Source organism: Impatiens glandulifera, chromosome 1 (genome assembly GCF_907164915.1).
Source record: "Impatiens glandulifera chromosome 1, dImpGla2.1, whole genome shotgun sequence".
Classification (NCBI taxonomy): domain Eukaryota; kingdom Viridiplantae; phylum Streptophyta; class Magnoliopsida; order Ericales; family Balsaminaceae; genus Impatiens; species Impatiens glandulifera.
Window position 1 is genome coordinate 82004688 of NC_061862.1, and position 70987 is coordinate 82075674.

Genomic DNA, 70987 nt, shown 5'->3' on the forward strand with positions numbered 1-70987 from the left:
GTATAGCGCGTGTGCATACGCGCGCCTCTTCGACTTCCTTAGCGAGTCGGTGATCACTTAGAGACTCGCGAGGTACTTAGCGAATCACTAGGTACTTAGCGAATCGCGAGTACTTAGCGAATCACGAGGTACTTAGCGAATCGCGAGGTACTTAGCGAATCACGAGGTAATTAGCGAATCGCTAGGTACTTAGCGAGTCGCGAAGTCATGCTTCAAGCATTTGATTGAGCTCCAGGTAAGAGAAGATGGTTTGAATTCGATTTCGTTAGTCATTAAGCATATTTTGGTTAATAACGAACGAAATCGAATTCAAACAATCTTCTCTTACCTGGAGCTCGAAGTACTTAGCGAAACGGTAAGTTCTTAGCGAAACGGTAAGTACAAAAAATTTTATTGGTTTCATAGGTAATCTATCTCGTTTGACAAGGTATCAACAACAAAGTCATGATTTTAAAGAGAAGCTGTGTTAGCAAAATAAATCTTATAATTTTATATGGAAACATTTAGATTCTTAAAAAAAGGCCTTTGAAGAAGCCGTCAACGAGCTCCAGGTAAGAGAAAATGGTTTCAAAATTCAATTCATTAACTTAATTACTAACGAAATAGATGTGAAACCATATTCTCTTACATGGAGCTCAATGCCGGCTTTTTCAAAGGTCTTTTCTGAAGAATATAAATGTTTCCATTAATGTAAAAAGATAAGGTTTGTTTTTCTAACACAACTTCTCTTCATAACCATGAGTGATATAGATACCTTGTCAAATGAAGTTCATGATTAACTATAAATAACAAAAAATCTTGACACTTAACGAAATGTGAGATACTTAGCGAAACGGTAAGCATTTAACGAAACAGTAAGCACTTAGCGAAACGGTAAGTCCTTAGCGAATCTTCCCTAAAATAGAAACCCATATGATCCGAGATTATCTGCAAATATCATCATCGACATATATGAACCAATATGAACCAAATAAGAACAGTTTAAATAGAAGGGTTTGAAATGAAGATAATGGAAACATGAACATAACTCGAATTAGGTTAAAGGTTTGAAATGAACCTCTTCTTCGACCTTCAAATCCTTAGAATCCTTCACCTGCATGCAAAATAGGTTTAGGGTTAGGGTTTTTAAAGATCATGTAAATAAAAACATAAATCGATTTAGGTTAGGGTTTGAAATAAAGATAATTGGTAAATAATGTAAATATGTATGAAGTGACCGCAGCACCGCCACCGTAGCCGCCGCCTTCGTCGCCGTCGCCGTAACCACCATCAAAAGAGAGAACAAGAGAAGAGAGAGAAAGGAAAAGAAAGAAATTGAAAAATTAGAGTATTTATACTAAACCTTAATCCACTTCGCGAAACACTAAGTCCCTTAACGTTTCGCGAAAAGGGCAAGTTCGTCAAAAATAATAAAAGACCACGAACATAATTAAATTTATGGGTGACCATCAGGTCAAATTTGCCCATCTTTGGGGTCATTTCGTCAAATTTCCCGAATGCATAAGGCTTTCTTTTTTCATTTAGACAACAACGTGACATGATAATAAAATGAAGATAAATATAAATAGATGCATTTTAAGTTTCATAGTTTTATAAAGAGCAATTAAATACACATTTTAAAATAGTTGTTATGAATTATAATATAAATAACTCTTTTAATAACCATATTTAGAAATTTAGAGAGGAAAAATATTATTTAGATAATGAGTTGTAGTTTACATGAGAAACCCGGATATTTAAATGATATTAAGTGTGATAAAAGGTAAAGATTGACAACACTTAACATGTTGATTGTAAACAAAGCAACATGTTGAGTGCAAATAAAATTGTAACTAATCCAAGATGAAGAGATAATTCAACACTCCCTCTCAAGTTGGGTAATAGATGTTGAGATTGCCTAACTTGGTACATACTTTCTCGAATCGACTTGAGAAGAGATTTGATGAAAATGTTAGCCACCTAATAGGAAAAAATATTGGGTAGCTATGAGAGTGGACAGGATGTTGTTGAGGGGATGAGATGTTGATGACATCGAGTGACGATTTGAATTGTCTAAGTGTCGCTGAATGTTGATGACAACGAGTGATGTTTGAATAGTCGAATTATCGCTGGATGTTGATGACAACGAGTGATGTTTGAATCGCTAGATGTTGATGACATCGAGTGACGTTTGAATCACTAGAGTATCGTTGGATGTTGATGACATCAAGTGACGTTTGAATCACCAGAGTGTGCAGGATGTTGATGACAGCGAGTGACGTTTGAATCGCTGAATGTTGATGACATCGAGTGACGTTTAAATCGCTAGAGTATTGCTAGATGTTGATGACATCGAGTGACGTTTGAATCACCGAAGTGTGCGGGATGTTGATGACAGCGAGTGAAGTTTGAATCGCCAGAGTATCGCTGAATTGATTTTTTTGTAGGCAGTAAGGATGACAATTTGAAACCGCCCCGCGAAAACCAAACTGAATTGCCCCGTTTGGAACGGTTTTTCCCCGAAACCGAACGGGAATGGGGCGAGGATGGTATTTGTGTCTCCCGCCCCAATTTCACCTCGATTCTGCCCTGAACACCATAAATTTAATTAAATATATTAAATCACCAATATATTTATTTATTCATTATATTTTATAAGAGTGGTAAGGTTATTTCTTTATAATAATATAAAATTTTAATATATTATAATATATATTATATTAAAAAATTCATTTATAAAATTTTATTAAATAATTTTTATTTATTTTTAAAAAAATATATATTAACGGTGCCCCGAGGGATTCCCCGAAACCGAAAAAAAACCGAACGGGGCGAGGATGATAAATGCATTCCCCACCCCGAACCGCCCCATTACAATACCTAGTAAGAAGATCCCTATTAGGAAGACTATACCATGTAGTTGGACTGTGATAATGTTTGGACAGATTAAGTCTGGGAAAATCCGTCGAGACACAAACATGGACAGATCGATCGACATATAAACTACAGTTTTTGAAATGACAAAACTGTCAAGAAAGAGCTCAAAAACATTATAGGATTTGTGATAAATGATTTTGGAAAATATGAGATAATATAATTATTTGAGTTCTCCTCCAATGACTATTTACACCATTGGAGGAGGCAGCGGAAAATTGTGAATTGGTTTCTTTAAGATGGAAACTTAGAGAGAGGAAAAATATTATTTAGATAATGAGTTGTAATTTAAATGAGAAACCCGAGTATTTAAAGGACATTAAGTGTGATAAAAAGTAAAGACTAACAACACTCAGCATGTTGAGTTTAAATAAAGTAACATGTAAAGATTGTATCTAATTCAAGATGAAGAGATAATTCAACATCTTTATATCTATTAACTGAATAAAGATTCACTTTGGGTTTGTCTTTTTCCTAATCTCTTTGTTTTATGTGATTTCACGTGTTAGCCGATTATTGAATTCTTTTGATTTTTTCATTCCCAATTCTTTTAAATAGAAATGTATCCTATAATAAAATCGGGTCATAACAAAAGGGCTATGAACTTGAAAAACAAATAATGTGATGTTGAGAATGCTTTCTTTATTCTTCATTTCAAAACAAGTAATTCAGATTTCAATTGGCTATATTTTATCAATTGGATTATGCCTCAAAAAATAAATGTGGTTGGATCATTTAGAGATGGAGAATGGAATAGAGATTCATTAACGAAACCAACACAATTAATTGGTGGGTGGATCAACCAAAAAAATCGACGAGAAAAAGTGACTCTCATACCTCGTCTTTGGGCATAAATTTTAACCTTAACAATCGAGTTTTATCAAGATGGAAACGTCTTACAGACATGGATAAAATTCAATTGCAATGTCTTCATTAATCGGACCTCTTAGAAAACTTTTGTTGCTTGGCTCGAGACCATTTGGGGAACCTTATCTCGTGTCAATATTTAAATTTGAGAACTCTACTTCCACCTCATGTTGAAGTAATGATAATAGTTGATGATGCATGAATAAGAAAAAATGTTTTGAACATTCATTAAGTTGATCATATGCCTAACTTTGGTTTCAAAGGATAATTAGTTAATTCTTTATATTATGATCAAACTTGCTCAAAACTTCTTTGTATTGTCATGGGGAACTCTTAATTTTGTATTAATGAAAATTAAGTTCTATTTGAAAGAAAAATATCTCAGTTTGCTTGGCTCAATATATAGTACCAAATAACAAATATTAACCCAAGCCCACTATCAATCTAATTCTCTTATGTTGGATCAAATTATTTTGACTAAGTGTCAAAGTAGTTTGACAATTGGAATTTTGATGATGAATGTATATAAAACTCAATCTATGCCATCTAATCGTTTTTGGTGCAGGTGTATCGAAAACATGTTATATTAGACTAAGTATTAATGAGGTTCATTGGACTGATTGGGCATTAGATACATTGAGTTAGACGTGCAGTCTAACACACGGAGTTAGACGTGCAGTCTAATAGACGTAGTTAGACGTATAGTCTAACACACAGAGTTAGATGTGCAGTCTAACAGACGTAGTTAGACATGCAGTCTAACACACGGAGTTAGACGTGCAGTCTAACAGACGTAGTTAGACGTGCAGTCTAACACACGGAGTTAGACGTGCAGTCTAACAGACGGAGTTAGATGTGTAGTCTAACACACAAAGTTAGACGTGCAGTTTAATAGACGTAGTTAGACGTGCAGTCTAACAGACGGAGTTAGACGTGCAGTCTAATAGACGGAGTTAGACGGGCAGTCTAACAGACGGAGTTAGACGTACAATCTAACACACGGAGTTAGACGTGCAGTCTAACAGACGTAGTTAGACGTGCAGTCTAACACACAGAGTTAGACGTGCAGTCTAACAAACGTAGTTAGACGTGCAGTCTAACACACAGAGTTAGACGTGCAGTCTAACAAACGTAGTTAGACGTATAGTATAACAGACGAAGTTAGACGTGAAGTCTAACAGACGTAGTTAGACGTGCAGTCTAACACACGGAGTTAGACGTGCAGTCTAACAGACGTAGTTAGACGTGCAGTCTGATAGATGAGAGTTAGACGTGTAGTCTAAGGACAGTTTTGCATGAGATTAAAAACTTTTTCTCACTCAAGCTTTCTAAGAACCCTATATTTCTTTGATCATCTCTCTCAAAATCTTTGTTCTCTGTGTGTCTGTTCGTTTTCTTCTGAAAAAATGGGAAACAAGAGAATCACGCTTGGTCATTGTACTCTGCAGGTTGATTTTCCTTCCGTTTACACGTTTGATTAGAAAGATGTGGTCGAAATGTTCAGATCCCTTGAATATTCCGGTCTGGTAAAATATCTTGGAGGGTCGTTCATCTTCTATAAAAAAGAAGTAAGGGAGTTCTTCAAATCGGCAACAATGGTGGGCGAATCTATTGTGGCAACTGTGAATGGTACCGAAATCTCCTTCAACGAAGCAGTCTATGCGGAGTTCCTTGAACTTCCATCAGAAGGGCATACTTTCAACCTGCATCTACCATCGGAGGTGACAAAAGAAATGGAGAAAGTATTCTCAGCCGACGGTTCGGCGATTCGACTCAACGGGAGCAAGAAGGCTCTCAAACCACAATTTATTTTGTTAAATGACGTTGTGGCTAAAGCTCTTCAAGGGAAGGAGGGGTCCTTCCATTTATATAGTCAAGATCGATTTGATTACATGTCTGTCATTTCAAAAGGGATTCAGGTCAACTGGGCCTCAACGTTGTTCCAGAATCTCTGTTTTGCAATCAATCAGGAGAACAAGGAGAGCATAAACTTTGTTGCTCAACTTAGTCGATTGTTGGAACATTTGGAGGTCCCGATGGAGGATTCAGAACCGATCAAGTCGACCAGGGTGTATATTGTCTTCACAGTTGCTAACACTCTCGTCAGAATGAAGAACAATAAAGAGTTGCTCTCGGGAGATTCAAGCCAACAGACAATAGGAAGGTTTGTTACTCGGTCCAAACAACTAGCGACTTTTGTCTTCTCTATAGGAGCCAAACGATCCAAAACTGTCAAATAGTCTGAGGCTAGTTCTACCATCCTTAAGAGCTCCTCGAAGAAGGATTCTGGAATAGTTGATTTCAGTGTCAGGCAAGGTCCAGTCTAACTTGCCACCATTCCCATGTCTCCCCTGTCTCTAGTTGCGAGTCAGTTGCGAAAATCATCCAGATCCTCTATTTCGAGAGGAGAAAAATCAAAGGCGCTCCACGCGTCTAAATCGGTGAAAGCGTCATCGAAGGTAACCTCTCCCCAATTCCTGGCCGAAGTGCCCAAATTCAATGTTCCTGAAATGGAACAAGATAAGTCTGATTTTATTCCTATTGAGGAATCTGCTGCTGGGCCGACTGTTGAGCCAGTTGGTCCAAATTCTGAGAATTTTGATAGGGTTTTATCTCCTGTTTGTCAACCTGATCTTGTAGCAGCGAGTGCTACAAAGTCTGTTGAACCAGAGAAAGGTGCAGCTCTTACCTCTGCTGCTGGTGGTGAATCTGAGAAGGCTACTTCTATGTTAATAGAAATGCCTCACGTTCCAAATATTGTCCCAACAGAGTCTTTGGTGACTGTCAAGATAGTTCTCGCCGAACCTACGCCATAACTCTTCGTCAAACCCCTATCTGCCCATGAAATCATGCATTCCACAAGACACTCCACTGGAATCGTTTTTGGGGAACCAAGACCCTCTCCAAAGCCCATCGAAGTGATTGGAAAAGGGAAGGATGTTGTTATTGATCATGATGAGGAAGTTTCTGAGGCAACGTGTATTGTTGACCTTATGATGAATCAGGACAAGGCAACTGCTGCTGAAAAGATAGAGATCTTCGATACTTGGGTTCTGAATAGAATGTCTATCAAGTACACCAGAGTCATCAAAGGCAAAGGCATAACCAGTCACTAGTTAAAGCTCGTCAAAAATGAGAATAGAGTCTTGAAATGGGCCAAGACTTCGGAGGTGTATGAAGCTCTTAAGAGAAAAGAGCTAGTTGAAGCAAACCTGAGAGGAAGAGCTCTCTTTCCAATTTTACAGGCCAAAAGAGCCAATTTCAACCCTCTAGAGAAGAGTGCTAAAATTGAAGAAAAAGCCTTGAAAAGGCTGGACGAGATCATGGAGGATTACATTTTGGTTGTTACCCGTTATGTTCATGGAGCAAATTGCTCAGGAGCTAGTCCTTTTGAAAGCTCTTCAGATGAAGATGAGATCATGGACCTGTCAGATGATTGCAATGTTGAAGAAAATGAGCAAGCTACTACTCTTTTGATTGAAATGGGAAGTTTTTCAGCAGAAGAAAAACGTCTAATGGCTCAACCTGTAATGGAGAAAGTTGTGGAACCCATTCAAACAAATTCGTCTATCGAAGAAAAAGAATTGAAGAGACGATTCAAGCTCTTGTTGGTCAAGAAAAGGAATTGATTGAAGAGCCAGTTCAAGTTCCTATTTCCCGTAAAGAAGAAGAAGTGTTGAAATCCTCTGTTCTTGAAACAGAGGCATCACAAGAAAAAGGGGCTGAAGTTAGTCAGCCTGATGTTGCCAGATCTAAGGGGGAACCCTCAAGAAACGAAGAATCGAAGAAGAGCTCCTCATCTGAGGGGGAACAATTTAAAGATAGATCTTCAAAGCCTCCACCATTTCCTAGTATCAATGCTGCAAATATTCATGAAAATATTCTAAATCCGTTTCATGATTTAGGAAAACTATCCGATATAGTTCACAAGGCATGTGAAAATGTTTTGGAAGAAGAAGAAGAAGAAAAATCTGAGAGTGAATTAGAGAAGAATGAACCCGAGCAGTCCATGCAAGTTCATACCCAAATCAGTCCTATCTAGACCGTTCAAGCATATTCGCAAGAAATATCATCCAATGAAGGATCTTCGACTGAAAGTACAAAGCTCATGAAGTCCATGACTGCTTTGATGGCAACTCTTCAGAAGAATGTGGCAGAAATGAATTCTAATATGGTGAAAATCATGAAGACTCGGAAAGAGGACAAGAAGGAATTCGCTGATCTTCTTAAATTCCACAAAGAAATGGAGCTGACTCTAAAGAAGAACACGTATGAAGTTCATATGGTCAACAAGACATATTCCAAATTTGAAAAGAACCTCTTCAAACGACAATCCGAGTTGCATGATATTGAAAGAGCAATCAATGTTGATCTTCAACGTGAGGTTATGGATGGAATATGCTTAATTCGAGATCAGATGGTTGAAGTTCAAGGCAACATGAGAAGAAAAGATGTTGAAAGATTAGAGTATGTTGATTCTATTGCAAGGAAGTTTCAGGCCGAAGAAGACGCCAAAGTGGTTGTTGAGAAAGAAAAGAATCTTATTTCTCAAGGTGAAGGCAATAGAGATAGAAGAGGTGATGGTGTTTCAAACGGCATCAGATCCAAGCGAAAGCAAACTAGTGATGATGGCGACAGACCGATTAAAAGAGGTGGAGGTCGCAGTAGTGATCGCAGTGGCAGAAGCATTGGCGGCACTCATAGTGGCCAAAGTGATGGAGCCGCTCGTGGTGGCAGAAGTGATGGAACTGGTCGTGGCGGTCACCCTCTTCCTCCATTTCAAAATCTTTTGATTGGTGAAGGGATGAGCTATGAAGGATCTCGTTTCCCGATTGACCCTCTCATAAAAAGGGAAGAACTATAATCTCCTTTCTCCTCCCCTGTTAGTTTATGAACTCTATTTCTTGAATTCTGTTTCTGAATATTGGTTTTGGAAAGTGTTTGTGTAAAATAGATGAACAAGTTTAACTCTTTATCTTATATGATGGGTGTTTAATTTGTTACCTATGCAAAGTTTAACAACATCATCAAAAATGGGGAAATTGTTGGGTCATATTATTTTGACTAAGTGTCAAAGTAGTTTGACAATTCAAATTTTGATAATGAATGTATATAAAACTCAATTTATGCCATCTAATCGTTTTTAGTGCAGGTGTATCGAAAACAGTTTATATTAGACTAAGTCTTAATGAGGTTTATTAGACTGATTGGGCATTAGATACATTGAGTTAGACGTGTAGTCTAATACACGGAGTTAGACGTGTAGTCTAACAGACGTAGTTAGACGTGCAGTCTAACAGACGGAATTAGATGTGCAGTCTAACACACGAAGTTAGACGTGTAGTCTAACACACAGAGTTAGACGTGTAGTTTAATAGACGGAGTTAAACGTGTAGTCTAACACACGGAGATAGACGTACAGTCTAACAGACGTGGTTAGACGTGCAGTCTAACACACGGAGTTAGACGTGCAGTCTAACAGACATAGTTAGACGTGCAATCTAACACACGGAGTTAGACGTGCAGTCTAACAGACGTAGTTAGACGTGTAGTCTAACAGACTAAGTTAGACGTGCAGTCTAATAGACATAGTTAGACGTGCAGTCTAACACACGGAGTTAGATGTGCAGTCTAACAGACGTAGTTAGACGTGCAGTCTAATAGATGAGAGTTAGACGTGCAGTCTAACTCCTTCAGATTAGTCTGAAGGGATGTATAGTTAGACGTGCAGTCTAACTAATGGAAGTTAGATGTGCAGTCTAACTCCTTCAGATTAGTCTGAAGAGATGTGTTATTAGACGTGTTGTCTAATCCCATTAAACCAGGTAGTCTAATGGATCCTGCTATTAGACGGGGGCGTCTAATTTCATTAGACGAGGTCGTCTAAGTGAAATATGTCTAATGCTATGCTTAATCAGTTGCTTGAAGCTAGCACACGTCTACCCACGATCAACTAGTTGTACGCTACTCCTGCTCCACTTTCCAGTAAAGATTAGTACGACAGTCAGTTGCAACCAATTGATTAATGCCACGTAAGCAAATATTCTTCCCACTACTCGTTTTTGCAGAAATATCCTAGAAGAATATTTGGTGCACTACCAGATTGGTACGGCCACGATCCTAGTGCTCAGAGTCTGTTGTGTACTATGGAGGCGTTCCAATGGAAGCTCGCCACGTGTCATTATGAAAGATTCGTCTGTTGGTACTTGCTCCTTATTTAAAGATTCCGAAGGACAACGGAAGAACTGCCAGAAAAGAATTTGCTGAACGCTGCTAGAATTATAGAGTATTTGATTCAGAAATTTGAGGTAAAACTAGTTGAGACTCTTTGGGTGACGATTTTGTTTCATTTAGGGATTCTGCTAACTTTCTGTACTCTGTGACGAAACTCTTAATTTTGATATAAATGAAAATTAAGTTCTATTTGAAAGAAAAAATATCTCAGTTTGCTTGGCTCAATATATAGTACCAAATAACAAATATTAATCCAGGCCCACTCTATCAATCTAATTCTCTTACATTAACCATAACAAGTATACAACGGTGCACCCTTTCTCTTTGCCAAATAAGTATAGATAACCTTTCTATTCTCACTTATTAAATCCACAAAATTTAGGAAAAACATCAACAAAAACAAAAAAATAAATATTCGTCCTAACTCCTAAATAATGGATTGTTTCTCTTTACTTATGTTTACCCCTGTGATTATGCTTTACATATTCAATATATAAATGAGTAAACATTGCATCATAAGGGTTAATCAGTAAACATTGCATCTTCTCAATAATAACTAAATATTTGGAATTTCAATTATGGGGAAAATTTGACGAAATGACCATAAAGATGCCCTTATTTGCATCCGTGGTCACCGCATTATTTTTATTGCCATGGTGACCACTTTATTTATTTTTGACAAAAATACCCTCATCGCGTAACGCGAAGGGTCTTCGCAAAACGCGAAGTGGAAAAGTTCTTTATATAAATACTCAATTTTTTTCGTTTAGTTATTTTCCTTTCTCTCTCTTCTCTCTCTACTCCTCGTTCTCTCTTAGACGGTGACGACGACGGTGGCGGAACCTTAATATCATACAGATCGATACCAAAACCCGTTCTAATATCATGTGTTTATCTTATTTATCGTCATACGGATTGATTTATGTTCTTATTTCCATTATCTTCATCTTCAAACCCTAAACCACGAGGTTGTTCTTATTGTTCATATTGATTCATATTTTGTTCATCTTATTGTTCATATTGGTTTTCATATTGGTTGTTCATCTTTCAATGAAGATATTTTCAGATAATCTGCTCCATTTTAGGGAAGATTCATGGTCATGATGGATTTCGTTTCAGGGAAGATTCACGTTTCGCTTCACGTTTCGCGAAGGACTTCACGTTTCGTTAAGGGTCAATATTTTTTATTTTTTATAGTTAATCGTGACTTCATTTGGGAATGTATCAACATCACTCATAGTTTTGAAAAGAATTCGTCTTAGCAAAATAAACCTTAATAATCTTTGCATGGAAACATTTAGATTCTTTAGAAAATGTCTTTGAAAAAGCGATCATTGAGCTTTAAGTGAGAGAAGATGGTTTGAAATCGATTTATAAGATGGACTTACAAATCGATTTCAAACCATCTTCTCTTACCTTAAGCTCAATGATCGCTTCTTCAAAGGCTTTTTCTGAAGAATCTAAATGTTTCCATGTAAGATTAATAAGATTTATTTTTCTAACACAAATTCTCTTTAAACCCATGACTTTGTTGTTGATACCTTGTCAAACAAGATAGATTACCTATAAATAATCAAAAAATTATACTTAATGTTTCTCTAAGGACTTCACGTTATGTTAAGGACTTAATGTTTTGCTAAGGACTTAATGTTTTGCTAAGGACTTCACGTTTCGCTATGTGACTTCACGTTTCGCTAAGGGACTTCATGTTTCTCTAAGGATGTCGAAGAGGCGCGTGTTTCTGCACGCGCTATACTCTATTTATAATTCTTTTTTGCGCGCGATGAATATTTCATTTTTTCACTCCGTCGCGAAGACCTCTTCTCTCTTTAGCCTCTACTTAACTTAACTGCTCCCTGCCTCGACAATTCTTCTTGCTTGTCTTCTCGTCCGTCGTTAATCAGGTTTGTTTAGTTTTTGGTTTAAACTGACTTATGTTAAGGTTTTTTTATTTTTGCTCGTCTTATGTTTCTGGTTTTTGGTTTAAACCTTCTCATGTTAAGGTTTTTAGTTTTTGCTCGTCTAATGTTAAGGTTTTATGTTCACGGATTCTCAATGGGCCTTCCCTCGCTATGGGTTTAGGGTTTCGCGATGGTATTTGTATTTATTCTTATATTTTTGTTGTTGTTCTTTTGAAGATGGTAGAAATTACCGTTACTAAGTTCCCTGGTAGGATTTCTTGGAAAAGTGCACTCTGCCTCAAGAAGATAACTAACAAGTTCGATACAATGAATCTTTTGGAGAGGGTTTATAATACACAATTCATATATTTATTTACAGCCCCGGGCTTGCAGTTCTCGGGAACAATAGTCCATCATATGTTGCTTAGGAGGGTAAGCTCAAACTCGAAGGAGATTACATTCATGGTCAATGGGTAGGTACTTGTATTTGGTATGAAGGAGTATGCATTGGTTACATGCTTAAACTTCGACAAATTTCCTGTGGTGAACGAAGAAGAAGATGATCGCCAAGGTTGTCCACCTCTCTTGATGAAATATTTGAAAGGGAATATGACTGTACGAAAGAACGAGTTTGAGTCTCGTTTTATGTCATGCACTGACAAGGAAGATGCATGGAATATGGGGCTGGTATGCTTGATTTTCCAGTACCTATTTGCATTTGACCCAAGGAGAATTGTATTTGGAAAAATCCTCCACATGGTGGAAGACAAGGAAACTTTCCTCCGATTTCCATGGGGAATGTCTCCTTTAGAGACACCCTGAAGGGTCTGAACAAGAACATGAAACGTCTCAGATTCTTATATTTTAACAAAAAGAAATTGAGTATTGATCCTTATGCTCATTTTTCTTATAGCGTTTATGGGTTTGCACTAGCATTACAAGTGTGGACATATGAGGTCATCAAAAGCTTTGTCCCTAAATTCATTAAAAGGAATGAGCTTAATGAGCCTTTATTCTCAAGGTTGTTAGTCTATCATTCCAACAGGAAGAACACCTTGTATGAGATAAAGTTCTCCCTTCAGACTACGGATCTGACTAAGATGGAAGAGTCCTCCATGTAGAAGAGGTTATACAATGGGGTGGAATTTGAACAAATAGACGAGTCAGTTGATGATTTATTTGAGGGATTTACAAATGGGAAAATATTCAAAGGGGAAGATGAAGATGAAGAACCTACTCCCAAACCTGCCACCAGGAAGAGAAAGGCTGAAGCTACTCTCAAAGAAGCAGCCAACCTGAAGAGAAAGTTTGCTTATGATGTGAGTCCCCCCTCCTAACATTATTCCAAACCTTCCAATGCCAAAATTCTTAGTCCCCCCACCGCGACGTCAAGTCCTACATCAACTCTAACACTTTCTATTGGATGTAAATGTGATGAGCTGAAGGAGGAGATAAAAGAGCTGAAAAACAGAGCTGAAGGAGGACCTCAAAGAGATGAAAATCACCATCAAAGAAAATCAAGATACTCACCATTCTTATATGAAAAAGTTGGTTATTAGTATGTCCAAACAATTATTAGCCAAATCCAACCAAAAATGGCCATATTATTAGCCAAATTAGATAATATGGAGGAGAAGAAGAATAAGAAGAATAAGATGAAGGAGGAGAAGAAGAAGGAGGTGAAATATGAAGAGGTTAGATATTGAAATCTAACAAGGGCGTCCCTTAGCGATACGAAGGGACTTCACGTCTCTCTAAGGGACTTCACGTCTTGCTAAGTGACTTCACATCTCGCTAAGGGACTTCACATCTCGTTAAGGGACTTCATGTCTCGCTAAGAAACTTCATGTTTCACGACTGACCAGAATGTTGTTCTATTTTATAGGAAATGAAGACGAATGAATGTGAGGAGATGGAGAAAAATGATGAGGTGAAGGTGAAGGAAGGTGAAGGGGAGGAGAAGGATGTTAAGGTGGATGATTAGGAGAATAAGAAGGTGGAGGATGAGGAGGAGAAGAATGTGGAGGATGAGAAGAGTCTGGGGATGTGAAGGTGGATGAGGAGGAGGAGAAAAAGGTGGAGGATGAGGAGGAGGAGAAGGTGGAGGATGAGAATATAATGTAGGATGTGAAGGTGGAGTATGAGGAGGAGAAGAGGGTGGAGGATGAGAATATTGTGGAGGATGTGAAGGTGAAGGATGAGGAGGAGGAGAAGGTGGAGGATGAGGAGAGTGTGGTAGAGGATGAAATGGTTCAGTCAAATTATGCGATAAGAGATTGACAAGAAGAAGAAGAATAAAGAAGATGATGATGATTTCCAAGTATACAGTACTCCTCCTAAAATAACATTTAGCGAAATAAGAGGATGAGGAAGCCGAAGATATATGTCTCGTACACCAACCTTTCGGGAAAACTAGCAAAGACAAATGATCCAATAGTATTCAATCCCCTTCAAAATTTTGAAAATGATTTGTTGGATGAAGTACAAAATTGTATGGATGATCCATATAGCATAAATGAGAAAAAGAATGTTCATACTTGCGAAGTAGGGAAGGAGGTGTTTCATAGAATTCTAACAAGGTTCACATGGTGATAAGATCGGTATAACCAATAGAGATGGGGGTCTGACTATTGTTAGAAAATTTTGATAAATGGATTAATATAAATCTTGTTATGGATTAATATCATTTTCTATTTTCACAAACCTTCACAAACTCTTGAAACGATTCAAGTGCTGAACTGTTTGTTTGGGTTTGAAGCTTTGAACCAATGAGAAATGAAAGACAGAAGGAAAGAACACAATAAGTTGTTTATGGATGTTTAGAGTTAAGTCTCCTACGTCACCCTTTCTTTCAACAACCGGAAGGATTTCACTATATACTTTTTTGAATCAAATACAGTTTACTGATCTAGCTAAACACTCTGTTGAACAGAACACTCTCTGTTCAACTTACAATATTAAGAACAATATTCACTCAATTAGACAGTTTTTTATTCTGTCTCTCTTGAACTTGGAAGATGATAGATATTAGTAAGTGCAAGAGTAAGCTTGTAAGATTGTAGAAATGAGCAGAGTAACCGGTGATTCGACAGTTGTCCTTGTGCATCTATTTGTAGTAGAAGGACACCAACGGTCGAATCTTCTTCATGGACACGTGGAAAGAATCCATTGGAAATCCCCCATAGTAAAAGAGTACAGCAGACTTTGTTCTCATAGCTGTACCGAACGATAGGGCGCCGAATATCCTTCTGGAATTTTCTTGTACTAAACAAATAGTGGGAAAATATTCGCGTATGTGGCGTTCATTCATTTAATGCAAATAGTTGGCGTACTAGACTGCAAGGAAAGGTGGAGCAGGAGTAGTGTACAACTAGTTGATCGTGGGTAAACGTAAGTTAACTTCAAACGGTTGCTGAAGCGAGGCATTAGACGTGCTCCATTAGACTGCCAAGTCTAAGAGAGTTAGACGTCAATGTCTAATAGCGAGTTTCATTACACTACCAAGTCTAATGGAGTTAGACTGCAACGTCTAATTTCGCATCCTATTATACTACCATGTCAAATGGAGTTAGACTGACACATCTAACTACGTATCTATTAGACTTGCACGTTTATCTATGTATCTATTAGACTTGCACGTCTAACTACGTATATGTTAGACTTGCACGTCTAACTACGTATTTGTTAGACTGATACATCTAACTACGTATCTGTTAGACTTGCACGTCTAACTACGTATCTGTTAGACTGGCACGTCTAACTACGTATCTTTTAGACTTGCACGTCTAACTACGTATATGTTAGACTGGAACGTCTAACTACGTATCTGTTATACTTGTACATTTAACTACGTATCTATTAGACTTGCACGTCTACCTATGTATCTGTTAGACTGTAACGTCTAACTACGTATCTGTTAGATTTGCACGTCTAACGTATCTGTTTGACTTGCACGTCTAACTACGTATCTGTTAGACTGGCACGTCTAATTACGTATCGGTTAGACTTGCACGTCTAATTACGTATCTGTTAGACTTGCATGTCTAACTACGTATTTGTTAGACTGACACGTCTAACTACGTATCTGTTGACTTCGTACGTGTTTTTGTGCATGGTCTTCTCCAATTCTTTTTGAATGGCAAGGAAGGAAGACATCTCTTTCTGGCTTGACACTAAGCCCTTTTTAAGATTGACCAATCTGGACTGCATGTCCATCATATTTTGTTTGATGAAATTTATTGCATCCAACATTGTTGTACAAAAGATTACGTCTCCAGGAAACGCCTCTTCAGAAGAATGAGCAGTTGAGGACACAACTTGAGAGTAAGCCGGAGCAGTTCGAATTGGACTTATATGCGTATTAACTTGTAAAGAACACTCAGGTTCTTTATCTTGGGAATGAGAAGAGGGGGCTTTGGACGCATCCTTAGATTTGTCTTCATCGTTAAGAATATCAGCACATACTTGGTGAATTCCTCCTGAAATATCTTCAGAATGCAGAGGTAATTCATTAACTTTGTCAATAATGTCTGTCATTGTCCTAATAGGGAATTATCGAGGAATAGGGGAGCCCGGGATGAAGCAACCTTCTAGAGGAATACCTTTAGAAGAATCTTCTTTATCATCTTATTCCCCCTCAGTAGAGGGAATTTCCCCGAAATCAACTTCCTTCAAAGGTTCCCCCTTTGCTTCCGAATCAGGAGACTTATCAGTAATCTTTGCTGATTCTTCTTCTCCCATCGGAGGTTCTTCTTCAATAGGGGTAGTAAGAATCACCTCAGATGTCTCCTTCTGTTGAATATTAGATAGAAGAGCTTCAACAACAGCCTCTTCTTCTTCTAAAACTGTTTCAGTTTGACCCAAGACAGGGGTCTGTTCAGCAGTCTTCAGAGCGGTGAGACGCGTCTCTTCAAAAGAGATGTTTTCTATTTAAACAAGATGGGAAACATCATGTTAATCTTCTTCTAACCCAGATTGATCAACATTAAAGATCTCCATTGGCTCGTCTTCATTAAATGAATCATGAAATAAATTCAACCCAGAAGACTCTATACCGTGAGTCTATTGAAGAATTGTTGTACAATAACTATTCATGATGAGATCCAACATCTTCAAAGCATTTTTCTCTGCACGAGCATTCATGTCGAGCGAGTTGAAGTTGACTTTTCTCTTTTCAATCATGGGAAGAAGGAATGTCCCATGATGTTGGCCACCACCAGTTCCTTTCAATTTAGAACTTCAGAAACCACATCAGTCTTAGCCCATCTGAAGATTCTCTTCTCAGTCTTTATTATATTCTTCCATTCTTTCAAGATCTCCCTCTGAGAACATCTCATCAAATTGAGTTTCTAATATGTAGTTCACCCAAGTGTCAAAGATGTTGATTTTCTCATTAGCCTTCATTTCCACTTTCTCTATCACAAGGTTGACTATACAACTAGCTTCAGAAATATTCTCCGGAGATTCTGAAGCAATCCCGTTTCTCTTTCCCAAAACCACAGCTGGTTTAGGAGTTGGCAAAGGTTCTCGGATGACAATGCCTGAAGCACCCCTTGTTGCTCTCATAATTTCGAAAGGGGATTGAGGCTTCGAAAACACCCCTTCTGGAAGAGCAGACAGAACACCCTTTCCTATAACAGCAGATTGTTTTTCAACAATCTTAGTAGCGGGAGGCTTGACATTCGGCATAATAGAACCCTAATCAGATAGTAGAACAACAACAGGTGTTGGAGCAATAACCTGCTCTATTTCAGTGGTGGTTTTCATATTACTAGCAACCTCAACAACTGATCACACTTCGGGACGGACAGACGAAGAAACCCTGTCAACATTTTCAATAATTGGACTGACTGGCTCAATGGTTGGCCCTACAGCTTGTTCCATCACAGGAACATCACAAATGGGCACAGAAGCCAGAGGAGAGGAGGAGGTTACCTTAGAGGATTTCTTAGACGCCTTAGACGCACTAGATGCCTTAGACGCCTTGGACGCCTTCTTCTGATCGACAGTAGGATCAGATGACTTAGTCGGTTTCTTCAGCGGGCTGGGGGATGGAGAAAGTGACGAAATAGGAATGACAGCAATGTGAGGAAGACTGTCTTTCCCTGGAGTCAACTACTCTAGAATCCTTCTTTAGAGAGCTCTTTTGGCTATTCGTGCTAGCCGCAGATTCCATTACAGATTTGGTTCGTTTTTCCCCTATAGACAGCACGGAAGCAGCCTATCTTTTAGATCGAGTGACCGAATGGCCACCTGTCTGTTGGCTGGAAGAGCTAGAGACCAAATCCTTTGAGAGCTTCATTCTCGCAAGAGCACTCTTCACGGAGAATTAGTGTATATGCGACTCGAGTTAATAGCCTCACCATTGCCCATAGGAACACCCAAATGCTTCAGAAATTGGTTGAGTTGGGCTGAGAAGCCCACACTCTCCTTGTTCTTAGAGTAAACTGACTCACACAGATTAAAAAATAGTGTAAATGCCCAGTTGACTTGAATACCTTTTGAAATGGTCGTCATGTAGTTGAAGCGATCCTAGTTATACGAATCGAACGAGACTGCTTTTCCTTGGAGGGCCTTCGCTACGATGTCGTTCAAAAGAATGAAATGCGACTTTAGAGCCTTCTTCTCCCCGTTTAACCTTATTTCAAAGCCGTCGTTTGAGAAAACAATCTTCATCTCCGAGATAGTTTCTACTAGAAATGAAAGATTAAAAGTATGACCCTCTGATGGAAGTTCAAGAAACTCCGCATAGACAGATTCATTAAAAGAGATAGGTGTTTCATTCACAATCGCCTTAATAGATTCTCCGACCACGGTTGCCGTTTTGAAAAACTCTCGAACTTCCTTCTCGTAGAATATGAACGGACTGCCAAGATACTTTCCGAGACTATAATACTCCAAGGAACGGAACATATCAACAACATCATGTTGATCAAGAGGGTAAACTAAAGCAAAATCTACATGTAGAGTGTTGTGACCAAGAGTAATGGTTTTCATGTTAGCCATTTGAGAAAAGAAGAAGAAGATGAACACGATTTCTTAGAGAGAAGTTAGAGAAAACTAGGGTTCTTAAGAAATTAGTGAGCGTAAAAACTTCATGCGCATGCACGATGTCCTTAAATAGAATCCCAATAGACACATGGCCTAACCGTCACATTTAACAAAGAGGGGTCCACCAATTTAATGTTAGACACCTTTCCCCAAAGGTAGTCATCATTAATTTAGAGGGTATATCAGTCATTTTCCTTAACCTTGAGAGACACGCGTCTTCAAATTACTAGGAAATGACTTATTTTAATGTTTGAGCGAGAAAATAAGATGACATCGCATAAAGGATAGTTGTCCTTAATTAGTTTGAAGATGAAATGTCTAATTGCATACATAGTTAGACGTTTCATTTGTTTCTACATTCTGGCATCTAGGTGGAATAACCGTCCATTAGACGCATGAGTCTAATCACGTGTGTCTTATAGATGTATGAACGTCTATTAGACGTAGACATCTAACTACGCATAAACAGCACGTATTAGACGTGTGTTTGGTTAGACGTGAGCGTCTATCAGCGCTAGTCTTATAAACGTCTAAGCGTCTATTAGACTTCAACGTCTAACCGCGTAGGTTTTACACCAAGACATTTCACCTTAGAAGTAAAAACTGTTTAAATAGATGAGTGTCTAAGCACTTGCATATCTTTTAGACGTCCTTGTCTAATAGACCGATTAAAGCTTTCGTCTGCGTGCATCTGATTGAACATATTTATATAATAAATTTCCCTCAATTTATGCATGTACAAAAAGAATAAACAAAAGTTTTTGAGGTCCTTAGGACCCAAAAGTATTTTTAAGAAAAACAAAAACACTTAGTCCTTGGAAGTGGCGTGTGCCACTGTTGATCTTCTAGAGCATGTCTTCAAAAGATTATGCTCCAATCTTTCTTCCTGCAACTTTCCTGTATCACCTACACAAGAAAATATTTACAACTTTTGGTACCCGCATTCACTTGGGTCATTGATCAATCAGTCCCTTGGGAATCCATATTTGAGTTATTCTTATGGATTTTCTATTTTTTGTTGTAATAAGTGCGTATGATTTTGACTTAGTAGACGTCTTCCTGCTAGCCATTGATCCTTTAACTTTATAGGATTATTTTCTTTTAAAACTCCTTGACTTCTTTTCAGATTTTAGTTTGTCAGTCTTGCTGGCTGATTCTAACTTAATTTTCAGCTAGCTAATATTCGGCGGAACATAAGTTATCTCATCCTTTAAAGTTAGATCCTCATAGTTTGGATCAGTTCCGGTATCAGTTAAACTTCCTTTGACAAATCTTATTAACTTAAGCTTGTCAGTTGTTGAGTTTAACTTCTTGTAGGACTTGTCTGAGTCATCGATATCAAATCCTAGACCGGATTTTCATCCAGTAGGTTTCAACAGACTAATATGATATTTGACAGCTTCTCCAAACCTTGTCCAAGAACTGACAATATAATTTAAACGTTTGTTTTCAGGAGAGAGAGTTTGAATCTTTTCTTTGAGCATCTCATTCTCAGATGAGGCCTCTTCATTGTTATTTCCAAAAACTTTTGGTTCTAGAGTTTGTGATAAAATCGGTTGAGACATTTCAAAGGTGGATTTTATTTCATTCTAGGATTCTGATAGCTTTTTATACTCTATGACCATGTCAGTGAGTGTAGCTACTAGTTCTTTCCGTGAAAATTCTTCAGAAAAGAAATCGAATACCTCAGATTCATCAGTTTCTTCTTCTTCTCTTGCCATGAAACAAGCAACTTCGTCATCATCACTATTGTTGGACGATGAGTCAGAGTCATTGTAGTTCCATTTGGCCTTCCCATAGGTTGCCACAAGAGCCTTCATCTCTTTCTCTTCGTCCTTCTTCTTCTCATCACGCTTAGGCTTTTTGCATTCCTATTTTTAATGACCTAAAATACCATAGTTAAAGCACTTCACGTTAGCTTTAGATTTCTTATCATCATTGGTATTTGAAGAGTTTGAGTTATAATTGCTCTTCTTCATGAATTTGCCAAACTTCTTCATGAAGAGAGCCATAACATAGTTGTTGGGAAGCTATCTTCACTTCAGTGGCAACTGGTGGCTCCTCAGCAGTAACCAAAGCTTTGGTTATGATGGTGGATGAGGGGTGCTCATCTTCAATCCTAGAGTTTAGCTCGAACTCATAGGCCTTCTGATCAGCAAGCAAGTCGAAGAGCTCCATCTTATTGAGGTCTTTGGACTCCCTCATCGCCATGGTCTTGATGTCTCACTCCCTTGGTAATGTACGCATGACCTTTATAGCAATTTCTCTGTTGTTGTAGGTCTTTCCCAGAATGAATAGGGTGGTGACAATCTGACTGAATCTTGCATCAAACTCAATCATCGTCTCTCCTAGATGCATCTTGAAGTTGTCAAACTGCGGTGTGGAAAACGTGATCTTATTCTCTTTGGTTTACGCGTTGCCTTCACAGAGTTGAGTAAGTCTGTCCCAAATCTTTTTGGCAGACTCGCAAGATATGATGTATTTGAACATTCTATCATCAAGGGATCTGTACAAGATGTCCATGGCCAAGTTGTCGAGGTTGTTTTTCCTCTTATCTTCACTTGTCCATTCATATTTTTCTTTGTCGATCTTGATGGGTCCTTCAGTGATAACACTCCACATGTCAACATGCAAGGAAGCGAGATGGGCACAGACTCTCTTCTTCCACACTATGTAGTTTTCTTTCGAAAACATGGGGATCTTGGGGGAACTAGCATCTTTCAACATGATTCAGGTTCCTTTTGCTTGAAAATAGAAAACAGGGCTCTGATACCAATTGATAGGATCAGTGCAACCAATAGAGAAGGGGGTCTGACTATTGTTAGCAACTTTTGATAAACGGATTGATATAAATCTTGTTAGGGATTAATATCACTTTCTATTCTTCACAAACATTCACAAACTCTTGAAACGATTCAAGTGTGGAACTGTTTGTTTGGGTTTGAAGTTTTGAACCAATGAGAAATGAAAGACATAAGGAAAGAACACAACAAGTTGTTTATGGATGTTTGGAGCTAACTCTCCTACGTCACCCCTCCTTCCAACAACCGGAAGGATTTCACTATATACTTCTTTGAATTAAATACAGTTTACTGATCTAACTACACACTCTGTTGAACAGAACACCCTCTGTTCAACTTACAATATTAAGAACAATATTCACTCAGTTAGACAATTTTTTATTCTTTCTCTCTTGAACTTGGAAGATGATAGATATCGGTAAGTGTAAGAGTAAGCTTGTAAGATTGTAGAAATGAGCAGAGTAATCAGTGATTCGGCAGTTGTCCTTGAGCATCTATTTGTAGTAGAAGGACACCAACGGTCGAATCTTCTTCATGGACATGTGGCAAGCACCCATTGAAAAAACCCCATAGTACAAGAGTACAGCAGACTCTGTGCTAATAGATCGTGGTCGTACTGAACGGTAGTGTGCCAGATATCCTTCTGGAACTGTCCAGTACTGAACAAGTAATGGGAAGAATATTCGTGTACATGGCGTTCATTCATTTGATGCAAATAGCTAGCGTACTGGACTGCAAGGAAAGATGGAGCAGGAGTAGCGTACAACTAGTTGATCGTGAGTAGACGTATGCTAACTTCAAACGGCTGTTGAAGTGAGGCATTAGACGTGCTCCATTAGACTGCCAAGTCTAAGGGAGTTAGACGTCAACGTCTAATAGTGAGTTCCATTAGACCACCATGTCTAATGGAGTTAGACTACAACGTCTAACTTTGCATCCCATTAGACTACCACGTATAATGGAGTTAGACTAGCATGTCTAACTACGTATCTGTTAGACTTGCACGTCTAACTACGTATTTGTTAGACTGACATGTTTAACTACGTATCTGTTAGACTTGCATGTCTAACTACGTATCTGTTAGATTGGCATGTCTAACTACGTATCTGTTAGACTTACACGTCTAACTATATATTTGTTAGACTGACACGTCTAACTACGTATCTATTAGACTTGTACGTCTAACTACGTATATGTTAGACTTGCATGTCTACCTACGTATCTGTTAAACTGACACGTCTAACTACGTATCTGTTAGACTTGTACGTCTAACTACGTATCTGTTAGACTTGCACGTCTAACTACGTATATGTTAGACTTGCACATCTAACTAGCAACACGTCTAATTAGCCTGCTTAGACCACGTCTAAGTTAGCCAAATCTGATTCACCTGAAAAGAAACAATTAAACGACTTAGCTTCTTTTATATTTAAACATCATCAAACTCAGTTGATTAATATTTAATAATTCTAAGTTAATTAACTATTCACTTAGTTCTTCCCAATAATTTTTCTAAGTTAATTAACTCTTTACTTAACTTTTCTCAACACTTGGCTTCAAGATATTGTAAGTCGTGCAATTCATCATTCATTAATGTTATTCTAACAAGGTTCTTTGATATATAGAATAATGTTTTCCCATTGTGCAGGAAATCGACGCATGTTGCTACTTGTTGAGATTGAGGATTGTAACATATCCCAAGACTTATAAGAATTCTAAAGTAACAATAGGGGATTGCTTACTCCCGAATAAGCTTAGGCGAGAGTACGTCACTTGCCATCAAGATCCTGAAACGTATAAAAATGAAGAATTTCTCGACTATTACTAGGGGATGAACATAGATATATGCCTAATTGGGCATCAATAGACGACATATATGTGCATGTTAACATTATTAACAAGCACTAGATACTCTGTGTTTCTCGTCTACAACATTGGCGCATTGACGTTTATGACTGCGATTCTTATCTTTTTAAGAATCTTGATCCAAACTTGATACCATTGCGTAAAATTATTCCATTTTTACTTGTGAAGACAACATTTGTTGCTGAGCAACAAAGGTTTCCTAAGATCATCTTGAAGCCCATGACATATAAAAGGCTTTCACACCCCAAAGGAAAAAATGCAGCTAAGAGAGGGGAAGTCCTTAAAGTAACCTAGAGCGAGGACTGTGGTGTCTTCATGCTAATGTATATGGAATACTTGACTGCTAACCAAGGTGTAGAGGATGTGACCTCAAATGACTTGGATTTTTGGAGAAAGAAGTTGGCGGTCATGTTATTCCATCAAATTATAGAATCATTGTTGTATTGTAATGTTAATTTGAAGTGAATTTTGGAGAGAACTTGAAGTGAATATTTTGTACTTGGATTGTAATCCTAAAGTTCATGTAATGTGAATATTTTTTACTTGTATTGTAATCCTAAAGTTCATGTAATGTTAATATTGTGTACTTGAATTTTTTATATTTTGTATTCATTACATTGGATAATATGAAGGACTTCACGTTTCGCTAAGGGGACTTCACGTCTCGCTAAGGGACTTCACGTCTCGCTAAGGGCCTTCATGTCTCGCTAAGGGACTTCACATTTACTTTTACTTCACGTTTCGGGAAGGTATATGACTTAACGTTTCGCGAAGGGACTTAGAACCAAGAAACTAAGGAATTGAAACAACTAAGGAATTGATATAAGAAATAAACATGAACATGACATCTAAAACATACCAAAGAATTGTAGTAAAGCAGTAAACCTTCATTTCGTGTATGCGTAAGTGAAACTTTAAGGATGTAGTGCAGTAAGGAAGGATACTAAATTGAGTATTCTTCCTTGCCTGCACTTCAGACTTGAAGATAACTTCAATGTAAAATCATTGTATGTATGTGTAATAGAAATTTTACCTTTATTTATAAACAAAAGAAACATAAAAATAAGTGTAACTTTAACTTTAACTTTAAACTTTAACTTTAAACTTTAACTTTAAACTTTAACTTTAAACTTTAAACTTTAAACTTTAAACTTTAAACTTTAAACTTTAAACTTTAAACTTTAAACTTTAAACTTTAACTTTGACTTTAACTTTAACTTTAAACTTTAACATAAAAAGAAACATAATGAATGAAACACCACAATTCAATTCAATTCAATTGGAACCACCACATTTCAATTCAATTCAATTCATTTGGAACCACCACCACAATTCAATTCAATTAACAACATAAGAACACGAACATAAGGAACACTACAACTTATCTCAAACCACCCCAATTCAATTAACAACATAAGAACGAACACTACTACTGAGATAATGACTCATATTGATGAGATCATGATTCTCTTGCATTATATGGTGCAGGCATCACTGCTTTGCATGTTACCCTATTATGTCCTAGTCTAGCACATGAGCTGCATCGTTGGAATGACCTACGCTTTGTTTTTGACCGCCTTTTCTTAACCTTAACATGTGGTTTTAGACACACACGTTGTTTGATAATTTCGGGAACATCCTAATTGTCTTCATCACCAACATGATAACATGTCTCCGCATATGCATTCATCCAAGATTCAGTTATGTAATACCTGTGAGCACGGAAAATAGAATGATTAAACAATTGGTTAAATAGATTGAACATGTGAGTTGAATAATACCTTGAACAAAATTCATAAGAAACCAAATTCAAGTGACGGACAGCAGTCATTGCATGCGTACAAGGAAGACCGAATACTTTAAATACCCTACAAGTGTAGTTCATGTCTTTAAAATTGACTTTAAAATGGGACTCATTGCCATGCACATAAAAGTCGAATCAGTTAAGCGAGGATACAGTATAGAATCTGGCCTTCTCAAATTTCTCACGTAATAATTTTTCATAAGTTGGAGATAAAAGTTTTTCGTGGTTGAACGTTTTTTCTCTTTTATCATTAAACCAATGTTGTAATGTGAATCTTAAATACTCAGTCATTGTTGAAATGGGATAATTTTCTCTTCTATCATTAAACTAATGTTGTAATGTGAATCTTAAATACTCAGTCTTTTTGGCTTCCCTACTCTAACTATTAAAACTCTCAGCATAATTGTTTGTGAGTTGATTGTATCGCTTACCGAAGAAAATGCTCTACTCCATCTTTGAAACCCAATTTCTTCTAAAATGAAGCAATTCTTTGATCTTTAACCCTGATCTTGTCAAAAAAACGATTAAAGTTGGAGATAGTGTATACACGAGAAGCCAAATCAAACTCTAAATAACATTTATTAGTTTTGAATTTGGCCATAATATTCATCTTTATGTGATATGTGCACGCACTGTGGTCTGCTTCTGGAAAAACAATACACAAGCATTGGCGATACTTGGGTGTTTATCGGATAATAAGACGAGATCATTAACTAATTCAATTGCTTCTCTCAGTTTTTGAATGAAATAAGTCCAATGGTTATTATTATCTGAATCAACAACGCCGAATGCGACAAGATATAGTTGCTCATTTGCATCCAATGCAATAGACACCAATAGTTGACCTTCCACCTTATGTTTAAGAAAATTGGCATCAACGCACAATACAGGATGGTAAAAGGCTTTGAAACCCCTAATTGAGAGGCCTAAGAACATGAACATATACCTGAAGTGGTTGAGCTCGTCTGTCTGGATGTCTGTTATGATACCCGAATTATTCTTCTTCAACATGTAAAGGTATGATGACAAATTTCCATAGGAATCCTCTGTAGTTCCTCGCACCACCATTAAAGCTCTTTCCTTTGTCCTCCAATCCTTATTATAAGTCAAATATATCACATAAGTTGTCTGCATGTTTTTAATTATTTTTTTAGGTAAGTGATTATGGTGATGGTTCATGTACTTAATCTTCATGCACTACCCAATAACTCATGCTGGTGTTTGCATTTTTTTCTCTAGCCTTGACAAAACTGAACATGAGTGTTGTTGGTCGAATTTTCCAAATCTCAAACATCTCAGATAATTTACCTTTCACAGCACGCAATCTTCAATTGCATGTCTCATCCAAACATTTCACATACCAAAGATGTTTTCTTGACTTCTCCACTTTAAATTCAAAATGATTAATCATCGCATATTTATATAACCTCAGTTGAAGTTCTTGCAAATGAGGGGTCTATCGGTGATGTGTCTGTCGGGTCTGTCGATGGTGTACCCATTGATGCTCTTGCACTAGATGGTGTACCCATTGATGCTCTTCTTACACTAGATGGTGTACCCATTGATGCTCTTCTTGCACTAGATGGTGTACTCATTGATGCTCTTGCACTAAATGGTGTACCCATTGATGCTCTTCTTGCACTAGATGGTGTACCCATTGATGCTCTTCTTGCACTAGATGGTGTACTCATTTATGCTCTTGCACTAGTGTACTCATTGATGCTCTTCTTGCACTAGATGGTGTACCCATTGATGCTCTTTTTGAACTAAATGGTGTACTCATTGATGCTCTTGCACTAGATGGTGTACACATTGATGCTCTTGCACTAGATGGTGTAGTCATTGATGCTTTTGCACTAGATGGTGTAGGTATTGATGTTCGATGAGGCGTGGGTGCAGTTGCTGATGCGACACTAGTAGTAGCATGCAAGCCCTGAGTAAGTATCTCATAATAAGGCAAAGAGTTTTCTCCTGCTTCATTTTGACTTTCAAAGACATCCGATGGTATAACTCCTGGTAGATTTTTTTGAGTAAGTGATGGTGGTAGTATACTTTCTTGAGTTGGGTATGTAAGTAGTGGTACCTTTTCTTGAGTAAGTGGTGATTTCTCTACTACAAAGACACACAACGGTGACAAAGTGCGACCCGAAATCAACCGTGATAAATATGTGCTCACATCCTCATCTTGATCAATAACAATAGGGGGGATTTGTGATACGCGAAACATCATACTTGACTTGAAGCACTAAATCATATGTAGATTTTTGCACGTTAAGTCTATCATATAGGATATCAACTAATTCGACAAATGTAATATTTTGAGGTAATCCAAAGTTTTGATTAAAGTTGCATGAAAATACATTAATACCATAAGCAAATTTTCACTCTCCATTATAGAAAACGAATACTTCAACTGCAATGAAAACATGAATGGATAAATAATACTATTGATGCAATTATTCATTAAATATGCGTAAAGGAAAAGCCCTTCGCAAAACGGGAAGGCCCATCGCGAAACAGAACCGAATCAGAGCATCATGTGGGTAGTGATTCAAAATTGAATCAGAATCAGAACCGGATGTCTCATTCATTTAAATAAACAATAAAAAACAAACGTACCAGTTGTCACAATGCTCGTCGTGATGTCCGTCGTCGAAGATCGCCGTCACCGTTTAGGGTTAGAGAGAAGGAGGAGAAGAGCGGAAAGAGAGAGGAGAAAAATAGAAATGAAAAAAAAAAAGTTAACAAAATTATATTAAATAATAAATGTATTCTAGACTTTTCACACTTTTCCATTTCGCGAAACACGAAGGCTCTTCGCGTTACGCAACGAGGATATTTTTGTGAAAAAGAAAAATAAAATGGTTACCAGCGCAATAAAAATTATGCGGTGGCCACGGATACAAATAAGGGCATCTTTAGGGTCATTTAGTCAAATTTCCCTCCATTATGTGTAAAAATGTATCATCTGGATCAGATTATATTTAAAAACTAAAGTTAGTGAGACAAATTAAAATTTTAGATCAAATTATTGGCTGTTTGTAAAATGAAATATTTTCAGTAATTTTAAAGCTTCTAAAAAACTAGGTAATAGTTTAAACAGGACATATTCACTATTATAGGGATTTTAGTCAAACTGTTGATTTTGTTATCTCAACTCCCTTCTACAAGTTTCAAAACAAACATGTATTATGTATAATATGCATTCTATTAAATTCACACAATCCTATCACCACTTATTAAATAATTAGACAAAAAGAAGAAACCCTTTACATGAAACTATGAAAAATTAAGTAGGGAAAGCAAAATCATCACATTTTGATATAAATTGATATTACTATAAGTTAATAAATAATAGGGTTCCCAACATCCAACATTGGCTACACAAAAATTGTACAAGCAGCAAACAAAGTTTTCATCATTTAGCGCTTAAACAAAAATGTGGTTTTGACTGGGCCTAATTTAGGGCTACATCAATCCCAGCATCATCACCTAGGTGCTGACCAAGGCAAAATAATCCTCAGCTTTTAAAGAACAAACTCCTCTTTTTCCCTTTCTTTTTCTCATTAGCCTGAAAAGCAACAGAAAGTTTCATAAAATTAGCACTTCCAAATTCAGCTACTAAGCCTCTTTTAACTAAAGCTTCTGAAAGATAAAGTACTTGTTTCCTCATGGTGCAGAAAGTAATGCTAATTAAATAAAATGTATATGAAACACTTGGATGATGAATAAACCAATTTCTTCAATTTTGGTATGGAATGGGAATATTGTTTTTAAATGGAGATTATTTCAAATGTGGTGTCACAATAATGATAAGTACAATCAACAATGTAATGAAAATATTACAATTAAAGACTAGATATGTCAAACACTAAAAGGTATCCTCCTATGAACAGTTATTGACTGAACAAATAAGGATACAATGGATATGCAGAAAAAGAAGACAACTGCCCAAATTCAGACGAGTAAAAACATGCAAACTTCCAATTTTTTAGATCATAAAAATAGACAAGTTAGGAGGAAATATATAAAATTGAGTTAATCTCCAGCCTTTGACATTACAGCATAAGCTGCAAGAAAAAATTTCAAAAACAATTTATTCACTGAATTATAACTGCTAATTTTAAATGCTTACCCTCATGATGAATAATCTCAATGTGAGAACAATTGTATCTCTGGAACTGCAGAATAGAAGAAAATGTTTAAAACAAGTGAGAAATCCAATAATCTATAATTTGTCCAAACAATTCACAACTAAGTTGGCATTTTCAAGCTGCTATCAGACAACAAAAAAAAATGATCTTGGCCACCTGAAGATACATTTTGTTCTTTTTCAAAACAGTGTATATACAACTGTTTGGTGACAAAAACACTTTCAAACAGACAAATATTGATTTTAGTGATAGCACATTACATTTCATTGCTTTTTTATTTCTTCAATTCATTAAAATGCTTATGCAGTTTGTTCTAAGTAGAAAAAATCATCCTCAAGTGAACTGTCCAAAATACACTACCACATGTTTGAAATGATAAAGATAGTAAACCATGAGTCTATTTGGAAACAATGTTATATCTGGGTGAAGATATGTCATTTGCTTTTATTAGGACTGCTAATTCATTTCAGGATACACTTACATTTTCATTTGGTATAAAGTTGTGCCTGGTTGGGATCACAATTTCATTTGGAAACTGAATTTGTGACTGGATGTAGGGTCCCAAAATATTTTAATGATAAAATTCTATTTTGACATAAAACTCTAATTTGTAGTTTCATGTTGATTTGTTCTTAATGGATTAATTTGTAAATCTAATTGATATGTTTTTACCACGAAATCTTTTCACAAACAAAATTTTAAATTCTTACCAATCAATTTTGCAGTATAAAAAATATATAAATATTAGTTATAGTGTACATTTTAAAGCTTAAACAGTATCTAACATGGGTCATTACTACGGGTGAGATGTGCCTACTTTTCAACAAACCAAAAGGGCCCTATATTTGCATGCATGCTGTATAAAGAATTAGGCTCTTCAATCTTCTGGAAACGTTTGTTAAGTGATTCAAAAAAACAGAAGCGGCTGCACGCATTTAGAATAACTACCTATATGGAAGCTCATAACACTAACTACCTTTATGGATGTGTAGAAATTTTGAGAGGGAAAAATGTGTAGAGAATTGTATTGCTTTCTTATTGCTTAATGATTACAATGTAATACCTTTGAGGTATTTATAGGACTTATGACATACTAATTTAGGAATTGCCTTCAAATTACAAATTAATTACAGTAATTTAAGATATCCCTTTTTAACCTAGAATATCTCTTCCTTAACTAGAATATATCTTCTTAAATTAGAATATGCCCTCCTTAACTAGAATACTCCTTGGGTTGGGCGTACTTAGGCTAGGAGGAAGATTGAGAGATAATTCTACACTCCCCTCAAGTTGGGTAATAGATGTTGAGATTGCCCAACTTGCCACATATTTCCTCAAATCGACTTGGGAAGAGCTTTGATGGGAATGTTAGCCACCTAAGAGGAAGAGCATTAGACAGCTATGAGAGCGGAGAGGATGTTGCCGAGGGGATGAGATGATGATGACAGCGAGTGACGGTTTGAATCGCCGGAGAGTCGCAGGATGTTGATGACAGCGAGTGACGTTTTAATCGCCGGAGTGTCATTGGATGTTGATGACAACGAGTGACGTTTGAATCGCCGGAGTGTCGCTGGATGTTGATGACAGCGAGTGACGTTTGAATCGTCGGAGTGTTGCTAGATGTTGATAACAACGAGTGACGTTTGGATCGCCGGAGTGTCGTTGGATGTTGATGACAGCGAGTGACGTTTGAATCGCCGGAGTGTCGCTGGATGTTGATGACAGCGAGTGACGTTTGAATCGCCGAAGTGTCGCTGGATGTTGATGACAGCGAGTGACGTTTGAATCGCGGAGTGTCGCTGTATATTAATGACAGCGGGATGACTTTGAATCGTCAGAGTGTCGCTGGATGTTGATGACAGCAAGACGGCTTTGAATCGCCGGAATGTCGCTGAATTGATTTTTTTTTTTGGGTAGGCAGACTATACCATGTAGTTGGATGGTGATAATGTTTGGACATATTAAGTTCAGAAAAATCTGTCGAGACACGAAGATGGACAGATTGGTCGAGATATAGAGTACAGTTTTTGAAATGACAAAACTGCCAAGAAAGAGCTCAAAAACGTTATGAGATTTGTGATAAATGATTTCGGAAAAAATGAGATATTGTCATTATTTGAGTTCTCCTCCAATGGCTATTTACACCATTGGAATTGGCAGAGTAAAATTGTGAGTCGGTTTCTTCAAGATGGAAAAACCCGCTCTGATACCATGTATAAATTTAAGAGAGGAAATATTTAGAGAAGTTTTATTGCTTGTGTTTTTGTTTGTGTATTCTTACCTATGAAGTCTAGTGCTTAAATAGTGAAAATTACATTTGCAAGAAAGAAAATGATTTAAACAATAAAATTATATAATTTATTTAACAATCAACAGCAAATTTTTAATTAATTTGTCTAATTGATTGATTTGTTACGGACTTTCCATTCTCGGTCAATTAGCAAATCAATTAGTCTAATTGATTGATTTGCTACTGACTTTTCATATTTGAGAGATAATTCTACAAGAAGCTCCTAACAAAATAAAACATTATACAAGTAAAGAATTTTTACTTGTGACAACATTTTTTTATTATATTTCATTCTTCAACTTTATTTTTTAGCATTACTATTCTCTAGGCATCTGCAGAAAATTATTTTCTTGTTGCACTGTAGAAAATTTCATAACTTCAGCAGTATTTTTCCATCATTACCATGGTGGTAGTTCAAAGATCATTGGTTGCTATGTTACTATAATAGCAGGTTGAAGGACAGTTTCCGGTTATGTAAGCTATCATAAAAGGGCATGAGAAAATGAAACCAATACAACTTCTGAAAATTGGAAAGTTGGCAATTTCTCTCTTTACGAAATTAACTCACCAGCTGATATCCGATGAGTTACTGTCTGCCCGCAAAACACGTTCTACCCCACTAGAACATATAAGAGAAAACTCTGTAGGATGCTCATACGGAATAATAACCTGTGACGAAAACAAGACAAAACAAATCAGAAAGGATGGAGAAAACTAAAAGGTAAAAGAAAGTGCAAATGTTTGTGTAAGATTAACAATTCACCAGATCATTGGTGCAAATTATTCACTTTGAAAATAAAAGAAATATTTGCAGCAATTTAAAATGTTTTAAACATATACCATAATTACTAACTTCAGATGTAATTTATTAAATTTTCAAATGTTGAAGTTTGTATTAAGAATGTTATCGCGGAGATGACTTCTACTAATACAAATAATATGTATACCAAGTCTTGAACACGTGACCCGAACCCGAACATTGTTCGGTGAACAACTCAACCATTAAGCCACATTGAGATGGATTTGATTCAGAGATTATAAGATTTTAGTAACTTGATCTACTCCTTGCGAACATGTTAATGTGTTTGCTAAACCTTTATATCACGATTTGCCTTCATTTTTGTGCAACAAGCTAGTCATGATAGATTTATATGCTCCAGCTTGAGGGCGTGATAAAGTTATGATGTTATTAGTGACCTATGGGATAATATTTCTTATTTATAGTTTAATATGCTTATTGAAAACTATTTTTTGTCCTATGGATAATTGTCTAAACCCACACATTTGATACTCCACCCTAACAACACAGACCAAACAATTACACAATATCTAACAAATGTTTTTTTTAATCAACAAAATAGTTTTAGTTGAATTTTGTTAACATCTCATAACAAACAATGTTGTGTATCTAAGCTGGAAAGTTCTTGAAGAAATGTCAAACACATCAAGAGAACACCTATAGGAAAAGGTCTAAAGGGAAAACAAGTCTAATCTCCCTACACATTTCTTGAAATTTGGTTTTGCCTTTCAAACCCAAGTTTGTTGGGGCTTGTAAAAAAGTATTGATAACGAAAAAGTTAACCCCCATTAAGATGTTGACACTACTAGTAAAGGAGTCTTGAACCACGAAGTTTTAAATTTTCGGTTGATATGTTGAATAGGTTCTATAGTAAGGGTTAGACTTAATATTATAACACTAAATACAAAATTTAAAGACCATGGAGTTAATAGTGTATAATATAGTTACTAGAACAATAACAAAGATATTATGTATTGTAACTAAATTTTGTCCATAAAGACGTCTTTTCTAGTAGTGTTGGCAACATCTTAACAAGTTTAATTTATCTGCAAATAGACGGTTAAACTAAAAAAAATCCACGGTCAAATTAGGTCCAAAACGGAGACATTCATAAATTGCTGAACCTTATGGATAAAAACTGGATCATATATTTTTTTTTTAAAGTAAGGCAGAAATAATTATTCTCTTGTGCTACCAAGAGAGGATGTTATTGCTCCTTTACTTTTTCATAATATAAGAAAACTTTATATTCATATAAGTTCCAGGGAAAAACACTAATTTTCTTTCTAAAATACCATAGGAGTTGCAAGTGGAAGATATGTAATGCAAATATGTAATAATTCTACTTGGTCTCTTTATTGCAAAATACAATAGTCCATGTTTCAAGAATTTAAATACATAATCTCTACATTTAATGAGAATGGGTGATCAAGAACATTAACAGAGAGAATAAGCAATAGGATTTTTGGTTAGGTCTACAAATGGGCAGAGTGGTTCATTATTACATGTTTTTTGTTTTCTACATCTTTAGTGCTTCACATGAAAATCATATGTACATATCTATCTCTTCACCACATGGATATCATCTGAAAATAGTTAAGTATTTATTTAGGTGTGACAATGTAACAGACCTCTATAGTTTATAAAAGAAAGGAGATGAGAACAAGTGAATATTAAAGATGAGAAAGAAATAGCATAAGCTAGAGAAACACTCTTGTCTTTCATCATATAACATCTGATAACAATTGCCCTAACTACTTCATATATAATAAAGCTAACAATATGTAACTAACAATAATTCTTCTACTAATGAGCTAAGTCTGGCCCATGAGATCAGACCCATCAAGACCTAATTACAGATGAGGGTGGAAAACCTTGGTCTAAGCATTTAAGTTGATTTGTTATGTGCCTAGGCAAGTCATGTATAATTCAGCATGGAACCAAAAGTGGAATTCACATGCATTGCCTCAAACAGTGTTTATTTGATAAAGTTTATACTTTATCAAATGTTCGGTCTAATATTCATTTAACCACTTGAAGTCTACTTGCGTAAATCCAAATTGTAAATGACTGATAGGTAAATGTTGCAGATATGAAAAAAGAATCAGGAGATTAAAGACCAGGGATTAAGAAAGCATACACTGTTGATTGATGAAAACTTCTCAGTAACAAAAACACTCCCAGATCCACTACTCTTAATACTGTAACCATCCTTCTTGATGGTTAGAGTAACGGGCTCCCAAATATCCAGATAAACAGTCTGCCAAAATAATGATGAGGGGCAAACCATAACCAGTCATTCATGGAAAAACGAAACAATAAGTTCAGAGAGTCAATCGTCATACCGACAAAGACACTCTATATGAAGCACCCGCTGCATAAAGTGTCCTCTCAATGTGCTGTTGCATCAAAGGCTCTGTAGCAGCAAAGGAAAAAGTTAGAAGCTCATATACGAGCCAATTCTAATAGAAAACTATAAGGGAAGGGGTAGATACTAGATAAGGATAACATGTTGAAACTGTCAAGATTCAGTAGACATAAAGATCTGGGTATCAAGAGCAAATACAAGGATTAAAAACATATTGTGCAGGGAACAAGGACTAGAAAGAGTGACGGATAAAAAAAAAGGTACGGATGCTAGTTGCATGCTAAAAATAACATTTGACAGTGGTCCCTCACAATAGATTTCCTTCTAGGGTAATGGTAAATTGGAGTAGTGTCTTGGAATAAGCTCCCATATCTTCCGTGTCAAATGGCCATAGGACGAGGTTGTTTGTTAAAGATGATTCTAGATTATATCCAAAATCACCTCATATAGAACATTGTTTGAATCTCTAATTTACTGATGCCCAGTTTTAACATGAGCTGCTTAAAGATGAACAACTTACTAATGCAACAGCCCATCAATGTCGCGGGCCAATGGGCTATACTTCAAATCAAGACGAAGGCAAAAAAATCCCGTTTAAACATGAACTGGATTGTGGATTCAGGTGCATCAAATCACATGACCGAAGATGTTTCCCCAATTCACGATTAAATCCTGTGCACCGACACCTCAATTTGCTAAGCAAGTGGTTCCACCGCAAACAGTCTTGGAACGGGGTCGATATTTTTAACACCAAACATTTGTCTTAAAAATGTCTTTTATGTTCCTAACATTGACTTCAATTTAGTATATGTTGAGAGAATCTCTCAAGATTTAAAATGTCATGTTAAATTCTCTCCAAATTTGTGTGAATTTAAGGATACGGAAACAGGGAGAACGATTGGCAATGCTGGTTTGTGTTCTAGTCTCTAGATTAAGTACTATTTCACATCAAAACCACCTAAAGATAGAACCAACAGCCCAAATTGCTATGATTCAATTTGATTAAATAAGATCCAAAGATTGAGGGAACATTTGAGATGCAATATTTCGAAAGCAGTTCATGTGAAAACACACATAACATCAAGTTTAATCTTATACAAGAAAAAAGACCAAAAACATACCGCAAGTGATTTTTCTATGTTCATTGGCAAAAACCTTAACAAGTTCCCCCTGCAATAATAAACAAGTCAGTGTATTCTAATTAACAATACATTCCGGGAACAGGGCATTGAAGGTCAGGAGATAGCCATCCTTGTAGATGTGCAGACATTCAATTAGGTTATATTTTTTAATCAGTTAATTAGTACTCAGAAATGAACTTTGATCTGCAATTTCAGATAGTTTCTAGGTTATATGACTTGGCTTGTATGCAGTATTTCAGTAGACCCTGAGCACTAGGTGTTGGCACCATATATTAAAATTCTACTGAAGATTGAAAATTGAAAAATGAAAGACAGTGATAAAAAAGGACTATTAGAAAAGTGTAACAGATCTTAGGGTTTATAGAGAATAATATGAAGAAACAAGATAATATGGATGATAAACAGTCTTTTGTCTTTCAACATTAAACACTCGATATTATAAATCTTAACTATTACTCTATTTATAATAAAGCTATAATAAACCAACTAACTACTAATGAGCTAAGCCCGGCCCATTACATCATACCTATCCTCTTTATCTATTACAAAAAGCTTGTTTGTTTCTTCCTGTATGGTAATTATCAAGTACATGTTACTTTTACAGAGTGAAGAGGTTATCATGTAGAAGAATACTTGTTTACTCAACACTCAAAGCAAGATATTACACAGAGAATGATAGGGACCATTCAAGTTGATAACCCTATTGTAATAATTAAATATTATTATAATATTTTAAACAGAGGATAATGCATGTAGTACAATAGTTCTGTTTTTAAATAGACACACATACACACATGCATGTTAATCAGGATATTAATTAAAAAATGTTTCTACTGATTGATTAACAGAGGTATCCTTCCCCTGATTCATTTCCTTACCTACTGCTTCATTTCCTTAAGTACTAGAGTGTGCAAAGCTAAACTAATTAGCAGAAAGACAAAGAAGAGGAAAGAGAATGAGGAAAATGGAGTATTTGGAGTTTTGATCGGGTAATAAGTTGGGATAATTGGTAAGAAATCTTTATCTATTTACAGTTAAAGTGTTAAACTATATATTATATTAAATTATTTTATATTATATTGATAAAATGAGTTTTATACCAAATCATTTTGTTATAAAATGGTGTTGATTTGAAAATGATCTGGATCAAAAATACATGTATAGTTGTTAAAAAGATTTGAAAAATATAATATAATATTGATTTTGAAATAGTGAAAATGTTGGAACTGTTGTTTTTATTATTCTGGAGATGATTCTGTACTAGCTTATTTGATAATGGTTATCTATGCGTCAGTGCTTATACAGGTTATGAGTCAACGCGGGACATCTAAGTCTTGGTTGATGGTTATGAGTCAGCGCGGGACATATAAGTCGCGGTTGATAGTTATGAGTCAGCGCGTGACATTTAAGTCTCGGTTGATGGTTATGAGTCAACACAGGACATCTAAGTCTTAGTTGATGGTTTATGAGTTATCAGAATAATGCAATCTCTATCATTGTCTCCAGAGCTATATATATGAAAAACTATTATGTTATGGTGTTGAGTTGAGTTTAAATGATTAAATTGATTTTATAAACTACTTTATATGTTACTTTGATCCAACTGTAAAAAGGTACTATATTTTTTAGTGGGCTAGTTATGTTCATCCCAATTGATTACTATTTCAGATAAAGAACCGGGGAAGTCGTGAATACAATATAAGAGGGAAGGAAGACATAGAAATCGAACGGTACAATCCCTGTAAATTTTGTTTTGGAAATAATATAGATAGTAGTTACAGATATAAGAGATGTGTTGTATTGGTTTTGAACTGACAGCCGTTGATTGTGATGATGTAAGCTGTGGAATTTTGGATTATATGAATAGAACCTTGTATGTTATGGATTTATGTTTGGTTTTTAATAAATAACATGCGGTTTCTGCAAGTGCCCTTTTAAATTCATGGGTTTGGGGCGTGACACCAATAACTCAGAAGAACTGACCTGTGGTAAGCTAATATGATAATAAACACTTCCACTAGTAATTTGTCAGTGAAGACACTGAAATTAGCATGTTAGACATATACTATACTTCTATTCAGAAATCCCATCACAAATAATTTGAATTAAAAAGGCAATTAAAAGAATGTATTTATGTATATTAGCATGTCACTGCATGTATTCATTGCTGGCAAATGTTTGTAACTGTAATTGTTTTTCATTCAAGAGCCATGGATTAGGAAATGAGAGGCTAAGCCTAAGCACAGACAGACAGCACAATTACATAAAAACAACAAACATGAACTTTTTTCCTTGTTAATCTTATTGAGTAGATCCATGGGGCACCATGCCGGAACGATTAATTCAAAATATGTTTCTTTTTCCACATCTGGAGCAAAGACACGATATCGGTACTTATATCATGACAATTCTAAATCAAAACTATTATAGAATGCCTCCACTAGCTTAACCAGGGCTTATAAATATCAAAAATGAATGACAAGAGGAGAAAGTGCCACCACAGTGCAACTACAAGATAATCATCATTACACCATATCAAAAGACAAAGTACATATTAGACGGATATAGAATGAGCTTGTAAGCAATATTTGGCACAGGGAAAATACCTTTCTTTTCCTATCATCCAGAGGCTGAACTTCAATTGCAAGGTATGTATCCATATCATCAGCCGTAACAAGATAGTTAGGTTGTTTTGCCCCTGACAGTGAAACCATCTCAGTACCCAGTTGTAAGAAGAAGAAATACATTGAAAAAGAAACAATCTACAGTAAACATACCATCAATGTAGTTCACAGATCCATCTTCCAAATGACGAACCCACTGTAAGTAATTATAGTATTTAATAAGAGATCAGCTAAGTTGCCACAAAAAAGCATTCCAAACATCAAGCAACAATAAAGCTTTGTGATTACAAGTCATAAGAAATCTAAATTATAACAATCACCTCAAAGTTACAACTAGTAGTTCCATTGGTAGAGAATCCACTTGCTTGAAGTTCCTTTCCTGGAAAGACTTCACCTGAAATCTGGAGGCCGTCTATTGCAGGTAAGGGATCATCATCCCCAACTGTTAATTACAATGAGTTTAAGCATGTCATTGACTACTAAAAGTGAAATTAACTTTCTTTGCTAAGAATCTTAACAGCTTCTAAAGCTATAGTGAAGGATTTTACCCTCTGATAAAGATGTAGATTGTTCTTCTAGTACTGGTGGTAGATAAGGAGAATATGAGGTGCTGGGTTCATCAAGTGAATTTGTGTAAGGAGAGTTTTTTGAACTCCATTTGGAAGAGTCAATTTCATGCTGTGGGTCTACATCGTCCATATCACTGTTGCCAACAGGGTCACTAAACGTAACCTGCTTGGTTGTACTTTGGTCAGAGAAATGTACAGGGTGTGAATCACGGTGGTTTGCATTAAACTGCATAGGCAAATCTTGGGATCCAATGTTCCTAATCACAAAAATAAACTCATCAGTCAGTAATACATTTAGTCATCATGAACAATTTAAAATAAACAATTGACTCCCTTAAATTCAAAAATAAGTCAATGCACATAATCTTAAGAATAATGTGAATAGTGGGTGATACCAAACTCAACTTAACCAGGCGTGCTACTTCATCTGATCTTATGGCTCCCTAAGTACAGTTTCCTGATATGGATTGCTGCCTAAGAGATTAACCTAGCTTTGATACCATATTCAAAAGTTTTATTAGTGGAGATAATGTGTTATCATTTACGAGGTAACCTTAACCTTAAATAGATTAATAAAATACAGAAACCTAAAATCAGGTTGGGCCAAAGACAATACATGAAATGCCTATATGGCCTAACAACTACTAATTTCAATAAAAAAAAAAAAAACCATTTACAACAAACTTAATCAAGTCCAAGGTATCTAATCTTTCTTTAACATACCCTAGGGAGATGCTCAATCTTTCCAAACGCACTCTTCAAATAGGCATGTCTCTCTAATATGTGCCAGACATACTGCTTCTGTGAATTCATCTACTTTTATCTGACATATGCAGCTTTAGCAGCATAGTACCTTAATAGACCGTCTTACAGAAGATAGTTTAGAACCCTTTAGAATGAGCAAGATCACATTCATCATTAGAGCCCCCAATACTCTACGGGTCAAATCACTCATAGATTTCCTACTTTAGGTTCAAGCATACAAATTATTTTTCTGTCTAATATCAAAATCAAAATATCAACGTGAACGAGGAATTTGGTAGAACAATCCCTGTTGAGATGGAAATCTTCAGAAACTGGATGTTGAGTTATTTTCCACAAGTCCTATACAAATTAGGACAGTATATTTTTCCTCTTCTATTCCAAGACGTCAGGGTGTTGAACCATGGAATCTGTGCCAGCTCCAATGGAGAACCAGGACATTATTTTCACCAAAATAATTCCATCAGTTTGGCAAATGAAGCCAACAGAACTACCCATGTTAACATCGGAACCTGAAAACAGAAGGCTTATAACTTCTCTCAAAACCCAAAGCAAGAACAATGAAGCAACAGCTTAATACAAAGTTCTATTCAGTTGAGTATAGGATGTCAAAAAGATCATGCATGTCAAAATAGCATTTACACAATTATGACCAATCAGCACATAAATCCAAACAAACATATGGCTATAAACAAGCCAGAAATTGTAGCACGTGATAGATCCAACACTAGTCATCTACGTTAACCATTCTTACCTGCTTGCAAGTGGAGAATACTTCACCAGGTCATCGGGATCCAGATGTTTTGGATCTGTACCACCTCGGCTATTCTGATGAGGTCCTGATGCCTCCCACTCTCCCATTGTCTGAGGAACAGTTGTATTCAACATGTTCACTGGAGAATATGCTGACTGAGGCACCAGTTCAAGCCTGTTACTACCCTGTTTGTAGCAACATGGATTACTTATTGAATAACATTATCAAAAGTGGAAAGAAGTTGCATAAAGATGTGTGAGCATACAGGGGCCAGCACCAACCCAACATGGTTGGATGGTGATTGTAAAGCAGAGTTTGAGGTCACCTCAGAACGCCAAGGGGCAAGCTGATATTTTGATTCCTTTAACTTTTCCTGTGACCACAAGAAAAACTGAGTATGGTATGATGTTGAAAACTAGGTTTCATTACTTTATGCACTCCTAATATGGAAAGCCTTCTTAGACAATTTCTGGTGCATAAAGCAATGCAAACCTCAAAAAAGTAGCGAGACATACCTCTGTAATAATAAGCTTCTCATGCAAATGTTTGAAAAGAACCTGAAATGAGTGAATTTTTATCCGAATAAATATAAAGTGGATGAATAGAACAGGCAACTACAAGCAAAAGCAGATTTTTGTGAATGTATTACAAAGATATTTAGAGACTTATTGTTTTGCTAAGCAAACATATTCCAACTCCATCAAACAAAAGCATTATTCTTCATTTAAAGCATTGAACCTAAGATGCCTCCAGTGATTCGAAATAAAAGGATACAAGTTCAAGACTCTCAAAAAAATATAAATGACAAAAGGCCCTTGAACTTAGGCTAAAGGTGCAAACAAGCCCATGGACTTTAGAAAGGTACTGAATAGACAAAATTTCCATAGAAATGGTAAACATACCCCACCATTAAATAATTGTTTGAAGTTTTTTTTAAACATCCATCTCAACCTAAAATTAACACATGCCAATTGAGTTAATTAATATAAATTATCAAATATGTTCATCTATGTAAATTCATGTCAGTCATTTTAATTGTTATGAGCAATAATAGGCTCACATTGTTAGCCATTTAATTGTTATGAGCAATATTAGCTACAAATTTAGACTTAATGTGGTGATGATTATTTAATATTAGGATGAAGTATTTGTTCCATTTTTATGGCTATTCCATAACTTTTTCAAAGTTAGAGGATTATTTGCACTTTTAGCCAACTTTCAAGAGCCTTTAGTCCCTTTCTAAAAAAAACGATCATCCAAAGAATAGCGATGTAGAAAATATCATGTCTTTTTCTCTTGAATGTGCAAACAAAATCCACATAAATTTGTTGGGGTACATGGTCCATGCTAGATGCCAGTGACCAGATTGTTTTTCATGGCAAATCATTAGAAACAAAACCATGCATAGGAGAAGGATCCTTGACATAAGTCTGTCTTATATTAGTATATATGGTTACATGTCAACACTGTATTGATACATGAACTTAACACTACAACCAAGCATGAACACATAGATATCCTCATGGTATTGATGCTGCAACCATACAGGTTGTTCATGATGCCTTTTAGCCTCCTGCATGAGACTACCAGAGAGCAGCTTGGCACCAGAGTCAACAATTAATATGCCCATCATGCTGACAGTTATTTTCCTTCTAAAATCTGTATTAAAGCTTATATAGTCAGCAGTAGTGACAGTTGTAGTTCTACTTGCGGTGAAATTTTAAACCATATTCTAGAATATAGAACAGGTACAAGGCATATTATTCAAATTTATTGAGTCTGATCGAGAACAAAATCTCATGGTAGCTTTTCTTTTTTTGGTGAGAGCAACATTGTACTTTATTTAGTTTAGGTCAATATGCTTTTAATCTCAAATCAGTAGCTTACACAAGGAATTCTGAGTTGTTTTGTATGCAAAGTTCAAAATACTTGTGTTTTATGAGTAGATTCAAAAGAAGAAGTATCACGATATTCTATATTTTTCACCTCACATAGACAGAGATCAAGTACTTATACGAACCTTGACGTTGCTGACTATGGATTGAGCATCAAGAACTTGAGGATGCAAGGAGTACTCTGCAAGTAGAGGCACTAAAGATGAAATGAACATCGATCGTTCTTGCTGTGCAGCCTGAAAAACAAATGTTATTTTCTTAACTCATTCTTTGTACACCAAATCGTGTGACAGCAAAGTTTTACAACACTATTTTGTTTCAAAGAATGCATGTAATTTATAATACTTCCTCTGCCACATTCAATGCGGCAGGATTATGCAATTATACAGGTCAGATAAAATTCCTGTCTTTCCAGTTGTGCAACTTGGAAAAAATCAAATATTCCCAAGGTTAACCTTTCATAATAGTGTCATAATTGCAGGCCATTTTACCATTCTATGATGTTAATAAACTAACCATGGCATGTCAAGCATTTAGGTTCATTTGCTCACAGTTAGAATCTTCATATGCCCATAATCACAAGTTTCACAAAGATCTTCAGCATATATCAACATTAATAAGCTGAATGGAAAGGTGTATGGCTCATTTAGTAGACAATAAAAAAATGACACGTTGAAATAGTCATCCCATTTTCATCTAATCCATTTGACAAAAGATTTTGAAGACTAGCATGTTCTATCTTTGATCAATCGTTTCTAGAAGTGTTCTAGTTGTATCGATTCATTCTTCGTGTAGATCAACTTTAGAGATATTGAAACAGTGTTATATTTTTAAGATATTGAAGTGTCATTCGTTGTCTAAATACTGAAAAATAACGGACCAAATCCAATGTCAGAATCATCACTAAAACATGTTTAAAGAAGAAGCGGTGGCAGACCCAGTTCCTCACGCTTGATAAGTGTTGCCAAAAGTCCCACACAAAGGTAGTTTGTGTCTTTCGATCATGGGGGTTTCTTGAGAAGTCGGGGAAATGGTAAGGAGAGCGGGTCACTCCTATCATCTTAACATTTTAATGTTAACCAAACATCATTGTTCTATAAACATCTTATGGATGTTTAATTGGTTACAAACACTTAACAAAAAGGAACGCAAGGAGCATTTAATAATTACAAAGAGGGTGATGGGGAAGGGAAAAAATCAAAATGGGGAAGCAAAACAATAAGACAAAGGGGTTAGATGCCAAGAGGCCAAGAGGGTGATTCATGTTACGATAAAAATGACACATTAAAAGTAGTTGATAAAACTTTTAAATGTTACTTTCTGCATATTTATCAAATATATGTGATATATGCTTGTCAAAATCCCAACAAGACAGTACAATGCTTTCAAGATCTGTAGACTAAGAAAAACTATAAGAGCTGATTTCTGATGAACATGAATGCATGTATTGGTTCAAAACAGATAAACCAACATATTGCCAGGGAACAATATGAAGACGATAGATAAAAGAAAAAGTCATGAAACATAACACATCTGATTCAAATGAATGCATGTTCTGATTCAAGGAAAATATGATATGAAAATTTACCTGTAATACATATGTAAGGTGTATGTTTTCCTCAATTATATCTTGCCTATAGGATAGGGCTTTAGATGCCGCATCAACCAGGTCCTGCTGCTGCTGATCAAAGGCCTACAAACAAATCACGTTCAGGAAATTTCATTTATTTACCAACAAAGGCAGAGTGAAAGGGCACACAAAAGAAGGCTTTGAAAAGACTATAAGAAACCTTCTTACCAATCGCATATATGCAATCCTCTTTTCTAAAACATATTTTTCATTGCGTAGTTGTGCTTCCTATCAAGCATATCAATTGATTGGTTCAGCAGTAAAAAGAAAATAAACCTCTCATGTTAAGTTTTTCTACAACCTTCATACCTTAATAGAATAATCTGCAAGATGTTTCCGCAGCTGCATAATTTCTTCTTCATGTTCATGAATCTTAACAGAAAGATCCTGCGTATATTTTTAACAAGAACAATGTGAAGAAAACTTTTGAGGATGAAGTAATAGTAATACAACCATCACATCTGGAATATAGAAAAAAACATGTTTATTTGAAGTATTTATTATCCCTCATTCAAGAAAAACCACCACCAATTTTTCTTTACTTTGACAAACTAATTATTAGATCAGATCACTGAATGATTCTGACATTCAATTATGCAATGCGGATAAAGTTGCATAATATATTTCAAAATTTTCAAATGCACATGTATTGTAGCGTGAATGGCGGCTTGTATATTTGAACTATATTCCGGAGAGAGACAGAGACAGAGAAAGAAGTGGTTTGAAGGCCTCAATTACTTGCTTCAGTAGACTGTTATTACTTTCACCCATTGGCATCAGCACATTTGAGGATGAACTTGGATGTTGATCATAGTCACCATCAATTTGATACCTAATAAAAAGAACCATCATGTCATCTGCAATTTTACATGTCAATCACTATGGTAACCAAACAATCAATACAGAAATCACACTCCTGATTTATGATTTGTTTACAACATATACCTATTGGGAGGAAAAGATGTTGATGGTGAAGACCGAGCGATGTCTGCAGGTGCCTGATTGGCAAGAAGTGGTGTGAAGACCCCATTGATCTTGTTGCTTTCGTAGTGGCTGCTAGGATAATTTGGGGTGGCAGGATCTCCAATATCAGGCCTTACATTTGGCAGAATAACAGCATCACTTAAGAAACCATTGCTTCTCTCCTCATCTCCTTGATTCCCAAGATGGGAGTCAATATGACGAGCTCTATCTTGTTCCTGATCATGATGGTTCCAGTGATTAGCTGAATATAATTTTTCGGCAGTTAAGCCATTTGATTTCTACAATATGTACAAGCAATGCATAAACAACAGTCCCAACCACTTATTGAGAACAATGACAAAGAATGTGAAGGAATGAGGTTAATAGTCATGTGACAAGGAGGATTAGTGAAATTCGCACACTTTGTTTGAGGCCAAGCTTTACGAGATTGTTTGGAACTGTATAGGGATTTGTGAAGTTCACACGCTATGTTTGGGTATGGTATGGTCCAACAGGTCTGCATTTAGAAATGCATTTTTACATCAAGTTGGTTAGCGGTCAATCTTTGTTGAAAACTAGGGAGAGAAGGATCTAATTGTGTTGAACTTTGCATAAGGGGCAAAAGTTGATTGGTAATCAATTATATAGAACTGAGAGAAGCCCTATGCAACCAAATGTGACTTCAATCTTCCAAATATTATGTCCACTTCCTTCTTGAACTTACACCTATTTCTCTTTATCTTTCTAGTAGATCGCAGATGGACCACATGCTATTTTTCGGCAGTGCTTGAATTTCTTCAGTGACTGTCTGTTTTCATTATTTCTTATTGAGTGTTTCATCAATGTTGGTTGGCACATGTGTGTGTTCAAATGAAGCTATGTATGCTCAATATCTAGAGGATATTCTTTCTACAAGATGAAATTGGAAATTTGGTGCCTTGAGCACTAATCCCTTTTCTTATTGCAATTGATATCTTATCAGCTCTAGGTAATATTGAACCATTATTTAGAATCGACATGTATAAATGACTAAATGTCAATGTATAGGATCTAGATCAGGTTCCAACTTTTGGATGAGTGGTGATTGTATTTTTCATATATGAAAACGCGAATGATGGGTGGATGTTATAAGGCGTCGGCTTGGAGATGCTTTGAAACAGGTATGGAGAAGACCATATTTGTCGGGGCCATGTTTTTTCCACTCAAGTGGGTCGACGTCAAAGATAGGAAACTTCAGTTGAATTGTGCAGTTTGAAGAGGACAGAGGGTCACTATTGTGCGTTGAGATTAGCCGAAGGAGTCGTCTACTATTTGAAGAGAAGGAACCTTTAAATGTTTTTTGATTAGAGAAAAAGTTGAGACGAGTGCAACATATGGACAATGAGTGCCTATATTGTGTTGCATTTTTTAAGAGGTTGGGGTTTGTTTTGCCTATTGCAACCATTGATGTGAATGATGAACAAAGATGTTCTTCTTGGAATAGTTCTTTTCGTTCAACAATTTAGGGAAAAAACAATGAAGCTTGGATATTTCTGAATGAAATCTCTGTAAATGGCTACTCTACTTACACATGTGATTGTTCTATCTATTTATGGAATGAGATATATAATCAAATTTGCCCATATTTAGCAAATCAATCAATTATGCTCGAATATATTGTAGCTACATCTACTACAACGTACCTCTGATACCATGCGAAAAGTGAAGAGAAAAGGTATATGATGATTTATTCACATCAATTGTCTACTTAAATACATGTTTTCCAACTAACATCCTAGAAACTAAGATAATTATCTCTTAGTTAAGGATAGGCATACTTTTCAGTATTACAAGATAATTAGTAAATATTACAGCATTGGTTACACACAAAGTAGCCATCTTGCTTGATTATAATTTACCCCAACACAAGCATTCAACTGTTCCTTTTGGCCTTTTTGATTATCACAAAAGTTTGGAGAAGAGATTATATAGTCTATGCTAGGTTAATATAGAGACATTAAACTTCATTGTAAGAAGGTGCATTGTAAGAATATTTGAGATATTGATAAAAAAAACAAATTTTCAGGAAATTACATGTTTTTTAATGGAAGACAATGATTCACATTTGAAGATTGTTTACAAGTTTTCTCCCCTATACTCCTTTCCTTTTCACAAAATCTTCTGTGCACCACCATGGTATATTATCCCCCTAATGTGATGAACTATGCACATTTGTTTCTCATTTGCAATGTGTTAAAAGATTTAAGTTCGCATCCCATTGGATCATACAGAATGGAGATTTTGGAGTAATCTGTTTATCACCAGATTTCTACTGTAAAGCCTATCTTTCAACTGTATAGAACACTTAAGAGCCAAAATAAAGGATGACCCATTAGGCAAGACTTACATATTTATCGAGTTCCTGAATCTTTTTGAGTAATTCATTCCTCAAACGAGTGTTCTCATCAGCCTAAGATAGATAGATAGATATAACCAACAATCAGTCAGTCGACAATCATTTAAAGAGTTTGTAGATATTTGACACAAAATTCCAATAGAAAACCTGATGTTTAATAGTGATCTCGGCAGCTTCAACAGCCTTCATGACCTGAAACAACCCACCATCGTTTTGATTACTTGCATCACCACCTACAGTTAAACCGTCGAACTTGTCGACCAAATTGTCGCCGGAACAGTCGTTATCCATCCTCTTGGAAGAAATGCCGATTATAATTCAATATCTCCTCAAGAAAAACAAACCCAATAAAGGTAAAAGAAAACAACCGATTGTGGGTGATTGATTGATTGATAGATTCTCCTTTCAGCTTCAGCCCTCAGCCCTCAGCCAAGTGCAAAACATCCGCAGTCGAATACGAATGTGTCCAAACCCCAACAACCCTAACTAAAAAAGAGAGAAATTTGTAGAAGAGAGAAGAGGATGTCCGAACATAGACAGATAGATCTCTGTGCTTCGCTTCTGTCGCTGGGAAGAAGAAGAAGATGTATTCTCTCGGTTATACAATGCAAAAGCGAAAATTTGAACAAAATATGTTAAATTATTATTATAGTGTGTTTTTTACTTTATCCCTTTTTCTAAAAATCCCTCTATTATAGTACTTTTCAAATTTGTTACTTAAGGATGGTTGAAGATTCACTATTTTTCATGTAATCTTTTAAATATATACAATTAGGGTTGAGGTTATTTATAAATGAGTTTGATTGTGTTCCAAGCCATTTTTTACTATTCATCTATAATTTTGTAATTTTTTTTTTTTTTTTTACGTATTCTGGATAAATCAACGATAAAGAAATAGAGAATACGGTTTAATAAATATTTAAATGTTGTCGATTAATTCCGACGTAAATTTTATTATAGTCGCCCTTAGTTATATACAACTAAAAGTAAGATATTTTTATTGTAACAAATATAAATCTCAATCTCTTATATTTTCATCTACTACGTTCTAAAACGACCCATGAAGTATTATTTTGTGAGGGTTTGCCTAGTCTGTAGTTTTTTTTTTTAATTATAGAGAAATAGCATGACAACCTACCGTCATGACTCTCCGCTTCCAATGAAAATTGAACTCGTGATATTTTGATCTCTTAAGTTGATTTTCTCAATCGACTCACTCTGATGGATCCTAGTCGGATAGTTTTATGGCTAAAAAAATCATAAACAATTAAATGAAGTTTAAAAGAGGTTTTTATTTGTTACTAAAATGGGAGAAAACATATTGAATTTATTTTTTTTATAATTTTGTAGAAAGATAGATGATGTTATATTATGAATTATTAAATTTTGATGATATTTTTATTTTGGAATGAGAAGTTGATGAATTAGATTATAAATTATTGAGATACATTCAAATTAAATGGTTAAATTATTTTTAACATCAGTTGACCCACTACAATATTTTAAGTGGTGAAAATTTTGTATGTTCGATTTTAATAAAATTATTATTTAAAGTTGAAGTAAAGATTAATGTCTACAAAGGAAGGATTGTGTTAATTTATTAAATTAATAAAAAAAAATAAAGTTATGTATTTTACTCTTACTCATTGCAGTTATTAGATAGTAGTTATATCATGAGTGAATAGATTGTGGTTGGTTTATATTTAATTGAATAATTTGTAAATATTAGATAAGCTGAAGAAATTGTTATTTATTCTTTTGCAATGTAAAATTGAAGAGATGATATAACTTGCATACAAATGGCAATGGCCAATTCAGATGTAGATTAGAAATTATGACTTCCCTGCAATTTCGTCGAAAATCATCGCGACATATTATAAACAATATTTTTCTCGGCACGAAAGAAACATGATATTTTAAAAATTGTATAAACTTGTCAAAATTAATTTTACTAATTATAAACATATCATCGTTAAATACTAAAATAAAACGATTCAATCAAATACTATAAGAGATAATCCATACAACCATGCTGCATCAAAATATTAAGTATCATCCATAATAACAAGTTTTCAAAAGTCAAACATAATCTAACTAATTCACCATTCTAACAAACTCATTACTCTATTTATTCTCAACAATTACCATCATCAGATTCTACCTTCACAAAAAGAAAAAATATTAGCACAACACTAACAAATAACATGAAATGCATTATTTCTTTTAAAAAAACAAATTTAATAATTAGCCAATAATATATTTAACATCCAACTAGATAGGTGAATTAAAATTATTAAACATTTTTCTTTTTCATGGTGATCATCATCTTCAATATCTATATTTTAACACAAAAAAAAGGAGATTAAAATGTTCAAATTAAAGAAATGTAATAAAGATTCATATAAAATTAATATTCAATTAACCTTTATTTTTGGACTCACATTCAAGTGTATATTGGAATTAACTTACTACAATCTTCTAGAATCACTAAAAACAGATTGAGACAATACCGTGTAAACCAGAATTGCTAAAATATCTTTAGCAACAACTTCAAAAAGTCCACCATATTAATATAATTAAAATCTTCACCACCAAAGTCTACAGTTTGGTCTACAGTGTCTCTTCTTTCAAATAATTATTCAAACTAGCATCTATCTCGTACATTTGCACGAGTAATAATATAAAAAATCGTGAAAAAAATATTACGGTAAAAATTTTATGGGCGGGTCAACCCACAATCCGACTCAAGAATCCATTTACTCTCACATATATCCAAATTAACCACAGCTCTCGACCCGGCAATCCGGACACTTTAAAAATTAAACATCATTATATATATATATAGATCACTCTTTAAATTCAAAATTGAGAATGAGAACTATCATATTTTTGTTGGGATCACATAAAATACTTTTAGTATTACAATTTGTTGAATTCAGAATGAGAACTATCATACTCATATTCTTTTATCAGAATCTAACTTTGGTGATATTTTTCTAAAACGTTATAACATAATTGACGAATTTTTAATATATTAATTAAAAAAAAGTAAATTATTGTTAGTGTATCTTAAAATGTCTAGATTATTTAGTTAATGTCTCTGAAAATATAATAGTTTTATTATTTAGAAATTACGAATAAAAATAAATATATAATATATAAAAAAATGACATATCAATTACATATGTCATATTTAACGGAAAACTTAACGAACTTAAATGTTTTTGTTAATCAGTGATATAGATGAACATTAAGTTCAACTCCAGTGATATGAACAAACAAAATTTAGTTCAGTGATATACGTGAATATTCCGTTATAGTTCGATGATAAAATTGTTCTTTCCAAAAAAAATAATACCTAAGTAACAAAACATAATATCGTGAATATATTTTTTTAGTTCAAAACTAAATTTGATAGTTATGACTTATGATGACCTAATTAATAGTTAAATATAGGATTCTTTTCATAATTTAAAACAAAGATTTATTTTATAGAGGTCTAGTTTGATTTAGTTTATTTAAAACTCGAATAAATTAGTTTATTCTTCTACGGTTCGGAAGGTGATCCGTGTGAACAAGTGGTTGATCGAAGAGAAGAAAAAATTGTGTTCAAACCAGAGAATTGATATTTCACATAGTGACTATTTTATTTTTAGGTTTTTAAGTTTAGTTTGTATAATTAATTAGTGTAAAAACAATACTGAACTGTGTTTTAACAAAAGATAAAGAAAAATGTTAAATGAGTTAAATTTTTTTTTATAGTAAGTGTGTACGTTTAAATTAGTTAGTTTTTCTTTTTTTAGATTGTTTGGTTTCGTATATCTTTCAAAGTGCTGCTAATCCCCGCAAGTTAAACATTTATATTAAACATTTATAGTCTGTAAACACATTTAACCAGACGTACAACTTGATATCAGGGCTGTCTCATTCATCAGGACTGTCTCATTCATTTTTGGGACCTAATTTATTTATTTTTTATAGTACTACATAAAAAAATTTGAGAGAGAGAACCGAGTGAAAAAAAAATATAAAACCTAATTTGCATACAATTTTTTTTTGGCCTTCTTAATTTTGGGGCCTGGGCGGTGGCCCATTTTGTCCACCCTAATAGTCGGCCCCTACACATACTTAAACTCCAAGTATAAATTGTATTAATATTTAGTATGAATTATAAAAAATGGTATAAATTATATATGATTTATAATTTTGTGTTTAATATATAATATAAGAAAGTAGTATAAGTTGTATAAATATGAATTTAAAATTATTATTATTATTTTTTATATTTATTTATATTATAAATAATATTGTTTTATTGTTATAAATTATTGTGCTGTTATTATTTTATAGTTAATGTAATTTTAATTAAAGAGAAATGATTAGGTGAGGGAATTTGGTGAGGGAATGACATGGCATAATCGCTGAAAAAATCAAATAATTTTTCTTTTTTCTCTCTTTCCTCCCACTTTTACATTTTCCAATCCTCCTACTTTTACATTTTCCAACCAATGAAGGTGATGCCACGTCATTCCCTCACTAAATTCTCTCCCTCTATCACTTCTCTTAATTAAAATATAAAAAATTAATTATAATATAAAATGTAAATTATATTTATTTAATTTAAATATTATTAATAATTATAATAAAATAAACTTAAAAATAAAAATAATGTATAAAATAAATAATATTATTTATAATATAAGAAAATATAGATAACAATTAAAAAAATAATCATTATAAAATAAATAAATATTTTTTAATTAAAATATTGAACGTTTAAAAAATATATATTAAAAATGATTATATATAATAATAATATTAAAACTAAATAAAATATATTTAATATATTATATAATAAGAAGTTAAATACAATATTAATAAATTGTATCATAAGAAATTAAAAATTAATTAATATAAGAATAGTGTTATAGATATAGTGAATAGTTACTATTTTATATAAAAATATGAAATATGAATTATATAGATATAAATTTATACTAATAATAAAAATATAACCAACGCCATATTAAAATTATATTATATTAATAAAATTATACTAAATACTACCCTAAGACAAATATATAAGTCTAGCATCTTCCTCACAAGATCCAGAGAACCACGTCTACGAATGAAGATTTGAAGGTATTAATATTGCAAAGAAGCTCGAGATTTGAAGGTATATTGGTTTTAACATGGTGTTGACTGACTGACTGACTTATGTTGAGTTGGTATGGTCCAGACCTGACTCTAGAATTTGGGACTCAAAGTAAATATAAATTAATTTTGGGTCCTTAAAATATAGTAAAATAAAATTTTTATTTTTATTTTTTAATAATATAAAATGAGATATAAATAGTTAATATATTATAATATTGAAATAAGGGATTAAGAAAGAGATAAAAAAATTATATATATATATATATATAATATTAAGAGAAAAAAAAGGAAAAAATAAAATTAATAATATAATATTATTAAATATTAAAAAATATAGCCTTATAAAAAGATTGGGTTCTTATATAATTTTATAAAGATTGGGTTCTTATATAATTGCATAATTAAGTTGCTTTATCCTGAGACCGGACCAAATTATAACATTGAAGTTTTTGGATAACATGTCTCCAATTCTCAGATGGATCAGAATCAGAATAGAATAGCAGAAGCCAAACCCTATAACCGGTTCTCTCTACTTTGTTTAGAATTTGCAGTCCACAATTACAAAAGTATTAATTCCAAATCAAACAAACAAACACTTGAAGAAGAAGAAAGAAGAATTAAATGATAAAATTTTATATTTATTTAATAAAACATGCATGCATGCATTAATATTGAATATACAGTTTCTTGAACTGAAATTATAAAGTAACAAACAAAAGGACTAGTGTCAACAATTAAGAAAATAATAATGAAAGTCTATCTATCTATTTGAATGATCAACTAATAATTCGACGGCGCTTTCTTTCCAAAGTGACCGGTGCCGCCGCCTTCTCCTCCTCCTCCGATGAATTCTTCTTCATGGGAGGAGGAGCTTTAGTGACAAGACCGAAACAGAGTCTTGAATTGTATCGATCAAAGTACAACCCAATCTCGTCATTCTCAACCAGACCTCTTCTACGTACAAAATCTTGTCCCCAGTTACTAGTTACAACAAAACTCCCCGTTTTCCACTTCTTAAGAGTCAACACAAATCCGCAATCCTTTTCAACATCAAATATTCTCATCCTTATCCCATTCGTCGACGTTCCATCAAACAACCATCTTCTCTCTTCTTCTTTCAAAAACGGAAGAATGTGGAGTTCAACCTCCTTCTTCTTTAGCAGTAGCCTCGACGATTGGTCAACGTCGCTCTTGTACAACTTCTTGATAATGCTCCATTTATGTTCCACAATTCTCGGGGGGCCAATGCTGAGTGATAATCTCAGCAGCGGATCATCAATCCCTTTTTCTTCATTCTCCTCCGTCCTACTACTAGATGGTAATGTTGTTGAAACCCCGAGACGACGACGACGACGATCTTCATCTTCTCCTTGATGATATGATGATAATGTCAGCCATGTAGAAATCCCATCTTCATCTAATTCTTCTTCATCATTTGTTGACGAACGATCGCAACACAAAAGACTAGTTTGCAAATTGACATCACCGGGCTCTTGTGGAAACAAAGGAATGCTTTTCAAAAAACACATCATGCTTGCTTCGCTCGCTGGATTGATTGTAGGTAATTAAGATAAGAGAAGAGAAGAGGGGGGATTCGAGTATATTTATAAGGATTTTGAACTAGATCATAAATTTTGGAATTTTTTACTTAAATTTTGGAACTAATTAATTACTTTACTTTTGGAAATTAATCCTTGAGAATAGGAAAATTTTAGTTTCTTTTCTTTCCTAAATTTAAATTTACTCGTTTTCTTTAATTTAACTAACTTATTTATTATTTGTTTTAAATTTTATATATAATCGTTATTGTTATTATTATTATTAAACTTTACCATATAAATTATATACATTTATATAAAAAGAGGACATTCAAAATTTATAATAATAATTAATCTCTAAATTTAATAATTATTATAAAGCAATATGAAAACTCATAAAAAAAATAAAAAAAAAATTATTTATCAAAATTTTCAATTATTTGGTATCATTATAAATATTATATTTATTTAAAAATAATAATTATACTAAGTAATTAAATATTGTAAATAAAAGATAAATGGATATAAATGCCAAATATAGGATCTTGAAAGATTTTGTCAAATTTAGACCCTCCTATTTTTATTTATTTTATGTTTTAAAGAACTTGTGAAATCTAGTTACACCATTTTCTTATATTTAGTACTCTATATGTTATTTTATATTAACTTGTTAAATTATTTTAAATTTTATTTTATTTTTTTAATATATTATTTGTACACGTAATTAATATCTTCATCAATTTCTCCCCCACCCACTCATTGGTATGTTGATAGTTAAGATTCTTAAGAATAATTCACTATTTTTTTTAAAAGTCCATTTTTAATACTCGAACCATTAAACAATGTGTAATGATAAAGAATTATCTTATTTCTCATGTTATAAACATAAGACTACACTTCATTCTTTTTTCCTTGGTTTCTTCCATGACACGATCGTGTAAGTATTATGATTTGTATCTCCAAAATTCGAACGGTTTGAAACGATCGGTAAAAATGCAAGAAAGAAGAACATAAAAAGACACAGATTTATATTGGTTAACTAAAATTGAGCTACGTCCATTTCAGTCGCCAACATATTTCACTATGAAGAAAAAAAATTATTACATAATTTTTGTCTTACAGTTTATCTCTCTAGAATTTTGTCTTGCTTATGTAAACCCTTAATAATCATATATTTATAGGGTAAACATTAAGGTAATAAAATATAAATAACTCTTTGTCAGGACCAAACCCAAAACCAAATACAAACTCAATAAACTATAATTAAAAATTATAGAGTTTATTATAAGTGTAGGCTCTATAACTCAACAATCTCCCACTTGAAGACTAACTTCATTATCTCTCCATCGGTAGCGGCTTCCCATTCGGTGTCTTAACAAATAAGACCAACTGAAGTTGCACACAACTTTAGTTTCTCATTTGCCATAGTTTTCGTCAGCATATCAGTTGGATTCTCACTCTTGGGAATCTTTTTAAGAGCTAATACTATATATTTTAAAGCTGACTGGATGAAATGATAACGAACATGTATATGCTTTGTCCTTCCATGATATACTGGATTATTTTCCAAATGAATGACACTCTGACTATTGCATCACAACACACTTCCCTCATAGTCTTGACCCAATTCTCGCAAAAAAGGTTGTAACCACATCATCTCCTTAACAGCCTCTGTCACAGCAACATACTTTGCCTCACAACTAGAAAGAACAACAATTTTCTGCAATTTTGAAACACAACTGATTGCAGTACCTTCTAAGTATAAATGTACCATATTGTGCTCTTCTTACTATCAACATCACCACCATGATCATCATCAACATATTCTTCCAAACCCATATTAGACTTTTCAAAAACACAAAGCGAGACTCGTACTTCCTCTTAAGTATTGTAGTATCTATTTTACTGCTTCTCAATGTTGTCTACTCGGGTTGCTCATGAATCTTCTAACAACTCCCACTGCATGCGTTATGTCTGGTCTTGTGCAAACCATCGCATACATAATACAACCAATGATAGAGGCATACGGAACAGTGGCCATGTAATTTTTCTCCTCCCCTGTTGAAGGTGACTGATCTTTAAATAGTCTGAAGTGACTAGCTAAGGGGGTAGTAACTGGTTTTGTATCATACAAGTTGAATCTACTAAGAACTTTCTTCACATATTCTTCTTGTGAAAGCTTGAGAACTTCTTCATCCCTAAAAATTCTCATCCCAAGGATTTGTTTTGCAACACCAAAATCCTTCATTGTAAATTTTTCAGACAACTCTTTCTTGAGCTTGTTAATCTCATACAAACTTACTCCAACAATCAATATATCATCAACGTAAAAGAGCAAAATAATGTACGATTTATCAAATCTCTTGATATAACAACAATGATCAGCTTTACACCTCAAAAAATTGTTACTTTAATGAAGTTATCGAACTTCTTGTACCATTGCCTTGGAGTCTGTTTCAAACCATAGACTCTTCTGAAGCTTACACACAAGCTCATATTTTCCTTTGATTTTAAAGCCTTGTGGTTGTCGCATGTAAATATCTTCATCCAAATCACCATGAAGAAAATCATTTTTGACATCCATTTGCTGAAGATGGAGGTCTTCTTTCACAACCAAACTCAAAATATTTTTGATTGTCATCAATCTAACCACGGGAGAGAAGATCTCATTGTAGTCAATGCCTTCTTTCTATTGAAATCCTTTCACAATCAACCTTGCATTGTACCTCATGGTTTTATCATGTTCTTCATTAATTCTGAATATCCATTTTTTGTGAAGAGCTTTCTTTCCCTTTGGTAGCTTAGTGAGATCCCAAGTCTGATTCAACGTAAAAAAGTTCATCTTATCTTTCATCGCAGACTCCCACTTAACCGATTCATTAGATTGTATTGCTTCCTCATAGCATTCTTGTTCACCTCTATCTGTCAACAAGTTATAGTTCAGAAATGGATACCACCTCTTGACTGGTTTTCGATTCCTTGACGATCTTCTTAACTGTAAATTCGGTGTTTACTAATTTGCCTATAGGGCCACGTTCTCAATGATTTCATCTTCAATAACACATTGGTCTTCTTCAATAGTTGGTATATATTCAGCTGGAAATTCTCTCAAATCGACCGTACTAGTCTCTTCCAACTTGAAATTACCATATGATGTCTTCCCAACACAATCTTTTTAGAGAACTTGTTCATTGAAGATAACATGTTTGCTACGAATGATCTTCCGATTTTGATTATCCCATAAACGATAACCAAACTCGATATCACCATAACCAATGAAAAACATTTATTAGACTTTGGATCAATCTTGCTCCTATCACATTCATTAATATGAACATATGATAAACAATCAAATACTTCAAATAAGAAAAATTATCTTTTTATTGCTCCAGACTTCTTTAGAAATTCTGAATTCAAAAGGAATAGAGGGTCCCCTGTTTATCAAGTAGGCAACAGTATTGATAGCTTTTGCCGAGAAGATTTTAGGCAGCTCTGCATGTAATCTCATGCTCCTAGCACTTTCGTTCAATGCTTTTACCGCTTCACTTTCACCATCTCTCTTCTCTCGCAATCCTATCACGTCCGCTTCCCCACATCTATAATTGTGCCTTTTCAACGTCATGAATGGTGGAGCATATAAGAATTTAGGATAACTAGCAAGTATTCTGTGCATTTGCACATGTAAAAATATAAAAAATCGTGAAAAAATAGCATTTTCAATTTTATTTTTAACCGTTTTAAGTTTATGGGCAGGTCAACCCACAATTCGACCCAAATATCCATTTACTCTCACATATATATCCTAATTAACCACAACTCTCGACCCGACAATCCAGATACTTTAAAAATTAAGCATCATTATATATATAGATTAGTTAGTTAAAAAGTTGAACTTATATTGTTAAAATGTCCCGCGTTCATCAAATTTAGTGTTGAATTTAAAATATAAAGTATTATTAGCCTAGTTGGTTAAAAGATTGTACTTGTTTATTTATGTTGCAAGTTCGAACCATACTTAATTTTTTTAATTTTATTTTTAACCGTTTTAAGTTTATGGGTGGGTCAACCCACAATCCGACCCAATTATATATTTAATTTCACATATATATCCAAATTAACCAAAACTCTCGACCTGACAATCCAGACACTTTAAAAATTAAGCATCATTATATATATATATATATATATATATATATATATAACAGATTAAATTTAAAAATCAATCAAATTAGATATGATCAATAAAGTAAAAGTTAAAACTAATATTGAATGTAATTCTTTTTACCCATCACATAACTTTTCGATCAACAACACATGCCCGAAAGTAAAAACATACTACCCAGCAAGAACAAAAACACAATACTATCCAAACTCACCAACAAGTCCAATCCGATGTCTCAACCCATATAGGTTAGATTTTCATCTTCTTTCTATTATGCTTCAGGTGGCGGAAGGAGTAAGGATCGCTGAAACTTCGAGGATTATTGGTGTGGGCATAAATTCTAATAGATTTGAGGTATGTATTGAATAAATATTATCAGTTATGAATCCGATGAGGACCAACTTATAAAGAAAACAAATTTAACTGTTATAGTGAAGAATTATGGAGTAAGAGAGAATTCGTGAACTTAATAGAATGTGGAAAACCCGTGCAAGAGGTTTAATTGATTTATGCTTCTACATATAGTTGATCTTTACTGAATTTGTTGCATTAGGTGATTGCTGAAATGACGAATGGAGGAGTCAACATGATCGTGAAGTGCACTAGAAACATCAACGCCATAATTTCTGCGTTTGAATGCGTTCATGTCCACGACGTAAGTATCTAGATAGAGTGATTGTTGAATTTAGGATTCCTGACTACCAAGAAGTATAAAGTGAGAAAAAAACAGATATACATAGAAGGGGAAACTCTTGAAGACCTTGATTACAGACACCTTTAGTTGGATTAAGGTTTCAGTTGTGATTGGGGAATGACTTATTTTCCATATTGGATACGTCAAAGAATGGTAGAAGTAACACACGCCGGAGATTAGACAGTCGATATATGTCGGCGGAGTCGTTGCCCATTTTGGGTTTAGCGGTGATTAGATTTAGGGTTGTGGATTTGGATGGATAAAAGGTGGGGAAACAGGCATGTGACTACCGTTATGTCGATTGTGGGAGGGAAGCCGCAACAATAGTAAGCTCAAATTTGCTGTTTCAAATGATATGTTCCATTATATACCACATTCACACAAATGAATTAAGTTAAAAATTAAGTAAAAAATAATGAAGAGAGAAGGAAAAACTCACATATTGTGTGAATGTGGTATAAAGTGAAACATAAATTTTGGAACAGTAGATCACATTTGACCAATGAATTGTAGTTAAAGATGACATGTAAAAAGAATATATTAAATAAATAAATAAAATAATATGAAAGAAAAATAGTTTTAAAAAATTATATAATTAACATTGTTAAGTATTAGTCTTTAATATAACAAAATAGTATAACTATAGTAATTTTTTAAAGAAGAAAAAAACTAGGAGGGTTATATATTTGAAAAAAAAAAATTCCATTAAATTCAATTTAAATTTAACGGATATAAATTATTAATAAATTCTATTATTGAGGCCAACTAAACATGCTATATTAATTAGAAGTTGAATTAAAAAACAATTAAAAGCTGAGGATGCTTTTGAGAGGAATAAAAAATAGAAGAATAAAAAATTCAAAGATAAAATACTAATTTAAAGGTACTTTACTAAAACTAAGTTAAATTTACACCAATCCGGATTTTCTGCTACCGATTCCCGTGTTCCCCTATTGCGGACCAATCAAATTGCAGCATTATTATTATATTAATAAATCAATCTGGGTAGGAGACGGAGGGAGGGAGAATCAAGAATCCGGGTTTCATTCCGGGTTCACACCAGACGCCGTTAACGGAAGGGCCTGTTAACGCCAGAAAATAATATAATATTCATATGATCCGGATAAGATATCTTCGCTCCAGGCACCATATCAGAGGGAAGGGTGAGAAGCGAAGGGAGCGAAGATTTCCACGCCCAGGAGCCCTGACCCTCATGTAAACCCCCCAACCCACCCATGAGAAGACCGCTTGTCTGTCATGTAAATACACTTACCCGTGTATGTAAAGACCAAAATGAACATTAATTTTATATTTCCGTTTATTAAATATTAATTCAATTTTATTAAAAATCACATGCAGCAACCAAACAAATCTTCGCTTCAATTACTTCACTCTTTTTTTTTATTATTAAATGTTACGAGCAAACGATTGGCATTATTAAATATCAATTAAATTTATTTCAAATAATATGAAGCGAATAAATATTCGCTTCGATTACCTCATTTTAGTTTTAATTTTTTTTAAAATTTTTATTTAACAGGAGATGATTTGTATCGAAGAAATCTTCGCTTAAATTACATAATTTATTATTTTAAAAATATTCAATATTAAATTTACGAGGATACTTTTAAAGCGAATAAATCTTCGCTTCAATTATTTTTAACCAAACGTTCATGTAAAACCCCCTTCCCTCCCATGAGAAGACCGATTACCTCTCATGTAAATACACTTAATGAGGGAATTTACATGCATCGCATAAATCTTTGCTTCAAATAATTATTTTGATATTTAAAATAATTTATGAATTTTTTTACGAGGATACGATATAGAACGACTATTTCTTCGCTTCAATTACTTATTGTTATAATTTCAATTTCCCGCTACAATCCCACTCTACATCATTTTCATTTTCATAAGCAACTGTTCATATTCTTCTCTCTCTATCTCCTGGCGATCATCAAATATTCAACGTTGAAACGCTAGAGATTTCTTCTATTCTACAAGGATTTCTTCTGAAAATGTCAGAAAACTAAGGCAACAACATGGAAGTGGATACCATCGACTCTCGAGAGGTCGTCTTGTCAGTTTGTAAGAGCATAAACGAAAACGAAACTACCCCCAATCCTGCATCCAACGTCAATCCCCGCAATAAACTAAAGAGGTAGGTTAATCTTATTGTGTTTATATATTTTCTACTAATTTTACACATGTTTATTCCATTTATTTAGTTGAATACTGATTTTTGCTATCCCACCGAAAATAATGACTTCGAGGTTTAATAACTTGGTTACATATGAAAGGAAGAGGAAGAGAAATACGAAGACGAATACGAAGTCATCGACTGCTGAATCAGTTTCCACAGTTGCTGTCGAAGTTACTGATATTGCTGCAGGTACTACACATTTTGATGAGATTTTACCACCACCTTTCCCCCCCCCCCCCCAAAAAAAAACCAATGTTATTCCTACATCCACTCCACAAGTCGATGAAGAGTTACCAGCACCACCCCCAGAAACCACTAATATTTCTCCGTGTACTACACCATTCGATGAAGATTTACCACCATCTCCCAAAAAAACCAAAACCATCAAAAAAAGGAAAGTGACATTTCTAACAAGATCATCACCTCATGGCCTCGCTCAACTGATTCCTAAATTGAGCGTAGAACAGAGGGAAGCCGTGAAGCAAATCGGGTTTGGTTCTCTTCTTACAATGGGTGTCTCCAAGTCCCCAGGGCATTTTTCGAGACACGTAATCGAATCTTTTGACCCGGATAAGAGTTCTCTAGTATTGGCCAACGGTGAGGAGATCCTTATCGATGAAGATCTCGTACAGCTCGTGATGAACCTCCCTCGAGGGGCAATGAACGTAGTTGAGTCCGCTGGGGGGGACAAGACTAAGGACCCTGATTTTTTTAATTTCTTGAGGGATTGGAAGACCAGATGGACCGGGGAAGACTCAAAAGCTCCTGAAACACTTTCTATGATACCCAAGATATTAAGTAACACAAGTGCAGACAACGATTTCAAAATCGACTTTGTTGTCTTTGTTGTCTCAAGTTTTTTATGTCTAGTTCAAAATTCACGAGCCAGGTAAACATGTATTCAAACCTATTATATATCTAATTGTATTTGTGATTACTCACACATGTATTTTATTCATTTCAGGTTCAAAATTCTGAAATCCTTAATGGATATTGATAACATAAAGGAGCTGAACTGGTGCCACTTCACACTACAACGATTGGTTGAAAGTGTAAGAAGTTGGAAATAAAAAGCAAGTAAAGATAAAAATCCATATTTTGATGGACCTATAACCTTTTTATTGGTAAATAATTCCTCTCTTGTATATGCTTTATAGGTATCCAATATTTACTAACATGTTTCCTATTCATTTACTCCAGATTTGCTACATAGATGGTGTTTTTGTGGAAGGTGTACGTCTGCCCTATGAAAGGAAATTTCCAATAATCTCTTGTTGGGATGACGTCACAGTGTTAGAGTTTACCACCTTAGAAGGTCGTGCCGGTGGTTTTGGGCTGGGCCGGGCAAGGGCGCGCCTAGCAGATAAACAACCTGAGAATCCAGTTGACTTGGTTGAAGTAAAAGAAGACGATGATGAGGTATGTGGAAACAAGAAATTGACTCACATTTGTCTATGTTTTCTTGTTTTCAAGACTAATGAAATCTGTTTTTCATAATCTACAGATGTTGACATCCAAAATCCTGCAAACTTTTAAAGATACAGCCCAACAGCTTAATTACCTATCAGGGGAGTTGGAGAAACGCAACATCGATCCGAAGCCTTTTTTTGAGGCCGGTTTCCTAAACCTAAGAGAGTCTGAAGGGTTCATAAAACACTTGAAGGTGGTGAATGATGGTGAGGTTCGTGTAGGTGTGGAAAATCCTCCAAGTGAGGCACTTGGGGATACTTTAGAGAGTGCGGGCTTGAAAATTAATAGTCCCCCGGTTGAATACACCTTTAAGGATGCTGTTGAGGACAATGAAGACAATCCATCAGCACGGGTTGAACTGAATGATTTTGAGGATGCAGTTATTCAAAATCAAGAAAATCGCTCAGATCACGTTGAACCGAATGATCTCGAGGATGCAGTTATGCACAATGAAGCTCAATCACTCCCTGTTCAATAGAAAGATCTTGAAGATGTAGGTCAGGACATTGAAGATCAATCACTCCTTGTTGAACAAGAAGATGTTGAGGCTGCATTTCTGCACATTGAAGCTCAGTCACCCCCTTTTCAACATGAAGAACTTGAGGATGCAATTCTGCCCAACAAAGCTGACTCACCCACTGTTGAACCAACTGATCATCAGGGTGAAGGGAAAGAATCGGCTAAGGTACACAAAGTTCAGTCACCCACTGTTAAAGACGATGATCAAGTGAAGGGAAGGAACAGGTTGAGGAACACAAAGCTCAGTCACCCACTGTTGAACCAAATGATCAGGGTGAAGGGAAGGAACAGGCTGAGGCTTCTAAAGCCGTTGAATCTTCTGAAGATAAAGATGATTGCGGAAGGCCAGGACCGAGTGGTGCCTAAAAAGAATGTCGCGGGTGTGCGGCATGGGCACCGGAGTGGCGAAATGCGAAGTGTCGAAAGATTCTGCCGGGGCGCGAGTTTTAAAAGACAAGGACCGGGAGATGGATACTAGCATGCGGGTTTGTCTCGGCACGATGAGGAGTGTCGACACCGGGCCGAAGGGGGTCGTGTGCGTGCGACCTAGGGCCGAAAGAGTAACAACAGCCGGCGCATTGAGTGTGCGCGCAGAAGGTGGGAAAAGTGTGGAGAAGGAAGCATCCGACCGAGGAGGACCGATGACCGAGGACCGAAGCGTTTCAGCATGGGCCAGATCATTGTGCATGGGTCAGGCCTCGACCAGAGATTGGGCCTTGGGCCAGTTGTGGACCGATAATGTCCCGATCCTCTGGGTGACCGAAGAAAGGCGCAGCGTTAAGTCAAAGATGGAAGAAGTCTTGGCCGAGACCGAGTATTTCGGGAAGGCCCGGTCAAAGTCCGGGCCGAGACCGAGTATTTCGGGAAGGCCCGGTCAAAGTCCCTATAATTTCGGAAGGCCAAGTCTTGGATGACGTTTTCAGCCAAGACTTAGCCAAGAGCTTTCTCCGTCTCCAAGTTTCTTACTGTTATTCTTAAGGGCTATAAATATATCATGAGCTGCACAAGACGAAGTAGTTAAGTTTTGGTAGAGAGAAATACCCACAACTAGTGAGCGTCTTTTTGTGTGCAGCCTTGAGATTTATAGCCTTCTTTGTAATCATATTTGTGAGTGAATATATTTCAAAGTTGGGCGTTTGCCCGTAATTCTGTGTCTTTAAGTTTCTGCATACTTCTTGATTGTGTTGTGAACTTGCTGGTTAGTTTCTGTGCGAAAAACTAACCTCGGTATTGGAGTTGGGCTGACTGTTTTGGTGCGCAAAACAGGCCGCACAAGGGCAGAAAGTTAGAAAAATTCCGCTGCATAATTGCCTTTGTGACAGGTGGTATCAGAGCTCTGTTTCCGAGTTCTATCAAGCATGACAGAGAGGAGGGAAACCCGAGGCCTGACCTTAGAGATGGAGCCAAGGCTAAGGCGCTTGGAAGCGCTGGTCGGAGTCCCCAATAATGGAGAGGAGGCCTCCATATTTGCGCAGATCAGCGACCTGAATACAGAATGGTTGTCCACGCGGAATTCCATTGCTGCTGTTTCAGAATTTGTTGGTCAGAAGGCTCTAGTGACTGAAGAGGATCTAGAGGCCCGACTGGAAGAATTGGTGACGGATGAGGAACTAGATTCCAGAGTGGAACAACTAGTAACTCAAGAAGACCTAGATTCGAGATTGAAACACTTCGAGAATGAGATAAAGCTCTTGAAGAGAGTGGTTGATGCTTCAAAATCGGCTGGCCAGGGAGCGATGGTAACCGAAACTGACTTTGTGTCCAGATTGGAGTACTTCGACATGGAAATCAGGCTCTTGAAGAAAGCTGTTGGCAGCAGCCATGCCACAACCCCTATTTCTGCATCTAGATTTAAAGTGCCGGAGCCAAAGCCCTTTGGTGGTGTGAGAAGCGCCAAAGAGCTGGAGAATTTTCTATGGGATATGGAAACCTACTTCGCAGCGGCGAAGATCCCAGAAGAAGAAAGGGTTTCAATCACGAGTATGTAACTTGAGGGGGACGCAAAACTCTGGTGGAGGGCTCGCTTAGCAGATGATACGAGTGCAAACCGTGCAAAGATTGATTCGTGGGAAAGCATAAAGGGTGAGCTGAAGGAACAATTTCTGCCTCGAAACTCATCATGGAGGGCGAGAGAGGCACTTCGAAACTTGAAACATGGTGCCTCGACCAGGGATTATGTTAGGGATTTTACTTCTCTAATGCTGGATGTGAAAGACATGACTGAAGAGGATAAGTTGTTTAACTTCTTATCTGGTTTGCAACCGTGGGCGCAAACCGAGCTAAGAAGGCAGGATGTGAAGAACTTGCCTTCGGCTGTTGCTGCAGTTGATCGCCTAGTGGACTTTGAAGCAATCGGGGGTGCGAACCCTGATGCCAAGAAGCACACGCAGAGAGACAAGGGAAAGGCCAAATCTTCTGAAAAAGAGGCAGCCAAGTCTGAGGGATCCTACAGCAAGAAAGAGACAAAAGGAACTTTTGTTTTCAAGGACAGGGCCAACCAGGGGTGCTTCCTTTGTGATGGCGACCACCGTATGAAGGACTGTCCAAAGCGTGCAAGAGTAGCAGCACTCTTGGCCGAGGAAGATGAGGAACTTAGTGAAGAAGCTCCAGCCAGGGTAAATCCGATTCAACTATTGAGTGCCTTGCATGCGGAGAAATCAGTACCAGGGTTGGGATTGATGTTTGTTAAAGTCTGTATCAATGGAAGAGAGGTGATGGCGCTGGTTGATTCAGGGGCCACACATAACTTTGTTGCAGACCGAGTAATTCAGAAGCTGGGATTGGTGATGTCCCCACACAAGGGCCGACTGAAGGCCGTGAATTCTGAATCCACGCCAAATAAAGGCATGGCCAAGGCCGATCTCCAGGTGGGAAGTTGGCAGGGGCAAGTCGAGTTTATGGCTGTCCCTTTAGATGATTATGAAGTCATTTTAGGACTTGAGTTTTTGATCCAAGCGATGGTGGTGGTGATGCCTCATTTGGGAGGAATGTTCATTGGTGATCCCAAGAACCCCTCATTTATAAAAGGAACTTATGAATCTCTAAAGAAAAGTAAGTCGGGATGCCTTGCAGCCATGCAGCTAGTTGAAAGTTGTGTTGGAGAAGAGGAGGCAGAAGCGTCGACTGGGTTGGAGAAGAAAGCCAGAAAGGGTCAAGGGTCGGCCTGTTCTAAGGTCCCGACGCTTGCGGGGTCCAGATTTTCTAAAGTTGCTAAAAAGGTAACCAAGAAGGGCCCTAAACATCAGCCGCGGGGGAAGTTGATGGCTTGTTCGGTATGTAAACTGGGCAAGACCGAGAAGAAGATGGAAGTGGGTCTGCTGCAGCGACCATCACATATTCCGGGGAGAATGGGCAGGTATCTCTCAAAGGGCTTCGTTCTCGAATTCCCAAGGGCAAGTGGAAAGATCTCTACTCCGTGTGTGGGTAGAGCAGCCAAGTATACGGTCTCAATGGGGGTGCTAAAGGTATTTCCAGCAGAGGGGACCGAGGAATGTTTTTCTAGATACTTGGGTGCGGCGAAATTCCTGAAGGCGAGCAGGAAGACCTCGGTCCCAGGAGGGGGCAGATTATACAAGTACACGGTCCTGATGAGAAAGCTGAAGGTGCGTTCGGCTAGCAAGACCGAGAAAATAATTTTTGTGTGTTTGAGCAAGGCAGGGTTAGTGCATGCCCCAACGAGGACGTTGGCTTCGTCTGGTGGGGGTGGTGTGTTACAAGCGTAACTTGCTGGCCTCGGTCTTGGCTTGATTGCGGAAGGCCAGGACCGAGTGGTGCCTAAAAAGAATGTCGCGGGTGTGCGGCATGGGCACCGGAGTGGCGAAATGCGAAGTGTCGAAAGATTCTGCCGGGGCGCGAGTTTTAAAAGACAAGGACCGGGAGATGGATACTAGCATGCGGGTTTGTCTCGGCACGATGAGGAGTGTCGAGACCGGGCCGAAGGGGGTCGTGTGCGTGCGACCTAGGGCCGAAAGAGTAACAATAGCCGGCGCATTGAGTGTGCGCGCAGAAGGTGGGAAAAGTGTGGAGAAGGAAGCATCCGACCGAGGAGGACCGAGGACCGAGGACCGAAGCGTTTCAGCATGGGCCAGATCATTGTGCATGGGTCAGGCCTCGACCAGAGATTGGGCCTTGGGCCAGTTGTGGACCGATAATGTCCCGATCCTCTGGGCGACCGAAGAAAGGCGCAACGTTAAGTCAAAGATGGAAGAAGTCTTGGCCGAGACCGAGTATTTCGGGAAGGCCCGGTCAAAGTCCGGGCCGAGACCGAGTATTTCGGGAAGGCCCGGTCAAAGTCCCTATAATTTCGGAAGGCCAAGTCTTGGATGACGTTTTCAGCCAAGACTTAGCCAAGAGCTTTCTCCGTCTCCAAGTTTCTTACTGTTATTCTTAAGGGCTATAAATATATCATGAGCTGCACAAGACGAAGTAGTTAAGTTTTGGTAGAGAGAAATACCCACAACTAGTGAGCGTCTTTTTGTGTGCAGCCTTGAGATTTATAGCCTTCTTTGTAATCATATTTGTGAGTGAATATATTTCAAAGTTGGGCGTTTGCCCGTAATTCTGTGTCTTTAAGTTTCTGCATACTTCTTGATTGTGTTGTGAACTTGCTGGTTAGTTTCTGTGCGAAAAACTAACCTCGGTGTTGGAGTTGGGCTGACTGTTTTGGTGCGCAAAACAGGCCGCACAAGGGCAGAAAGTTAGAAAAATTCCGCTGCATAATTGCCTTTGTGACAGGAAGGAACAGGCTGAGGCTTCTAAAGCCGTTGAATCTTCTGAAGATAAAGATGAAGATGATGGGGGGGGGACGCATCAACATTAGAGACTATCCTAAGAGGAAGATCACAAAAATTTCTGTGCACCTTCGATCCCGTTACATGAAAGAGGTTGCGGATATGTTGGACCACTAAATAACCAACAAGGAACAGAGATTAGCCGATTTTGTGTTTGCTGAAGACCTGGCTGCAAGGTAAGTTACTTTGCATGCTTTTAGAAATTTGAAATATGAAATTAGTTAGTTATGCTCTTCTAAATGAATCTATTTTGTAGTGACGAATTGTACGAAGGTCCACCGGGTAATATCACCCGTCATCTATTTCAAACAATGAAACTGGGTCAAGAAATTACGAGCGAAGTGGTGGACGCTTGGTCCATAATTGTGCACTACAAATGCCGTAGGTTGCCAAGGCATGAATCACGAATAATTTGTTTTTCATCAATATCACATGTAAGTGCTTCTCTTGTTTTGTGCTATGTATCCTTCAATGTTCATGACTTTGATACTCTACCCTTATGTTGCAGGTTAGTCTGCAGTATGATTCCACCTTATTTTGCCAATCCCTTGAAGAAGACATGAGAAACTACCATGTCACAAAAGAAGACCTCATCTTCGCTGACCTGGTATGTACATATCCCTCAATTCCAAGTAACGAGAATGCAATAAAATAATAAATGTTTGTGTTCTTTTTACAGATATTCCTACTTGTCGTCTTTTGCACACATTTCTTTCTTGTATGTGTGAATATTAAAGCCTCCCAAATCAATGTACTAGACAACTCCGGTCGTCTGCATAGAATGAAAATTCTGGATAAGTATACCAATTTGAGGAAACAACTCGATAGTTTTGTGACTTTCTTGGAAAGGCAAGGCCTAGAAAGAATTGCTGCAAAGGTTAAAAAATACAGGATAACGGCCCCAAAGCTTGACTGGCAAGACAATTCAAACAAGAAAGACTGTGGTGTATATTTAATGAGACATATGGAAACATATAGAGGAGCGTTGAAGGATTGGGGTATTGACATCAAAGAAAATAATGTAAGTGTTATACCATATGTTAGTCTATGACATTTAACAATTTTAGATGTTCTTATACTTTTTCTTGTTCTTTTGAAGGCCCAAGAAGATTTGAGTACATTGAGGATCAAATATTTATACAGAATTCTTATGTCTGAGCACAATGTCAATATGTTTAAGTTAAAGAATGCAATTAGATCAAGATATTAGAGATTTGTATGTGTTATACGGAATTATACTTGTACAGTAATTCTTATGTTTACACAGGTCAATTGACATTGGTGTACTAATGTACTTTATGGAATTATAACTTATAATGTATTGATGTTTGATATGTCTTCTTGTACCCATATTTTTAAAATCATAAACGAAGTTATTTTCGTAACTCTATGTTTTAAAATTCTTAAACGAAGATATATTCTTAACTACATGTTTTTAAGTTCATAAACGAAGATATCTTCTTATGTCTTCTTATGCCCATATTTTTAAAATCAGAAACGAAGATATCTTCTTAACTATATGTTTTCAAAAAATAAAACGAAAATATCTTATTATGTCTTCTTGTGCCAATATTTTTAAAATCAGAAACGAAGATATCTTCTTAACTATATATTTTCAAATTCCTAAACGAAGATATCTTCTTATGTTTTTTTTTTGGTACAAGCCACATTTTTAAAATCAGAGACGAAGATATCTTCTTCACTATAAGTTTTCAAATTCCTAAACGAAGATATCTTCTTAACTATATATTTTCAAATTCCTAAACGAATATATCTTCTTGTTTTTTTTTCGCACAAGCCATATTTTTAAAATCAGAGACGAAGATATCTTCTTCACTATAAGTTTTCAAATTCCTAAACGAAGATATCTTCTTAACTATATATTTTCAAATTCCTAAACGAAGATATCTTCTTATGTTTTTTTTTGGTACAAGCCATATTTTTAAAATCAGAGACGAAGATATCTTCTTCACTATAAGTTTTCAAATTCCTAAACGAAGATATCTTCTTAACTATATATTTTCAAATTCCTAAACGAAGATATCTTCTTGTTTTTTTTTCCGTACAAGCCATATTTTTAAAATCAGAGACGAAGATATCTTCTTCACTATAAGTTTTCAAATCCTAAATGAAGATATCTTCTTAACTATATATTTTCAAAATCCTAAACGAAGATATCCTCTTATGTTTTTTTTTGGTACAAGCCATATTTTTAAAATTAGAGACGAAGATATCTTCTTCACTATATGTTTTCAAATTCCTAAACAAAGATATCTTCACAACATGTAATGCCCCTACCGGAGTTATGTAAAGATGTGAATTCATGAATGAAAAATCATTTATTACTTCAACTACTGCTGATAAACATCATCACTCTCACACCCTCACTCTCACACTCCACTCTCACTCTCACCTCTCTTTCTGTTTTGACTCTGTCCTTCCCAAATCTCTCTCTACCGGTGTCTACACTAGATTCGTTCTCTTCAGCCATTTAGTGTAATACTCATAAGATGGAGGTAGAGATGGACCTAGGCATGCTGGTTTTATCGCAGCAACAGCTGGAGCGATACTTAAGTCTGATCAACGATTACCCTATCCCTTTTAGTGTCTATCATGTAGATGAGATTCTACCTCTTTTACGAATAAACGTTCACGACGGAATGATGGCCCACA

At 35.7% G+C, this 70987-nt stretch overlaps 1 protein-coding gene across 4 annotated transcripts; it reads right to left on the minus strand.

The window, feature by feature from the left end:
* Positions 1-28730: 28730 nt before the first annotated feature.
* LOC124919097 lies at positions 28731-48379 on the minus strand. 4 transcript variants are annotated; one of them, XM_047459251.1, is made up of 21 exons: positions 47929-48379; positions 47773-47835; positions 45369-45622; positions 45162-45255; positions 44733-44810; positions 44592-44651; positions 44382-44486; positions 42919-43029; positions 41414-41455; positions 41164-41271; positions 40899-41083; positions 39362-39639; positions 39134-39255; positions 38967-39009; positions 38796-38887; positions 36169-36217; positions 35025-35095; positions 34820-34939; positions 32449-32549; positions 29572-29617; positions 28731-29007 (listed from the first exon to the last, which is right to left on the minus strand). In XM_047459251.1, the coding sequence occupies exons 1-21, from the start codon at positions 48070-48072 to the stop codon at positions 28957-28959; spliced, it is 2217 nt and encodes a 738-aa protein (XP_047315207.1). In that variant the 5' UTR covers positions 48073-48379; the 3' UTR covers positions 28731-28956. The 4 variants fall into 4 exon arrangements, with proteins under 4 accessions (XP_047315207.1, XP_047315208.1, XP_047315209.1 ...); XM_047459252.1 differs by lacking the exon at positions 41164-41271; XM_047459253.1 differs by lacking the exons at positions 45162-45255; positions 45369-45622.
* Positions 48380-70987: the final 22608 nt, after the last annotated feature.

Excerpts from the sequence above, each read along its gene's own strand:
- LOC124919097 (XM_047459251.1), bottom strand. The coding sequence starts at position 48,072 with ATGGATAACGACTGTTCCGGCGACAATTTGGTCGACAAGTTCGACGGT. Across the intron at positions 38,888-38,966 it reads ATCTGTGAACTACATTGATG|GGGCAAAACAACCTAACTAT; the intron begins GTATGTTTACTG and ends TTTCACTGTCAG. Across the intron at positions 29,618-32,448 it reads AACTCATCGGATATCAGCTG|TTCCAGAGATACAATTGTTC; the intron begins GTGAGTTAATTT and ends TCTATTCTGCAG.